The 67901-nt window shown below is 40.8% G+C and overlaps 3 protein-coding genes and 1 long non-coding RNA gene across 5 annotated transcripts in view; 2 read left to right on the top strand and 2 right to left on the bottom strand.

The window, feature by feature from the left end:
* Nucleotides 1-18513: 18513 nt before the first annotated feature.
* On the bottom strand, nucleotides 18514-42220 carry LOC113616552 (elongator complex protein 1-like). The gene is given in 14 exon segments (XM_027099948.1): nucleotides 18514-19309; nucleotides 20122-20292; nucleotides 21398-21628; nucleotides 24799-24892; nucleotides 25870-25993; nucleotides 27062-27152; nucleotides 27461-27480; nucleotides 27482-27555; nucleotides 30120-30205; nucleotides 33490-33570; nucleotides 34485-34566; nucleotides 36251-36402; nucleotides 37202-37365; nucleotides 41963-42220. Coding segments are annotated over 13 exon segments (1461 nt in total). The 5' UTR covers nucleotides 37353-37365; nucleotides 41963-42220; the 3' UTR covers nucleotides 18514-19205.
* A 160-nt stretch (nucleotides 42221-42380) lies between these two features.
* Nucleotides 42381-47316, top strand: LOC113616551 (protein Simiate-like). 2 transcript variants are annotated; one of them, XM_027099947.1, is made up of 7 exons: nucleotides 42381-42597; nucleotides 43728-43779; nucleotides 43913-44020; nucleotides 44384-44513; nucleotides 46668-46735; nucleotides 46815-46884; nucleotides 46980-47316. In XM_027099947.1, the coding sequence occupies exons 1-7, from the start codon at nucleotides 42501-42503 to the stop codon at nucleotides 47115-47117; spliced, it is 663 nt and encodes a 220-aa protein (XP_026955748.1). In that variant the 5' UTR covers nucleotides 42381-42500; the 3' UTR covers nucleotides 47118-47316. The 2 variants fall into 2 exon arrangements, with proteins under 2 accessions (XP_026955748.1, XP_026955747.1); XM_027099946.1 differs by having other exon boundaries at nucleotides 46659-46735.
* An 11082-nt stretch (nucleotides 47317-58398) lies between these two features.
* On the top strand, nucleotides 58399-62341 carry LOC113616553 (uncharacterized). The gene is made up of 2 exons (XR_003431337.1): nucleotides 58399-58497; nucleotides 61859-62341. It is a non-coding gene; the product is annotated as an uncharacterized LOC113616553 (long non-coding RNA).
* Nucleotides 62342-67013: 4672 nt separating this feature from the next.
* LOC113616555 (actin-like protein 7A) overlaps nucleotides 67014-67901 on the bottom strand; it is a 2989-nt gene continuing 2101 nt past the window's right edge. Inside the window, exon 2 of the mRNA XM_027099950.1 lies at nucleotides 67014-67901. This exon is cut by the window's right edge and continues 463 nt beyond it. Coding sequence (XP_026955751.1) covers nucleotides 67014-67901 — 888 coding nt within the window.

Here is a 67901-nt window from a genome sequence, read left to right as displayed (position 1 = left end):
AAAAACCGGATGGATAGAACCCTCGGACAAATGGTGGAAGCAAAGCTATGCAGACAAAATCTCACACAGAAGCATACACATACACACTCACAAAAAAGAGGAAAAGGGGAAAAAATCATAAATCTTGCTCTCAACGTCCACCTCCTCAATTTGGGATGATTCATTTTCTATTCATGTATTCCACAGATGCAGGGTACATCAAGTTGATTGTGGAGCTTTAATCCGCTACTTGTGAGGCTGCTGGGAGAGATTTCCCTTTCTCTTCTTTGTTCTCACAGCTCACAGAGGCTCAGCTTTGGATTTGGCCCCGCCTCTGCTTGTCGGTCACCGGAGGGCATCTGTTCTTCACTCAGACAGGATGGGGTTAAAGGAGCTGCTGATTCGGGGGCTCTGGCTCACTCAGGCCTGGGGGAGGGAGGGGTACAGATGCAGGGTGAGCCTGCGGCGGCAGAGGCTGACGTGACATTGCACCAGCCTGAGGCACTCTGTGAGTTTCCCGGGGGAGTTGTCCCTGGATCCCGGGACCCTGGCAGTGGCCGGCTGCACAGGCTCCCCGGAAGAGGGGTGTGGATAGTGACCTGTGCTCGCACACAGGCTTCTTAGTTGCGGCAGCAGCAGCCTTAGCGTCTCATGCCTGTCTCTGGTGTCCACGCTTTTGGCTTCAGCTCGCGCCCGTCTCTGGAGCTCCTTTAAGCAGCGTTCTTAATCCCCTCTCCTCGCGCACCAGGAAACAAAGAGGGAAGAAACAGTCTCTTGCCTCTTTGGCAGGTCCAGACTTTTCCCCGGACGCCCTCCCAAACAGCCGTGGTGCACTAACCCCCTGCAGGCTGTGTTCACGCCACCAACCCCAGTCCTCTCCCTGCGCTCCGACCGAAGCCCGAGCCTCAGCTCCCAGCCCCGCCCACCCCGGCGGGGGAGCTGACAAGCCTCTCAGGCTGGTGAGTGCCTGTGGGCACCGATCCTCTGTGCGGGAATTTCTCCGCTTTGCCCCCCCCACCCCTCTTGCTGTGCTCTCCTCCATGGCTCTGAAGCTTCCCCCCTCCGCCACCCACAGTCTCTGCCCGCGAAGGGGCTTCCTAGTGTGTGGAAACCTTTCCTCCTTCACAGCTCCCTACCGCTGGTGCAGGTCCCATCCCTATCCTTTTGTCTCTGTTTATTCTTTTGCCCTACCCAGGTACGTGGGGGGTTTCTTGCCTTTTGGGAGGTCTGAGGTCTTCTGCCAGCATTCAGTAGGTGTTCTGTAGGAGTTGTTCCATGTGTAGATGTCTAGTTTCTTTTTTAACAAAATATTAGTAAACATCTTTCCAGTATAAAGTTTCCCCCAAGTTCAGAGATTCAAACAATGGATCATTTCCTTCACAACAGTGGCTCAGGCATTTTTGAGTCACAGGCCTTTTTATAAGTCTGCTGAAAGCCTTGTGTCTTCTGCCCGGACAAATACACAGAGACACAGGATGGTGTAAAATTTCCCTGGGTTCACAGGCCATCTAAAGCCCATATGGTTCCCCTTAGGCTAGGAAGCCCTGTTTCATACAATGAGCCTCATGATTCCTTCTGCTAGGAATGTCTATTACACCATACGATATAAGAAGCAAAGTGTGACAAAAAGTGAACCTCTGAGAATCTGATTGAAGACATATGTAATAAAAGATTTAAAGACTTTTAAGTTTTAAAAATCTTAATGGAATACTTGCTGTCTTCACACATAAGTCATAACAATAAGCTAACTAATCATATACATGGTACTTACTTGCCCAACCACTTCTGAATTTGAGCTAAAATCAGAGCTCGATGATGAATAACTTCTAAGTTTCCCCTTGGCATCTTAAAATAAATAAATCAAATCAATAACATTTTTAATTAAATAGAAAAAAATTAAATACCCAGGATATACAACTTTACCTAACTCTTCTTAGAGAACTAATACAACACTGTCAAATGAGCATACTTTTGGCAAAATTTAGTTGTGTTCAAATTTTATTTTGACTTTTAAGAGAAGTTTCCCTCTTAGCCTTACTGGGCAGAGCCTGTATTAACATTCCTTTGTATAAAGCTAACAGAGAACTTAGCAAGGAAAGGCTTATAATAAATTAATACAAATGGTAAGAGAGCCTAAAATATAATCCACAAGAATTCTGTTTGGTATTTACTGCCAAATGACTATCAGAAATATAGCCTGAAAAATCAGCTTACCTGTAATATAAGCTTTGTGTCCTGGGGCACAACAGTGACAATGCATGAACCCCTCTCCACCTTCCACAGAGATTCCCCATTAGACACAGGACAAGCCACTCTCCATTAACTGCAGCTGAAACTGCACATTATCCAAAGTAGAAGGAAGCAATTAACAACTAAGCCACACTGCTCTCTCACTCAGCCTCAAGACCATTAGCCCCTCTGATAAACAACCTTATCCCAGAATCTTGTGCTCTCTCACAGAGCCCTCATGCACATGCCCATACACAACTTCTCAACTGATATGGAAAACACAGGGAGGATTGGGTAGCTTCTCTCTGTCTTCTTGTACGGATAAAGCTGTGATCGTATCAGTGAAAGATTCCCTGTTTCCAAGTTATCAATAGAAGCAAAGCAAATAAGTGGGCTATTTTTATTTTCATAAGAAAATTGTGTGCATGCACACACATACACACTGGGTGGGGTGGGCATGGAACACAGAAAAAAGTGCGGCCGATTTCCTACAAAACATGATATGGAGTCCTTCAGATATACAATAGAGGGTTGCCACAGTGAGAAAAGAAAGATTACAAAGAAGATTGAGCATATTGCCAGTTTGGTGCCTACATGGTAATTCAAAGTAAAATATTAGTTATATTAAAAAATTTCCTGAAAATTTTTGTTTACCTTAGGATGTGCTGCTTAAGGAAGGACCTCCTTCTCTGTGCTAACTGGTGTGGAGTGATTCAACTGAGATATTATGTTGAGATTAGGGGCTAAGTAAATGAACTTGAAAAGTTTTCTCCAGTCTAGGACTCTATGATAAACAGCAACAAATTGTATGCAACAATCTTAAGTCATCAAGACTTCAAAGGACAAATGATATTACAGCAGGGACTATTTTCTATTTCATACACTGAAAACTTACTTTTCAATGAAGCATCTCTCAGGCAAAAACAGTGTTAAGTATGGGAATGAGTCGTTAACAATAAAAACTCACCATATACTGCAAATGATGTGATATTTGAAGCAACCTACAAAAGGTCGGGGAGGCAAAGGGGAGAGTTAGCTATATTACCTGGAGCCAAGACTGAGAAAGATCCAGTGTCAGAACAAGCCTTGATACCTCAGTGTCACTGATGAAAAAGCGACATCTGTCAGTCAGGCCAAGGACACATTCCTTCAAAGAAATAAAATATGAAATTACAAACAATTCTAACCAAACTAGTTAAACCAAACTCTTCTATTACATGGCTCCATTGCCCTATGATTTCACATCTAGGTCCTTGCAATGGGGACTTAAGATGCCTAAGATGTGGTTGGTCTAGTGCAAAGTGGACTATGGCGCATCCAGTGCATCAGCAAGCCCTGCCATTTCTATCTCCTACGCATGTCTCAAACATATCACCTTTCGGCCCTCACTGCCTCCACTCACAGCCACTTCAACTCTCGTCCCTTTCAACCTACTCTCTACTGGGCAGCCAGAATAACCTTTCAAACCATGAAGCACATCACACTACTCCCTGATTAAAATCATCAGTTTCCCAATCTATGTTAAATGAGCAAAGCCACACTCCTTCCCATGGCCTATCACTAAGGTCTAGCCATGGCTTCCATTAGGTTCCTGGAATAAGCTGAGCTCTTTCTAAGCTCACAGTAGGTACAGTTCCTCCTCCCTGGAACACTCTCCCTTTCTCAGAGATAGAGCTTTCTTTTTCTTCACACTCAGCACATACACCACCACCTCCTAGAGGCTTTCCCAGACCACCAAAAGTTGGTCTCTCCATCCTCACAGCTACCATCCTCTAACTAGCCTCAAACACTTCTCTATTCTCTACCATTACACCCTGCTCATTTACTTCATTCTCCTATCAGAAGGGACAGCCATACCCGTATTGATAGATTAAAAATTCCAGAAGGGCAGGAATTAGTCAGCTGTTTGGTTTTGTAACCACTGTGTCCTACCACCTGCCACAATTATAGGCATTCTAATATTTGATGAATGATAACCTACTGAATACTAGTTTCAAGATTACATTTCTGTTGTCCCCAAAAGTTACTTATAAAACTAACTTTGAATGTTGTGTACAACTGGAGATAAATGTCTGCCAGTTGCATTTTTCTATTTTTGAATTTATACTTCCAAGGAAAGGAATCAACTAACTACTACATGCCAGGCAATCTCTTAATCCCATTTCAGAGATTGAGAGGCTGAGACTCAGGAAACTTCTCATTGTTGACAGTGAGTAACTTCTCATTGTTGCCTTGAGATTTAGTGGACACTCAGGTCCACCTCCAAAGCACACACTCTTTCTACTTAATGCTATCACTTTCTGGGTCACTGCTCTAAGTGGTAAGTTTTTCTGCCTTGTGTTTACTTACCTCTCCTCCAATCATGGCCAATTCGGTCTGTGCGCACAGATAAGGAAATCGAACAAGAAATTCACCAGGGTTCTTCCATGGTTCAACAGCCAGAGAGGGTGATTCTGCAGGATTGGCAGATGAGGTTTACCAAGAGCTGATCTTCTCTTTGTAAAAAACAAAAACAAAAAAACAAAAAACTGTTACACTAATACTTGCTAAAATGCTTAACATGCAATTTAAATCATTTTCCAAATGTGTTTCAGAAACTCATTAAAGTACTCCAGTTCATTACAAGAGAAAATACAGGGAGAACACACCTGCTAATTCCACTCTATAGATTAGGGATAGTTTTTCAGGGTAGTTAAAAGACCTAATAACCACCGCAGCACTGATAAGATACAAGTATATGTGCTCAAGAATTAAATATCTACGTAAGCCATAAACATGCTTTCCTAACATTTTGATACTCATCCCAAAGGTACTTAATTATCTGACCACCAGCCACCTGCAGTGCTACTGACTTGGTCTTGGAGTTGCAGCACAGACGGATTATGACCCCATCCACTGTCACAGATGAACTGACAAGAGTAAAAAAAAAAAAAAAAAAAAAAGGGAAATGAGGAAGGCTTGAACAGACCATTTTTCTCAAAAGTACTGACATTTCATTGATTTTGCAAAACAGAAAAAGATATAATTTTCCTTTGGTGCTGCACTGCCTATTTCAATATAACATAAATATAATAAATGCACACCCATATGTATATACACACTAATAGATAAACTATTGCAAGTGCAAGCCCAAGTAAAGCAATTACCTGTCACATGACATTATTTTCCACAATGTCAATAAACTAGGTGTCTACATTGTGAGGTCATCACTCCTATTCTGGCAGAAACTTTATATAACTTATTGCAACTTATTTCAATTTACTGCATTAAATAAAGCAGTGAATCTGTAGGAAAGTGAGCACACTTAATACCTCTATTGCTATTATATTCATTCATAGAAATCTGTGGGTCTCCCTTAATGGGAAGAGGGGAATCTGTTATTGCCATTTTAGTTTTTCCTGAGTCAACGAACCAAGAGTAGACATGTCTTAAAGGAAGTGGAAGAGGTACGATAAAAGCAAATGGTGCCAATGCTAACATTTATTCAAAGAGTTCTTAACAAATCTACAAAAAACCCCAAAATGCCACAAATTTGGGGAGGATAAATTATCTGACAAGTTAAGGGAATAGACTCTGGAGGTGCAATGGCTAGAGTTGGATTCTGGCTCCACCTGCGTTATCTCAGGCAAGTTACTTAAACTGCTCTGTGCCTCAGCTGCCTCAGCTGTACAATGAGGGCGCCAAACAGTACATACTTCAGAGAGGTATTGTGAGAAATAAGTGAGTTAATATAGGAAATGCACTTAAAAGAGTACCTTTTACAAAGCACAAGCTATAGTAAATGTAAGCTATAAGCTGATTGGGGGACTACATATTCATCAAAGACATTAACATTTTGCATGAACAAAACAGTCTTCTTTGAGAAACAAAAGTCAATGCAGCAGAAATATATTTTAAATGACTTCTCACTTCCTTTACAGCAAATGAGATGACGGCATCTACCTTTTACAAGATAATGATAAAAAAACTTCAAATTTGGAGTAGTAGAAACATGCATAATTTAGGCATTTCTAATGTAAATTGCTCTGTTTTCCAAAGGAAGCCCTGTTAAGTCTGCATGCAGCTAGCACATATTCTGCATCCAGACATATTCACAAAACCTTCTTAAAAATATGAAGCATTATTGGGATTTCCCTCGTGGTCCAGTGGTTAAAACTCCACACTCCCAATGCAGGGAGCCCGGGTTCAATCCCTGGTTGGGGAACTAGATACCGCATGCCACAACTAGAAAAGATCCTGTGTGCCGCAACTAAGACCTGGCGCAGCCAAAATAAATCAAAAATAAATAAATACTTTTTAAAAACATGAAGCATTATCATTCAAAGATTAGAAGTTAATGACTGCATTTGGAATATGCTTTATGTATACAATAAAGACAGGTTCCTAATTTTGCAACAACGGTTTTCAAAACTTCAAGCTAACCAGTAGACCTTTAATTACATGTGAATCTGGGGATTACTATCAATGTATGTCTAAGGTGCCGAGTTTTGACACTAGAAACCTGAGGATTTCTCGGAGCTGTCCAGACAATGCTATCTGCTGCACAACAGGGCTTGCAATACAGAAAACAGCATCCATTAATGAAACCTGTTACGTGACAAAGATGCAGTCAGGAATCAAAATGAAACTCAGGGCCAGGGAGCTATGAAATTTTAGCAAAGAAAAATAGAAGAGGCTTTCTAGTAATAAATGCAATCAAGTGCCAAACAAAATGTATAGGAGGCCGGAAGAAATATTTTGAAGTCACTAAATCAAAATGAAGTGCATATATATATATCTCATAATTGATTTTAATAACTAACAAGGGTAATTAGAGTGGCTAATTCTCATAGGCTAATAATTACTCTGCTGGAATGTAAGTATAAGCTGAATTAAAATTCTTAACACACCTTAAAAATGTTTTGCCTCATCTATTGGTATTTGTGCTATTTTTCACCAATTCTTGATGCATTTTAATCTATATTTTGACATGACTAAAAACTAGACTTAACCCTCTTGCTAAGTATGTCTAAAAAGGAAGCCACTGCCCCTCAACTCTGCTCAGTGGAAGTAAAAAAAAAAAAATAAAGTCCTAGGCTCATAAAAGACAGAAGCCTAACTCTATCCATATATTAACACATGGAATACAGGGAATTGTTGGAATGCCTAATATTGAGCTGTCCCTGCTTGTTATCCATCTCAGAAGGGGCCACAGTCAGATGGTGAATGACAGAGCTTGGGGTGGACTGACTGTGGCTCACAGCCAGGAAAACGTCTTCCTGAACCCAGGTGAGAAGGCTGAGCTTCAGTTCGTTTACTTCTTCATCTTCACTCTTCTCAAACTGAAATCTGTTTTAAATATTGAAGAATTTTCAAAACATGACTAAGACTTCAACATCACCGAGATTTTCCTGAATGAAGAATGAACCACTTTATATACAGTCAACTCCTTATTTGGAGGGACAAAACCTGAGGTAATGCCCAATACTAGAAAATCCAAAAATAATGTTTGCCTTGCTTAAGAATATGTTTTTCTAGTATTTAAAATTAAGTACCTTATACTCTGAGATCTTTAGATTTGAAGAGAACATTTCAAGAAACTGACTACAGAAGAAAAACTAACTGCCCCAGGTCCTACACTAATAAACCCCAGGAGTGTTTCATTGTTACCACTTACCAGCATTCAAACCAGGCTCCAGCAGATATTTAGGCCTCAGTTGAATGGATCCTTTCCTAAGCATCTCATATCAAAATGAGTAATTAGTTTGGGAGATGATTTCTTTGCTGCTAATGCCTTCCTCCTGTAGCATTCAGACACTGGAGGAGGGCTACTTCACGCGGCAACTCACAATGGCTACTTCCTGCCTTTCAGCTCAAGCAGCAGATCCTCAGCGGGCACTGAAGAAGCTGAGGCACTAGTCTGATCTTCCTATTCAACCAGCTCTCCCTGGACTCAGTCTCTCCACTGCATTCAGCCCCACACAGGAGCACTCCTGCCTCGGGTTCTCACTGACACTCTTCTGCCCACCACACCCAACATTCTCAATCCTTCTCTGGCAATCCTAAACCTCTCTCTTTTTCAAAGTTCAAGGTAATTTATTTATGCCCTTCATGAAATCTTCTCTAAATGACTTAGAGCTATCCTTCTCACAATCTTTTAAAACATGAAACTACATTCTCAGTTGCCTCACGCTTTCTAGTTTGCCTTAAATCTGTCCTCTAAACTTTCAAGTCTGTGAAGTGAAATAACCCATGTACATGCTCTTTGAAAAATTACTAAGCATTATACAGACAGCTCCCAAATCATACACAGGTAGGAAATATATTCATTTATTAAATATATTGCATATAATGACATTTAAGAAACATATTATTTGTTATATTCAGTTATTGGCTCATTATTCCCATTAATTTAGAAATAAATGTTCCCAGGAGACAAAGTAGTGCAGTAATTAAGAACATGGGCTTGGAGGGGGGAAGCTTCAGAGCCACGGAGGACAGCGCAGCAACAGGGGTGCGGAGGGCAAAGTGGAGAGATTCCCTCACGGAGGATGGGTGCCGGCCAGCACTCACCAGCCTGCGAGGCTTGTCTGCTCACCCACCAGGGTAGGTGGGGGCTGGGAGCTGAGGCTCCAGCTTCGGAGGTCGGATCTCAGGGAGAGGACTGGGGTTGGCTGCATGAACACAGCCTGAAGGGGGCTAGTGCACCACAGCTAGGCGGGAGTGTGTCCGGGGACAAGGTCTGGAGCTGCCGAAGAGGCAAGAGACTTTTTCTTGCCTCTTTATTTCACGGTGCACGAGGAGAGGGGATTATGAGCGCCACCTAAAGGAGCTCCAGAGATGGGCACAAGCCACAGCTATCAGCGAGGAACCCAGAGATGCGCATGAAATGCTAAGGCTGCTCCTGCAGCCACCAAGAAGCCTGTGTGCAAGCACAGGTCACTATCCACACCTCCCCTCCCAGGAGCCTGTGTAGCCCACCACTCTCAGGGTCCCGTGATCCAGGGACAACTTCCCGGGAGAACACACAGCATGTCTCAGGCTGGTGCAATGTCATGACGGCCTCTGCCGCCACAGGCTCGGACTGCATTCCGCACCCCGCCCTCCCTCCCTGCCCACCAGCCCCCACTCCCCAGCTTGAGTGAGCCATAGCCCCCTAATAAGCTACTCCTTTAACCCCATCTGGTCTGAGCGGGAACAGATGACCTCAGGCGACCTACATGCAGAGGTGGGGCCAAATCCAAAGCTGAACCCCAGGGGCTGTGCGAATAAAGAAGAGAAAGGGAAACCTCTCCCAGCAGCCTCAGGAGTAGCAGATTAAATCTCCACACTCAAATCGATGTACCCTGCATCTGTGGAATACCTGAATAGACAATGAATCATCCCAAATTGCGGTGGTGGACTTTCGGAGCAAGGATATATATATATTTTTTGCCTTATTCTCATTTTGTGAGTGTGCATGTGTATGCTTCTGTGTGTGATTTTGTCTGTATAGCTTTGCTTTTACCATCTGTCCTAGGGTTCTGTCTGTCCATTTTTTTTAGTATAGTTTTTAGCACTTGTTACCATTGGTGGATTTGTTTTATGCTTTGGTTGCGCTCTTCTTTCTTTCTTTCCTTTTTTTAAATTAATTTTTAATAATTATTTTTTGTTTTTATCTTAACAACTTTATTATATTTTTTCTTTCTTTCTTTCTTTTCTTTCTTTCTTTGTTTCTGTCTTTGCTTCTCTCTCTCTCTCTCTCCCTCCCTCCCCCCCTCTCTCTTTCTTTCTTTCTTTTCTTCTCCCTTTTCTTCTTAGCCGTGTGGATGACAGGGTCTAGGTGCTCCGGCCAGGTGGCAGGCCTGTGGCTCTGATGTGGGAAATCTGAGTTCAGGACATTGGTCCACCAGAGACCTCCCAGATCGACGTAATATCAAACGGTGAAAATCTCCCAGAGATCTCCATCTCAAGGCCAAGACCCAGCTCCACTGAATGACCAGCAACCTACAGTGCTGGACACCCCATGACAAACAACTAGCAAGACAGGAACAAAATACCACCCAAAAGCAGAGAGGCTGCCTAAAGTCATAATCAGATCACAGACCCCCCAAAAAACACCACCAGAGGTGGAACTGCCCACCAGAAAGACAAGATCCAGCCTCATCCACCAGAACACAGGTACTAGTCCCCTCCACCAGGATGCCTACACAACCCACTGAACCAATCTTAACCACTGGGGGCAGACACCACGGACAATGGGAACTACGAACTGGTAGCCTGTGAAAAGGAGACCCCAAACACAGTAATTTAAACAAAATGAGAAGACAAAGAACCACACAGCAGATGAAGGAGCAAGATAAAAACTCATCAGACCAAACAAATGAAGAGGAAATAGGAAGTCTACCTGAAAAAGAATTCAGAGTAATGATAGTAAAGATGATCAAAAATCTTGGAAATAGAAAGGAGAAAACAGAAGAAACGTTTGACAAGGAACTAGAAGAACTAAAGAGCAAACAAGCAATGATGAAAACACAATAAATGAAATTAAAAATTCTCTATAAGGGATCAATAGCAGAATAAATGAGGCAGAAGAACAGATAAGTGACATGGAAGACAAAATGGTGGAAATAAGACTGCAGAACAGAATAAAGAAAAAAGAATGAAAAGAATTGAGGACAGTCTCAGAGACCTCTGGGACAACATTAAACACACCAACATTCGAATTATAGGGGTCCCAGAAGAAGAAGAGAGAAAGAAAGGGACTGAGAAAATACTTGAAGAGATTATAGTTGAAAATTTCCCTAATATGGGAAAGGAAATAGTAAATCAAGTCCAGGAAGCACAGAGATTCCCATAAAGGATAAATCCAAGGAGAAACACGCCACAACACATATTAATCAAACAATCAACAATTAAATAGAAAGAAAAAATATTGAAGGCAGCAAGGGAAAAACAACAAATAGCACACAAAGGAATCCCTATAAGGTTAACAGCTGATCTTTCAGCAGAAACTCGGCAAGCCAGAAGGGAGTGGCAGGACATATTTAAAGTGAGGAAAGGGAAAATCCTACAACCAAGATTACTCTACCCAGCAAGGATTTCATTCATATTTGATGGAGAAATTAAAACCTTTACAGATAAGCAAAAGCTGAGAGAGTTCAGCACCACCAAACCAGCTTTACAACAAATGCTAAAGGAACTTCTCTGGGCAGGAAACACAAGAGAAGGAAAAGACCTACAATGACAAACCCAAAACAATCAAGAAAATGGGAATAGGAACATACATATCGATAATTACCTTAAATGTAAATGGACTAAACGCTCTCACCAAAAGACATAGACTGGCTGAATGGATACAAAAACAAGACCAGTATATATGCTGTCTACAAGAGACCACTTCAGACCTAGGGACACATACAGACTGAAAGCGAGGGGATGGAAAAAGATATTCCATGCAAATGGAAACCAAAAGAAAGCTGGAGTAGCAATTCTCATATCAGACAAAATAGACTTTGAAACAAAGACTATTACAAGGGACAAAGAAGGACACTACATAATGATCAAGGGATCGATCCAAGAAGAAGGTATAACAATTGTAAATATTCATGCACCCAACATAGGAGAACCTCAATACATAAGGCAAATACTAACAGCCATAAAAGGGGAAATCGACACGATCATAGTAGGGGACGTTAACAACCCACTTTCACCAATGGAAAGAACATCCAAAATGAAAATAAATAAGGAAACACAAGCTTTAAATGACGCATTAAACAAGATGGACTTAACTGATATTTATTGGACATTCCATCTAAAAACAACAGATTACACTTCCTTGTCAACTCCTCATGGAACATTCTCCCAGACAGATCATATGTTGTGTCACAAAACAAGCCTTGGTAAATTTAAGAAAACTGAAATTGTATCAAGTATCTTATCCGACCACAATGCTATGAGACTGGATATCAATTACAGGAGAAAATCTGTAAGAAATGCAAACACAGGGAGGCGAAACAACACACTACTTAATAACCAAGAGATCACTGAAGAAATCAAAGTGGAAATCAAAACTACCTAGAAACAAATGACAACGAAAGCAAAACGACCCAAAACCTATGGGATGCAGCAAAAGCAGTTCTAAGAGGGAAGATTATAGCACTACAATCCTACCTTAAGAAACAAGAAACATCTCAAACAAACAACCTAACCTTACACCTAAAGCAATTAGAGAAAGAAGAATAAAAAACCCCAAAGTTAGCAGAAGGAAAGAAATCATAAAGAACAGATCAGAAATAAATGGAAAAAAATGAAGAAAACGATAGCAAAGATCAATGAAACTAAAAGCTGATTCTTTGAGAAGATAAACAAAATTGATAAAACGTTAGCCAGACTCATCACGAAAAAAAGGGAGAAGACTCAAATCAATAGAATTAGAAATGAAAAAGGAGAGGTAACAACTGACACTGCAGAAACACAAAAGATCATGAGAGATTACTACAAGCAACTCTATGCCAATAAAATGGACAACCTGGAAGAAATGGACAAATTCTTAGAAATGCACAACCTGCCAAGACTGAATCAGGAAGAATTAGAAAATATGAACAGACCAATCACAAGCACTGAAATTGAAACTGTGATTTAAAATCTTCCAACAAACAAAAGCCCAGGACCAGATGGCTTCGCAGGCAAATTCTATCAAACATTTAGAGAAGAGGTAACACCTATCCTTCTCAAACTCTTCCAAAATATAGCAGAGGGAGGAACACTCCCAAATTCCTTCTACGAGGCCACCATCACCTTGATACCAAAACCAGACAAGGATGTCACAAAGAAAGAAAACTACATGCCAATATCACTGATGAACATAGATGCAAAAATCCTCAACAAAATGCTAGCAAACAGAATCCAACAACACATTAAAAGGCTCATACACCATGATCAAGTGGGGTTTATTCCAGGAATGCAAGGATTCTTCAATATATGCAAATCTATCAATGTGATAAACCATAGTAACAAATTGAAGGAGAAAAACCATATGATCATCTCAATAGATGCAGAGAAAGCTTTTGACAAAATTCAACACCCATTTATGATAAAAAACCCTGCAGCAAGCAGGCATAGAGGGAATTTTCCTCAACATAATAAAGGCCATATATGACAAGCCCACAGCAAACATCATCCTCAATGGTGAAAAACTGAAAGCATTTCCACTAAAATCAGGAACAAGACAAGGTTGCCCACTCTCACCACTCTTATTCAACGTAGTTTTGGAAGTTTTAGCCACAGCAATCAGAGAAGAAAAGGAAATAAAAGGAATCCAAATCGGAAAAGAAGAAGTAAAGCTGTCACTGTTTGCAGTTGACATGATCCTATACATAGAGAATCCTAAAGATGCTACCAGAAAACTAGTAGAGCTAATCAATGAATTTGGTAAAGTGGCAGGATACAAAATTAATGCACAGAAATCTCTGGCATTCCTATATACTAATGATGAAAAATCTGAAAGTAAAATCAAGAAAACACTCCCATTTACCATTGCAACAAAAAGAAAAAATATCTAGGAATAAACCTACCTAAGGAGACAAAAGACCTGTATGCAGAAAATTATAAGACGCTGATGAAAGAAATTAAAGATGATACAAATAGATGGAGAGATATACCATGTTCTTGGATTGGAAGAATCAACATTGTGAAAATGACTCTACTACCCAAAGCAATCTATAGATTCAATGCAATCCCTATCAAACTACCACTGGCATTTTTCACAGAACCAGAACAAAAAATTTCGCAATTTGTATGGAAACACAAAAGACCCCGAATAGCCAAAGCAATCTTGAGAACGAAAAAAGGAGCTGGAGGAATCAGGCTCCCTGACTTCAGACTATACTACAAAGCTACAGTAATCAAGACAGTATGGTACTGGCACAAAAACAGAAAGATAGATCAATGGAACAGGATAGAAAGCCCAGAGATAAACCCATGCACATATGGACACCTTATCTTTGATAAAGGTGGCAGGAATGTACCGTGGAGAAAGGACAGCCTCTTCAATAAGTGGTGCTGGGAAAACTGGACAGCTACATGTAAAAGTATGAGATTAGATCACTCCCTAACACCATACACAAAAGTAAGCTCAAAATGGATTAAAGACCTATATGTAAGGCCAGAAACTATCAAACTCTTAGAGGAAAACATAGGCAGAACACTCTATGACATAAATCACAGCAAGATCCTTTCTGACCCACCTCCTAGAGGAATGGAAATAAAAACAAAAATAAACAAATGGGACCTAATGAAACTTCAAAGCTTTTGTACAGCAAAGGAAACCATAAACAAGACCAAAAGACAAGCCTCAGAATGGGAGAAAATATTTGCAAATGAAGCAACTGACCAAGGATTAATCTCCAAAATTTACAAGAAGCTCATGCAGCTCAATAACAAAAAAACAAACAACCCAATTCAAAAATGGGCAGAAGACCTAAATAGACATTTCTCCAAAGAAGATATACAGACTGCCAACAAACACATGAAAGAATGCTCAACATCATTAATCATTAGAGAAATGCAAATCAAAACTACAATGAGATATCATCTCACACCAGTCAGAATGGCCATCATCAAAAAATCTAGAAACAATAAATGCTGGAGAGGGTGTGGAGAAAAGGGAACACTCTTGCACTGCTGGTGGGAATGTGAATTGGTTCAGCCACTATGGAGAACAGTATGGAGGTTCCTTAAAAACTACAAATAGAACTACCATATGACCCAGCAATCCCACTACTGGGCATATACCCTGAGAAAACCAAAATTCAAAAAGAGTCATGTACCAAAATGTTCATTGCAGCTCTATTTACAATAGCCCGGAGATGGAAACAACCTAAAGTGCCCATCATCGGATGGATGCATAAAGAAGATGTGGCACATATATACAATGGAATATTACTCAGCCATAATAAGAAACGAAATTGAGCTATTTGTAATGAGGTGGATAGACCTAGAGTCTGTGATACAGAGTGAAGTAAGTCAGAAAGAGAAAGACAAATACCGTATGCTAACACATATATATGGAATTTAAGAAAGAAAAATGTCATGAAGAACCTAGGGGTAAGACAGGAATAAAGATGTAGACCTACCAGAGAACGGACTTGAGGATATGGGGAGGGCGAAGGGTGAGCTGCAACAGGGCGAGAGAGAGTCATGGACATATACACACTAACAAACGTATTAAGGTAGATAGTTAGTGGGAAGCAGCCGCATGGCACAGGGATATTGGCTCGGTGCTTTGTGACAGCCTGGAGGGGTGGGATAGGGAGGGTGGGAGGGAGGGAGATGCAAGAGGGAAGACCTATGGGAACATATGTATATGTATAACTGATTCACCTTGTTAATAAGCAGAAACTAACACACCATTGTAAAGCAATTATACCCCAATAAAGATGTTAAAAAAAAAAAAGAAATGGAAAAGGAGAAGTAACAACTGACACTGCAGGTATACAAAGGATCATGAGAGATTACTACAAGCAACTCTATGCCAATAAAATGGACAACCTGGAAGAAATGGACAAATTCGTAGAAATGCACAACCTTCCAAAACTGAACCAGGAAGAAATAGATTATATGAACAGTCCCATCATAAGCACTCAAAACTGTGATTAAAAATCTTCCAAGAAACAAAAGCCCAGGACCAGATGGCTTCACAGGCGAATCCTATCAACCGTTTAGAGAAGAGCTAACACCTATCCTTCTCAAACTCTTCCAAAATATAGCAGAGGGAGGAACACTCTGAAACTCTTTCTACGAGGCCACCATCACCCTTATATCAAAACCAGACAAATATGTCACAAAGAAAGAAAACTACAGGCCAATAACCCTGATGAACATAGATTCAAAAATCCTCAACAAAATACTAACAAACAGAATCCAACAGCACATTAAAATGATCATGCAATATGATCAAGTGGGGTTTACTCCAGGAATGCAAGGATTCGTCAATATACGCAAATCAATCAGTGGGATACCCCATATTAACAAACTGAAGGAGAAACACCATATGATCATCTCATAGATGCAGAGAAAGCTTTTGACAAAATTCAACACCCACTTATGATACAAAACCTCCAGAAATCAGGCACAGAGGGAACTCACCTCAAGATAATAAAGGCCATATATGACAAGCCCACAGCCAACATCGTCCTCAATGGTGAAAAACTGAAACCTTTTCCGCTAAGATCAACAACAAGATAATGTTGCCCACACTCACCAGGATTATTCAAAATAGTTTTGGAAGTTTTAGCCACAGCAATTGGAGAAGAAAAAGAAATAAAAGGAATCCAAGTTGGGAAAGAAGAAGTAAAGCTGTCTCTGTTTGCAGATGACATGATACTATACAGAGAGAATCCTAAAGATGCTACCAGAAAACTACTAGAGCTAATCAATGAATTTGGTAAATGAGAAAGATACAAAATTAATGCACAGATATCTCTTGCATTCCTATACACTGAGGATGAATAATCTGAAAGTGAAATTAAGAAAACACTCCCATTTACCATTGCAACAAAAACAATAAAATATCCAGGAATAAACCTACCTAAGGAGACAAAAGACCTGTATGTAGAAAATTATAAGACACTGATGAAAAAAATTAAAGATGGTACAAATAGATGGAGAGATATACCATGTTCTTGGATTGGAAGAACCAACATTGTGAAATGACTATACTACTCAAAGCAATCTACAGATTCAATGTAATCCCCATCAAACTACCAATGGCATTTTTCACAGCACTAGAACAAAAAATTTCACAATTTGTATGGAAACACAAAAAACCCCGAACAGCCAAAGCAATCTTGAGAACGATAAACGGAGCTGGAGGAATCAGGCTCCCAGTTTTCAGACTATACTACAAAGCTACAGTAATCAAGAGAGTATGGTACTGGCACAAAAACAGAAATATAGACAATGGAACAGGATAGAAAGTCCAGAGATAAACCCACGCACATATGGTCACCTTATCTTTGATACAGGAGGCAACAATATATAGTGGAGAAAAGAGAGCCTCTTCAATAAGTGCTGCTGGGAAAACTGGACAGCTACATGTAAAAGAATGAAATTAGAACATTCCCTAACACCATACGTACAAAAAAACTCAAAATGGATTAAAGACCTAAATGGAAGGCCAGACACTATCAAACTCTTAGAGGAAAACATAGGCAGAACACACTATGACCTAAATCACAGCAAGATCCTTTTTGACCCACCTCGTAGAGGAGTGGAAATAAAAACAAAAATAAATAAATGGGACCTAATGGAACTTAAAAACTTTTGCACAGCAAAGGAAACCATAAACAAGAGCAAAAGACAACCCTCAGAATATGAGAAAGTATTTGCAAATGAAGCAACTGACATAGGATTAATCTCCAAAATTTACAAGCAGCTCATGCAGCTCAATAACAAGAAAAAAACAACCCAATCCAAAAATGCGTAGAAGACCTACATAGACATTTCTCCAAAGAAGATACACAGATTGCCAACAAATACATGAAAGAATGCTCAACATCATTAATCATTAGAGAAATGCAAATCAAAACCACAATGAGGTATCGCCTCACACCAGTCAGAATGGCCATCATCAAAAAATCTACGAACAATAAATGCTGGAGAGGGTGTGGAGAAAATGGAACCCTCTTGCACTGTTGGTGGGAATATAAATTGATACAGCCACTATGGACAACAGTATGGAGGTCCTTTCAAAAACTAAAAATAGAACTGCCATACGACCCAGCAATGCCACTACTGGGCATATACCCTGAGAAAACCATAATTCAAGAAGAGTCATGTACCATAATGTTCATTGCAGCTGTATTTACAATAGCCAGGACAGAAATGGAAGCAATCTAAGTGTCCATCGACAGATGAATGGATAGAGAAGATGTGGCACATATATACAATGGAATATTACTCAGCCATAAAAAGGAACGAAATTGTGTTATACGTAGTGAGGTGGATGGACCTAGAGTCTGTCATACAGAGTGAAGTAAGTCATAAAGAGAAAAGCAAGTACCGAATGCTAACACATATATATGGAATCTAAAAAAAATGATCATGAAGAACCTAGGGGCAGGACGGGAATAAAGATGCAGACCTACTAGCAAATGGACTTGAGGACACAGGGAGGCGGAATGGTAAGCTGGGACAAAGTGAGAGAGTTGCATGTACATATATATAGTACCAAATGTAAAATCAGTAGCTAGTGGGAAGCAGTCGCACAGAACAGGGAGATCAGCTCGGTGCTTTGTGACCACCTAGATGGGTGGGATAGGGAGGGTGGGAGGGACGGAGACGCAAGAGGGAAGAGATATGGGGATATATGTATATGTATAGCTGGTTCACTTTGTTATAAAGTGGAAAGTAAAAAAAAAAAAAAAGAACATGGGCTCATTAAACAGAACAGAATCAAATTCTGGATTCTCACAGAAATGGACTTATAATTAATAATTTGGCTTCTGGGTCATTTTACAATGCCTATAATGTACCTGAGGTATTCAATTATATCCAACTGTTCATACTATCGTTTCCATAGGAAAATGAATTCTGATTTCCAACCTGAGAGCCTCGAAACACAGCAGCCAAAAGTTCTGCACTGTAGGATGAGACAAACTAGAGACTGCATTAGGTCAGCCGCACATTAACAATGTACGTATCCTCATCTGTGTAGGCAAATGCACTGTGCTCTATCATCTGCATCTCCATCTTTCCCACGGGATATTCCCTGTTGAAAACCCCCGAGGGATGGTGGGGGAATGGGTTCTAAGTCAGCTTAAGACTTATGCTCCATTGCCGCCCATCAGCATATATGACATTCAGATATATAGGTAACTGACTTCCCCAACCAGGCTGAAAAACCAGGGCCCAGGTGTTGTATCTACTTCTTGTTCCACTGAGCAACAGGCACAGGATAAGATAATAACAGTTGGCTGAATTTAGGACTAAATGCTGGCTGCTTCTGTGCCCAGAGTTCCAAGGCAACTAAGAACAACCTACGTGTATCTCTTGTCCTGATGAAGTGTTCTAAGAGAAATGTTAAATCCATTTCCACCCACAGCTCCCAGTTTCACCGTAGAGTCTACACTTGGACTATCACCTAGGGGGAAAAGATGCAAATACTATCATGGTAAGCTACAAACATTTTTCCTGATACCACGGATATGGGGTCCTGCATTTAATGGGTTCTAGAAGGTAATCCACTTTACAAATAAAGCAATCTAGAAAATAACCACATCTCAACCTCTTTCTTAAATTTCTGCCTACCTTTCAGGCTGAGAATTCAAAACTTATTTGAAAACAAGGCTACCACTGCCATGTGCCAGTATAACTTACGATACAACCATAGAATTCACAAATTACAGGTTCTCCAAGTACATCAGGAAAGCAACTAGAAACTGCGAGCAACAGGACTGTGGAAGGACAACTAGATTAGACGCTAAAACACCTAAGTAGAGGTCCTTGTCCTTTCTTGCTCAAGCAGACTGCAAACCCTCTGGCATTCTGTTTCCTCATCTATAAAACAGAAAAACTCCACCTCTGACATAGCTCCTAGGAAAGCTGTGAGATCAACTGAAAATATGTGCAATGGCAATGAAAACTGTAAAACATGTTAAGGATGTAATGAGATACTACGTTCTTTCTAGGATTGAGAATTATTCTTAAATAACTAACCCTTCAAGTTCAACAAAGCAAAAAGAATTGTTCTTATTAGCCAGAGTAGGATTGAAGCCCCCCACACAAACACACAAAAAACCCTACAAGTCAATTAAACATCACAGTAATAATGATATTAATTATAAACTTCAAAATTTTTCGAAGCCCTAGAGCCAACGCAACACCAAACTATAGTTTGCTTTTGTGTAGGAGAGATTTGATTCAGAACATCTTGATAACAGTTTTTGAACATACCACATTTATAAACAAAAATCTGGTTACTGGCATTTAGGACAGCGAGGTCGTTACTCTTTTTAGGGTGTGTGGAGAACATGATTTGAGCTACAGGGTGTGGGAGCAGCAGTCGGTAGGTGCACATGGGAGGTGGAACCACACTCTGCCAGAAGACTGTCACCAATATCCTGTCTGCATGCGAGAGAGAAAGAGGATTAGACACATGGATGTTCAATTTGTAAAACAAGGCAACTGAACAGCACAGTACCACTAACTAATAATGGTGGGAGAAAATATACAGCGATTCTTAAAAGTAATTGTTGGTGTTTTTATCATGAATAAGCTTAAATACAGTGTAGAGGAGGAAAGTTAGTGTCAGAGATCTGTCTATATCTGGCTACTGTCACCTCCAGGCCTATAGCAGTCCATCACGGGGCTTGGAGTTTCAGGTGCCAGGGACTACGGCAAGCAGGCCAAAAGGTCAGAGTTCTAGCTTTAAACCTGGGCCTGCAACCAAGCCAGAATAAACCAAAATCCTTAAAGCACTTCCCTGTACATGGATCTGGTAATAAGGCATATGTGCTTAAGTCCTCTATACAGAACATATGATTGTAAAATCAGTATTATGATCACTACATAGAACATAAATTAGTACACCAACTCACATTACAATCTTAGAAGCAAGTTTTCCTTTATGTCATCAGCAATAAATAAACTGTCTATTCAGGAAAGACTGACTTTCCCTAGTTTCTTTCCCCTCACTAAACAAAAGCCCTCAACCTAATTAAAAAACACCAATCCAATCCGAGTACTAGGCAGATGTCTGTGACTTGAACTGAAGATACTGGACATGTACATAATTAGCAAGCATTATATCAAAAAACAAAGCAACACAATGGAGTGGTGTGAGAGTCAACAGAACGCTTTGTCAGGGCACAAAGACAAGGCTGACACACCAATGCCACAAGCCTACTGTTGTCTTCCTCTCCACCCAGGGTCAGAAATGTCAATGTCTTCAAAGCCCAGACAAGTAAATATGTAAAGGCCATGGTTGTAGTAGAAAAGGGAGTTGAGGGATGTGGGGGGGGGGAGAGGAGAGACTATGGTCCTCAGGGGAGTACACGCCTCACCTAAGGGTGTTCCCATCCAATCGAAACCAAAGCAAGTAAAAACAAACCAAACAACCAGAATAATCAATCAAATAAAAATCCTGCACTGTTTAAGTCAAACTACCACATCTGCAGGCTCCTGGCTCAGGCCCCTTGCAGGCCCATGGACACACTTTTCAGCTCCTTACTTCCATCAACAACAGCCACATTTGCCATGTCACTTAAATTATCTCCTGAGCTCCGGTCAGTCGTCCAGTGCCAGTCATAGCAGAGGTAATGCCAGCCTTGACAGAGAACATACAGCTGGTATGGGGTCACTGGGCCCCACATCAGGGACACAATCTCGCTCTTCCCACAGGTGCCGAAGGGCAGGCTTTGCTTGAGATACCAGTGATAGTTTCCAACAGTCCAGAGCTGAACTGCAGGGGAAAATGAAAAGGAGGCCATCAGAGGCAGGGGCCAGAGGACCAGACTTCGTACCACTTGCTAGAGAGGGATGAGGACACCTTTTTCTTTTTCAAATGACCCTTTCTGCTCAGCCTCTTCATTAAGATAATAATATTAACAATAATTGTTAAAGTATAGCTTTTCATGAGGACAAAATATTAAGCATCAACAAGGTCAGAAGCACACGTGTTCATTTCTGCCTCTACCTTCAAACCTTCATGATCATGATGATGGAAGGCTCCTACCATAGGACAGTGCTTTAGTGAGTTGTTTTTTTTCCCATAAAGACTTAGAAAGAAGAAAACTTGGCAATTAGATTAAAAGTATTAAAACACCCAATCCAAGAGCACTAGACTAGCATCACTATATTGTATTACGCTTAAGATGCTTATTATTTTCTTCCAGGTGTTTTGCATGCAGTTATGTCCAAGGGAGATCAGCATGCAATTACCCTTAAAAGAACAAGACCAAGACCTGTAGAGTGTAGGAAACAGAAAGAAGTTGGTCAAAGAGTACAAACCTTCAGTTACAAGTTCCAGAGATCTAATGTATAGCGTGGTGACTACAGTTAACAATACTGTATTGTATACTTGAAAGTTGCTACGAGAGTAGATTTAAAATGTTCTCACCGGGCTTCCCTGGTGGTGCAATGGTTAAGAATCCGCCTGCCAATGCAGGGGACATGGGTTCGAGCCCTGGTCCGGGAAGATCCCACATGCCACGGAGCAACTAAGCCCGTGTGCCACAACTACTGAGCCTGTGCTCTAGAGCCCAAAAGCCACAACTACTGAGCCCGTGTGCCACAACTACCAAAGCCCGCGTGCCTAGAGCCCATGCTCCACAACAAGAGAAGCCACTGCAATGAGAAGCCCGCGCACAGCAAGGAAGAATAGCCCCCGCTCGCCGCAACTAGAGAAAGCCCACACGCAACAACGAAGACCCAACGCAGCCAAAATAAAGTTCTCACCATAACAACAAAAATGGTAATTATGTGAAGTGAAGGATGAGTTAATCAACCTTACTGTGGCAAACATTTCACAGTATATGCATGTATCAAATCATCACATTGTACCTCCTGAATGTACACGTTGCATGTCAATTATATCTCAATAAACCTGGGAAAAAAAGACCTAATCATGTCAAAGCCAACCTTTGTTAAACAGGTGACACACATAAATGAAGATTTTAATTATATTAAGGAATTTCTTTTCTTTAAACATCTCCCTGATCACTAATTCTTAACTCAGCAGTCACAGCAAATCCAACCTAGTTCTAGAACAAGGCTACTACAATACTTTGACCTAGCTTTGGGTTAAGTTAGACTACATGCTCATCCTCTGTGAAGACAGATGTTGTGGCTGTTCTTGCAGCAACACTTTTATCCTGAGCACATCACAGGGCCAGCCATTAACACCTGGTTAGTCAGTGGTTCTCAACTCTGGCTACACATTTAAAAAATCACCTGGGGACTTTCCTGGTGGCGCAGTGGTTAAGAATCTGCCTGCCAATTCAGGGGACATGGGTTCGAGCCCTGGTCTGGGAAGATCCCACACATCGTGGAGCAACTAAGCCTGTACGCCACAACTACTGAGCCTGTGCTCTAGAGCCTGCGAGCCACAACTACTGAAGCCTGTGCACCTAAAGCCCGTGCTCCACAAGAGAAGCCAACCCAATGAGAAGCCCGCGCACCGCAACGAAGAGTAGCCCTCGCTCGCCGCAACTAGAGACAGTCCGCACACAGCAACGAAGACCCAATGCAGCCATAAATAAATAAATAAATAAAATTATAAATAAATAAATAAATGTCAGTGTTTACAAAAAAAAAAATCACCTGGAAGCTTTTTTTTTTAATTAATACTGATGTATAGTCCCCATTATAACGCACTGAGAGCAACTCTGAGATAAGACATGGATAGCATTTTTTTTTTCTAAAGTTGCAGCCAGGGTTGAGAACTATTGTGTTGAATGAATAAATGAATGAATGAGCTTCTTAATAACATTTCAGTTAGTTCTATTGATTAAAACGTTTGAAAGCCACTCAGAAAATAATCAAGTAAATGAAAGATTTATGAAAAAAATGTTCAGTGCACTATTGATGACAGTGAAAAATTACAAAACTTTAAACGTCTAACAACATAAGATTTAATAAACTGTAGCATAAATGAATATACAGCAAGTTAAAATGATACAGATAGATATCTGAAATGGAAATAGTTTGTGACACACTGTAAAAGCAAGTTACAAAACTGCAGGTATCATACCTACATATTTAACAAAAATGAGATCACAGCTATACTGAGATGTATACATAAAATCAGGAAGACAAGAAAATTTAAATAGTGATTATTACTGAGTGACAGAATTACGGAAGAACTTTTTTTCTTCCCATCTTTATTTTCTAATGCTTTCACATATTACATATACACTGAAAAATACTTATTTACAATTTGATTTACCATTTAAAAGCTACAGAAGATTCTTACTTATATCTAATCTCATTTCTCTTTCACTTCCACAGTATTCCTTTGGCTAGCATTTTGATTTGCTACACTGGTACCATCCATGAAGAGAAAGCACTGATGACTTGTGATGGTTAATTTACATGTCAACTTGGCTAGGCTATGGTGTCTAGTTGTTTGGTCAAACACCAGTCTAGATGTTGCTGGGAAGGAATTCTGCAGATGTGATTAACCTTTATAATCAGGTGACTTTAAGTACAGCAGACTATCCTCCATAATGTGGATAGATCTCATCCAAAGAGTTTATAGAGTCTTAAGAGCAAAAACTAAGGCTTCCCAGAGAAAAAGGAATTTTGTCTCAAGACTGTAACACAGAATCTTGTCCAAGTTTCCAGACTGTGGGCCTGTCCCACAGATTTTGGACTCAAGATTACAACATCAACTCTTCACTGAATTTCCAACCAGCCAGCTTACCCTGATTCTATTTCTCTAGATACCCTGCCTGATACATAACTGAAATCCCTCCCATCAAAAGCTAACCACTCCCTCATCTCTACCTACCCCCCTCAGTTATCTTTGATTCCATTATAGGACTAAGTGAAAGGGATAAAGGAAACTCCACGGCCTACTACTTTCAATTACATTTTATGGGGCAGAAGGCTGAGATACTAGAGCTGTCTTACCATAGGTTTTTAGAGTGGAATTTTCTTCCCTCTGAAGGTCTTCCAGCCATACTGCAAGCACGGTGGAATCTGCATTCCAGAGAAGGTCATTAACCTAGTAGGGAAAAAAGACCTGTCACTGGCCTTTACGTATTTACCTCAAAATCTTTATGATAGCTAAATTCCCTGCTCTCACAAGTCAAATAATCCCACACTTGAGTTGATTCCTAGCTGTAAATTACTAACCTATGGAGTTATTAAACAAATCTCTGTCATCATATGTAGAGGACTTCAAAAAAAATGCATTATGTTTAAATACTTAACCAAATGAAGGTGACATTTTTAGACAATCAGGGAAATTTGAATATGGATGAGGTATTAGGTAATATTAAGGAATTATTACTAATTTTATAAGGTGTGATAATGGAATTGTGCTTATATAAAGAAAAATGTTCTCAACTGTTAGAGAAATGAATATTGAAAATATGATTTTTAAAATTGAAACCCTAGGAAATTTTTACAAAGAGTGTGTGTGTGTGTGTGGGTGTGTGTGTGTGTGTGTGTGTGTGCGTGTGTGGGTGCGCCAGAGAGTGAAGAATAGATGAAAATAATTTTGCAAAATGCTGGTATATATCTGTTGAAAGTAAGTAATAGGTACATGGGAGTTCATTAAGCTCTTCTCTCAACTTTTAATATATTTAAATTTTCACACAATTAAAAATTACCATGATTTGTTTCTGCTCCAGCAAAGATCCAAATGGTACACAACCTCCTTAAGGTTTAAATGTTAAAAATGACAAGTATCTTTATCACTGGAAGAATTATGCTTTTCTCAAAATGAACAATAAAAACTGACATTTTTATTTCCTTTCTGTGTTTTATCTAGGGTGAGGAAGGAATGCTATTTCTTCCCTGCAAAATCTCCTTAATAAAAACAATTTGGTGTGTAAAAAAAATTCAGTCATAGGAAGCCACTATTTTTATTACTGTCTACTCTGGGGCTTCTATTTACATAGCCATATCAAATACAAATCTTCTCTATAGCTGTGGAAAGTCCTCTAAATGTGATGGTAAAACAACTCAGGCACCTACCTTAACCTCATCTTTGAGGAAAGGAAGTGTAAAATGTCCATGGAGAAGTCCATTTTTCTCAAAAAACACAACATCCTGCTGATTGGGTTTATCTTGCATAGATGCAATCAAACTGCCTGAGGGCCTTAAAGCAAACCCAGAGTGTCAGAGCATCCAAAAGCTCATCCAGCTGGCTAAGCACAAGATGAAATTCAGAGAAACAATTCTTTCAGCAAAAACAAAAAGCCTCCATCCAAGGAAGTTTTAAATCCCATGTTTCCTGGCAAGCAGTCACCCTAGTGTGGGACTGTATCTGCCCAGAGGACGTAGTGCCTTTTCCTGATTTGCACAAGGGCTCTATCTGCCCACAAAGACTCACAGATTTAGACTGCACTTGGGTGACTTTTTAAAAGAACCAATAAATTATTTAAACCATTCCCAGTATAATGTCCTATAAAACCATGAACTATTTCTTCAATTATATGACTTCAGCAACTCAGGTAGGTATTTTTAAAGACTTCTCAATCTACTGAAAACACCTTGATCGCCCCATATTGTTTACATTTGTCTCTAGTTTTAATTCAAATACATTTCTCTCTTTGCTCTGTCATCCAATTGCCACTCAAATATTGGTGGGAAACAGATGTCTAAAACCTAGAGACCTAGGTTTTGCCTGTAACAGATGCTACTGAGGCAGGAAATATTTCTTCTATCTATAATCAGGACAGCCATATATCACAAGCAGGTTGTGACCTGCACAATGGTACTAGGCCAACAGGTGAATCGGGCCCAAATCCAGCCTGCGTGTTCCTCAGCAAACAGGTCCCCTTAGTGTGGGAGTTTGTGCAGAGAAAGGAAGCCCTTTCCTAATTTTCACCAAAGCTCTGCTGCCCCACAGAAATTCACAGACTGCAACTTTCCTTCTAAGCACCACTTTCTGTTTTACACGGTGGCTTCATGTAGGCCCTGCCGATAACCTACAAAACGTGTGGGCCTTGGAATGATGAGGTCTGTGAAGCTCAGAATCTACTATTCAAACCACATTCAGACTTCATGGAACTAAAAAAGAAAGATACAGGCTTACAGCCAAATGAGAAAAAGTAATTATCTCTTTGTGTTTTATAAACACCTACATTCAATAGGTACCACCACTCCCACCCTAGTACCAAGAAATTCTCTGGGAAGAAGTTACAAGGTTTCTTCTCCCACTCACTTCCGAGCCAGAGCAGGTCCCACTCCTGCCACAGGCTCACTGGCTGACTGTAAAGCAAACTCCCGGCCTCACACTCTGAACTTTCGAGCCCCTGTGTAGTAGATAGAGGGAGAAAAACAACAATGGCAAAACTTAAAGCATTGTGATAAATGTTGTCAAGTCCGAACTTCCAAACACCTTCCTTATTAATAAAAACTGTCATGGTTTCACAAAGCCAATTAGATGAATCTTGTTAAAAATTCGTATCCAACAGGTAGGAGGCTGGGCCAAATAGCCTCAAAGAACTCTTCTGATTCTTAGCTCTATATTCATTTAACACCTAAACCAGCACATCGTTACCTCATGGGTGTAATGAAAGAAAACTCTCAAAGCAAAAGGAAGAAAAATTTATTTCCATACCTGTCTCTGGGCAAACGACTCATAGCAAAAAACTCTCCATCACCACGCCAGGTAACTTGTGGTCTATGGTCATCCCAGGGCAAAGCAGACTCGTGCTAAAGAGAGGAAAAAACACAAATGTTACTGAGGGCCTTAAATGGCCCAGAACCAAACAAGCCTCAGGCTATCAAAGTTAAACCTTTTATATAAGGTTTAAGCTATCTAGAAATCGAGTTTCACAGAATCCTCAGGTACCCTTCCAGAAGGGCCCTTAGACCCAGAAGTCGAGAGAAAAGAACTTAACAAAGCAAAACAAAATCTTTCTCTGGGCATTAAAAAGTGGCCTCCAAGCATAGCAACGGGGAAAAAGAGCTACAGATCTAGATATTAAAAATAACGAGCTGAGGGCTTCCCTGGTGGCGCAGCGGTTGCAAGTCCGCCTGCCGATGCAGGGGACACGGGTTCGTGCCCCGGTCAGGGAAGATCCCACGTGCTGCGGAGCAGCTAGGCCCGTAAGCCATGGCCGCTGAGCCTGCGCGTCCGGAGCCTGTGCTCCGCAAACGGGAGAAGCCACAACAGTGAAAGGTCCACGTACCGCAAAAAATAAATAAATAAAATGACGAGCTGAGGAATCTATCAGGTAACTATACAAGGAAATTTATGTTTGTCTAAATTTAAGCAGGTAGAGTTTCATTCACTGAGTAAACTTCGCAACGCTGCACAGAGGAGTTAAGAAGATGAGAGGAAGGTGGGCAGGGAAGAGCCAGAGGAGATAAAGCCAGCAGCAGTGATGAAAACACGGACAAGCTCCGCATTCTGCAGCACAGAAAGAAGAAAGGTTTCCAGTGCCACTTGCACCTCCGTCCCGAAAGCCTTGAAGACAGAAGCCAATTCTGTGGGGTTGGGGACAAATGACCACCTGAACATCCATCATCACATTACAGTGATAGGCTAAGTCGGAATGGTGCTAGTGCCACAAGCTGCACAGTAGGGAATACACAGCAGCCTAACAAGATTTATTCTCAATGAAATCGCCCTGTGGTATACACAAACTTCCTCCAGTGAAGGGTTAGGAGACAATATGAGTTACACGGAATGTAGCCAGAAATAAAGTAAGGATGGAAAATGTAACGGCAGGCAGTATATGATTTCATCTATCCTAGAAGGTCAGCTCAGGGAAATTTCCACATATAATATAGACAAAATGCTTCCATTTGCTCTGGCCTGCATCTGGGGATTATCCTCAATTCCTCTCTCTCTCTCTTACCCTACATCTGATCTATTATCAATAAATCCTGTAGCTCTATCTTCAAAATGTATCCAGAAAGAAGGAAAACATAGTTTCATCCAGGAAGGGAAATCAGAAAAAGAAAGACTAATATATACATATGTAGGAAAAGTATAAAAACATGCATGTGAATGATCAACAGTGAATGCAGGGCAGCAGCTCCTTCTGGGGAGGAAGGGGAAGGGTATCAGGAAGGGATACAGAGTGTTTCATTTCTGTCTGTGATGACTTATTTTTTAAAATGAATATTGGTGATAATTATTCTCTATGTGAAAAAAAAGAATAACAAAACAACTTGGCAATAGAAAGGAAAAAAGGATCTTTCTAGGATGACTCATTCCCTAAGGTCTCTAAACAACTTCAGTTTTACTAGAGCAGAAGAGATCTGTCCATTAACACGCTTTACCTGTGAAACAGAGCAGGACCCTATGGTCCCTCTCCACCCCATGTCCTCAGCCTGCCTTTTTTTTTTTTTTTTTTTTTTTTTGCTGTACGAGGGCCTCTCACCGTTGTGGCCTCTCCCGTTGCGGAGCACAGGCTCCAGACGTGCAGGACCAGCGGCCATGGCCCACGGACCTAGCAGCTCCACGGCATGTGGGATCCTCCCGGACTGGGGCACGAACCCGTGTCCCCTGCATCGGCAGGCGGACTCCCAACCACTGCGCCACCAGGGAAGCCCTCAGCCTGCCTTTTGTCTGCAGAAAACCTTTAGCCAAACAATAAGTTTAATCAGAGAAGTGAGAAAATGCAGAAACAAAGGAAAACAGTCCAACGTGACTACATAATAATAGTTTAGTCATTAAGCACAGTCAAGGACTTTTTTAGTTCCTCCTCAAGGGGTATAGATAATATTCTGAGCCATATCCTTTGAACTGTCTTATAGATACTGAAACCCCCACTGGGTGGAAGAAGTTAACTACATGATGACCAGACTGTGGCCATGACATAAGCTGCCACAAATCCAAGAATTGGCCTCAAAGAAATGGGAGCAAGCCGACCCTGCAAGTAAAGACTAACTGTACTTAATAATCAAGATGATGCTGGTCAGACCCCCACATCACCAATTTCAAGATGACTCTCAGAGCTGCCTGTACTGTTTCTGCATATAGCCCCCTCCCTCGGCCTATAAAAGCTCTTGCCCACTGGTTGTCAGGGAGGGGAGTCGGCCTTTGCACAAAAATCCACCCCCAACACTCCCAGCCCCCGGTTGCTGGCATCCAGCGGAATAAAGCAAACTTTCCTTTCCACCAACCTTGCCTCTTTATTGGCTTTAGAGTGGCGAGCAGCTGGACCCCACTTTTGGTAACACCTGGACACCTAAGAGCTCCTGGTGTGTAAGCAGAACTTCCATTTGTTCCAAAGAAAGTTCTTTATCCATCATACCAAGCTTACCATCTGCAGCTGAAAGGCGGCTTGCCTGCCTTCTGATCCATGGAACTGCGTCTCCTTCCTGCCCCAGCCAACAGTGATGAACTTGCCTAGAGAACAATTGAGTGAGAATATGCAAGATAACCAATAAGCTAAATAAAATAAAAGCAGTTTCATAGCTATTCTTCATGAAGTTGGGTCCTCTGAGACCTCTCAATAAATTGACCAGCAGTCAATATTTTAAAAACCTATGTTCCATATTATATGCTGAAGTGATTTTGAAGACGTTGAAATGCCCTTAGTTTGGAAAGAGCTCTACTGCCATCGTATATAAATTCCCTTGATGACAGTCAGCAATCCATCCCCACTTTACAAGGAGAATGAAACATGAAGAATCTATGCAATATGTCCACAGATAACAAAACATAAAACTCAAGAAGACAAGAGCTGGGAACAAAATTCCGATTGTAAGTGTTCAATCCACTAAATGTATCCAACCTCCCTGCTAGTGTTGGAAGAGACCATGATTATGGAATTCAACCACTCACAGAGACAGAGACCGAGACCCCCTAGTGACAGAGGCCAAAATTAGAACACAGGGCTTCTGCCTTCCAGGCTGGGCTTCTTTCTAAATTATAATGCTGATCTTACCTGAAATATAAAGTCAGAGTTGCTTGAAATAATGCAGCCTTCTGTTGCTGAAGGTAGGACTTAACATCCACCTATAAGACGTACTACAGAGATGCCCCTGAAAGCATTGGCCAGATCCAGGACCCAATATTTCCCTCCTATAACTGATGCTGATTCTGACGATGCAGGGCTGTTTATAATTCCTATAAATTATGGGTCAGCATGACCATTTCCTGTCTGCTCTGCTTGGGCACATCCAAGTATTGTAGTACCCCAAAGCATACCTTGCTGCTGTATACAAACAGTAGTGCCTATCCTGGTGCAGACCCCTGGGCTTCTATCCGAAAGTTTCCACAGAGAGATAAAGGGTCAAGGAGCAAAGCAAGACAACTTTTCCAGTGGGATCAGATAATAAGTGGTGGAGTTACAGCAGGAATCAGTAAACTACAGCCTGCATCTGCTTTTACAAATAAACTTGTATTGGAACACACTTCTTTAGGTACTGTCTTTTGAGTGTTTTCATACTACATCAGCAAAGTTGAGTAGCTGCGGCTTCCCTGGTGGCGCAGTGGTTGAGAGTCCGCCTGCTGACGCAGGGGACACGGGTTTGTGCCCCGGTCCGGGAAGATCCCACATGCCGCGGAGCGGCTAGGCCCATGAGCCATGGCCGCTGAGCCTGCGCATCCGGAGCCTATGCTCCGCAACGGGAGAGGCCACAAGAGTGAGAGGCCCGCGTGCGGCAAAAAAAAAAAAAAAAAAAAAAAGTTGAGTAGCTGCAACACAGACCATATGGCCTGAAAGCGGAAAACAGTTACTATCCAGTTCTTTACAGAACAAGTTTGTCGACACCCTGGTTAGAAGAAAAATATCTATTCACCACTCCACAGAGTGACTTTTTGTACTGACAAATACATTTCTGAGACCTAAGACCCTGACTTGGACTCCCTCTCCTTTGATTTACTCTATTAGACTTCTTATGGAAAAGTCGGTGGAATGAGCCAGGTCCAGAGCACTTTCCCATGCAAAGATGTGTTGGTTACTACCTCTATGACTACCCTCAAAGCTGGATGCCCCAGAGTCCCACCCTGGGCCCTAGATCCAGCACCATACCTGCTCCCTGAGCAGGCACATCTAATCCCAAGACTATAAAGATTCCCCACATGCCAGTGACACCCAGTCCACAGCTCTGGCCTCTTCTGAGCTTCAGCCCCTTCTACTCACCTGCTTTACTTGGTGATCCCATACGGCCCTTAAACAAATCCAAAAAGGAACTCATCACCCACCCTTTACAGACCAGCACTTCCCCCACCTTCCCTCTCAGATATTTACATCTTTATTTCCACCACCTGAGCTTCTGGCTAGAGTCCTACTAAACTTTCTTCTTCACCTTACATACCCAAAGCCTATTTATTTCACTTTCTAAACTGGTACTTCTCAAACTAGCTAGGGCAGGAGGGGAACCATGCACATATATTCAAAAAAAGTTTCCCATAATTCCAAAAAATGTACTCCTATCCTCATTGAGAATCAAAATTTTCCTGCATTTTTCCCTTTTCTAGACCCACACCTACCTTCTTTATCTCTCACCTGGATTCCTGTAGCAACCTCCTACCAGATAACCCTGTCTCGTCTCTTCCCTCTCCACCAATCAATCAATCTTGCATCATCAGAACCTTTAATGACTGATCTCCTATAACTTAATGTCCAAATTCCCTATCAAACTTAATCAAAATCCCTCCCCTTTATTTCATTCCACATCCATGTCCTGTCACTAGGTAATGCTGAAGTACTCATAGTTGCCTGAATAGGCCATGCTGTGTCAAAGGCTTCTATGAAACATCCCTGCCTTGGAATGAACTAATTCACTTGCTTGGACCACTCCCCCACCCTCAACCCTCATTTACCCAACACCAAATCAGCCAAAACTCAGCTCAAGTCGGCCTCTTCTGGGAAGTCTTCCGTCCCCATTACTCCCTTTCTCTCCTTATGCTACCCTAATTCCTGCACATCCTGTTATTATTGACTCCTTAAGGGAAAAGATGAATTAGCCACAGCACCAAACACACTGCTGGGTTCATACTACCTACTCAAACATTATTTCTGAACAAACAAATTATTTTTGAATGAATAAATGAGTAGCACCTTTCTAAATGATTTCTTACTTAGTAGAACGAGAAGTCATGAGGTTAGACCTCAGCAAAAGTTAAAATACCATCTCCCCTATCCTTCTCCTCAATCAGGCCAGCTTCCTGGTGCCCTCAAGTTGGCCAGAGCTTCTTATACTCAATAAGCATCTCCCCTTCAATAGTTCCACAGCCTAATGCCCATATCACCTCAGCTAGATCTTAGCAAGAAAACAATATGATGGTTCCCATGAAAATTCAGGTCTAATCAGCAGGAACAAAAATCAGCTCTCTATCCTGCCTCTCTTGTCTTCTCCCCAAAACTGCACCTCAGAAATGCTCTCCTTATTCTAGCTAGTACAGTCCTTTCCATTAAACACCCCGGCTAAGCCTGTCCTGGGGTTTGGGCAACAACTACCCAGATGATTCTAAGCACAGATCCCTATTCCCCAAGTTATTGACCAAGCCAACTCTGAGACTTGGAGAGGCACCAGAGGTATGCCTTTTAAAATCTGGAATGAACTAAAGGAATTGGGCTATCAGACAGTGAATTAAGTAAGGGTTTAAGTTCTTTGGGCTTATGACGTGCCTATTAGTGTGCAAGACAAGTCACAAAATGTTTCAAACAAAGCTACACTTACTTTCACCAAAATCATCCTGGTGGATTTGCTGTTCCATGATTGGTTCAAACTCTTTTGTCACCACAATTAGGGTCTGTTGACCTTGGAGGAGCACAAACAAGAATGATTCTGTTCTCATTTAGCAAATCTGCCATTCCGTAAGTATCTATAGCACTGGAAGCTACTGAGCTGGAGTGGAGGAGCTTATAGTCAAAACAGGGAAGACAGAATTTATTCAAAATGTTCTGACTCTCATTTTTTTTTTTTTTTTTTTTTTTTTTTTTTTTTTTTTTTTTTTTTTTGCGGTATGCAGGCCTCTCACTGTTGTGGCCTCTCCCGCCGCGGAGCACAGGCTCCGGACGCGCAGGCTCAGCGGCCATGGCTCACGGGCCCAGCCGCTCCGCGGCATGTGGGATCTTCCCAAACTGGGGCACGAACCCGCATCCCCTGCATTGGCAGGCGGACTCTCAACCACTGCGCCACCAGGGAAGCCCGTGACTCTCATTTTTATAAAGAAGTTTTGACTGGGTACGTCACCTAGTGCTTATTCTCAGCTATTTATGTATGTCAAGCTAACATTAAAGTCCACATAGCCCTCCTCCACTAACTTCAACGATTTAGTCAGCAAGATATCTCTTCAAATGTATACCTCATCAGGGTGCTAGTTTGCAGAAACTCATCTGGAATGAAAAGACTTAAGGGAAAAAAATAGGACTGGGAGAGCAGTTCTTAGAATCAGTTTATTTTATGTAGCAACTCTTCCTCTTAGAGTAGATTAAATATTGCTGACTTTTAAACCATAACTATGGACCTTAGCAGCAACTTTTAAAAACAATATATTAAGAAGTAAAACTAAACTCAAAACCACCACATTCCCTATAGATTATCATGCTGGTATCCTTGTTCCAAGAAATGTTTTTTTTTTTGAAACCTAAGCACCCTAAAACTTAAGCCTATGAGATATTAGGAGTCATGTTTTATAAAAGTCAAGAATTAGGGACCAGTGACATGCTTACCTGTGGCAAGAAGCACCAGTTCTTGGTCAGGACTCCAACTCATGACAGAGATACCACTGGCTACACTCCCGACACATTCCAGCTGAGAGAGACATTTCAAAATGTTAAGGGAGATATGAAAATATAAGCATCTCAGTAAATATTTACTATGACCTTAATCAAAACAATTAACAAAACACACAAAGGTGAAATTATTCAGTGAACACTTATTCAGTAACAGGTATTAAAAGACCAGGCATGATACAGACCATAGGGACTGGAGGTGACTACGGCCACTCCATTCCTCCCGTTAAGGAGATAAAAGAGAGATAAAAGATGCCTCTACAGCAGGGTTAGGGATGTAACCGAGGTCTCTGGGAATTAAGTGGGGGCCCAGAGCAGAGACTGACAAACGGCCCCGGAGAGTCCAGGAAAGCTTCTCTGAGGAGGTGCTTTGAAGGGTAGGAATAGGGCTAGGAGGAAGAGACTGGCGGGGGGGGGAATGTGCAGTTAAAAAGAGCTGTTAAAAATCAGCTGCAACTAGAGCATAAGGTATATATACACACAGGAATGATGGGGGTGGGAGGTGAGGCTAAAAAGGAATTTGGGGAACAGATAGTGAAAGGTCTTATAAGGCACAATAAGGAACATGGATTCTGTCTTGCAGACACTGTGATGCCACAAGCATGGAGGATCAGCACCATCTGGTGGAGACCAATGGATTGGAGGAGCTCAGTAATTAGGAAAAAGTTCTACAAAATGTTTTGAAAGTAAAAGCATACCTTTTAAATGTGAGAAATACTAATTAAGTTATACTTGATGGCTTTGATATTTATCACCATGAACTGAGAACAAGATTTATTGTTTGACTAAATGGAACCGTTAAAAGCAAAGGTGCCAGAGTTAGACTGCCAGGGTTTAAATCCCACCTGATAACTGTTTGACCTTGGCCTAGTCATTTAAGCCCTCTGTGCCTCAATTTCCTCTTCTGAAGAATGGAAAAACAACAATCTACCTCATAAGGTTGTAGTGAAGATTAAATACAATTTTGCGTGAAAAACACTTGAAAAAGTGCCTGGCACATTGTAAACATTTAATAAATGTCAGCTGCTATTATTGTCCTATGATTAGTAATATGACTTGTGATACATCCATGTTAAAGAGATCACAACTAAGGGAGTAATCAACAAAGTTTAAAAAGCTGTCAAGAAGGTGAGGATAGAAATCCAGAAACTCAGCCTTATGCTAAGTAGAGAAGGAGGCAAATGGTTGAAATCTATCTTCTCTGGTAGTTACAAGATGTGCACATAATGATAGCATTATCACCTTAGCACCTGTAGTTCAGGGACTCTTAAAAGTTAGCCATCAAGGAGAGGCTTACTCGGCATTCATAAAAGAAAACATAAGCCATATAAACACTTCAAAGACTTCATAAATCGAGAAATAAAGGTTACAACTCAGGATCAGATTCTAGTAAGAGGTGAGCTATACCATACAAGAATGGCCAGGTTTGAGTTTTTGTTAAGTTCTTATTTGGAATGTTCTGATTGTTCTAATTAATAAATGCACTAGACAAAACTGACTTTTAGAAGAATCCTGAAATATAGCTAAAGCCATGCCAACAATTTTCTGTAAAGACTTATATAATGCAAAGACTTTAACTTGCAAAATGCTTAAATATTATGGCTCCTGACATTTTAAACTTCTACGAAAAACTAGTGACATGAAACAAAAAAAGGCATTTGAGGATGCCTAAGATTTCCTCCTCACTGGTCTCTTCCACTTACCTGGTGTGTGTTGAGCTTGCAAAGTAGGACATCTCCAGAGGCTGTGGCCACACACACAGACTCGTGATCCAGCAACTCCTGAATACCAACAGTGCAGCCACTTCCATCCTCTGGGAGAAAGACTTCTGCCACCAAAGGAGTGTCATTTTTCATTTTTCACCTTTCACCAAAACAAACAAATATGCAAATTAAGTCAATCTACTTTCAAAAACAATTCACAACACTTCCAGAAATACTTTTTAATGTTTCTTTTATAATATAAAAGCTTTCTAAAATGTTTTTTCCTAGATTAAAACCCAAACTTTCATTTGAGAAATATCACAACACTACCACCTTTAACACAAAACACAGTTAATATGACCTTTGTGGCACGCAAACATAAAAGCCTGGTATCTTTGAAAATATCCAATAAAACATGAAGCTGATAACTATGATTTCCTAAAATGGACACGGTATGGGGAAAGGGGACTAATAATGTAATCACCTAAAATACATTAGTAGCAAACTATAATTAAGGGAAGATATCAGAATCAACCTAAAGAGCTTTTAAATATACATAAGCTCAAGCTCCAGAAGTGAAGATTCTGATTTAGTTGGCATGAGATGGTGACTGAAACAGTTTAAAAAGCCCTACAGGAAATTTTCATCTGCATTCCCACTTAAGAACTGTTAATAGATAGTATTTACATGGTAGAAAGGGTAAAAAGTAGGGCACCCCCACAAAATACAATGTCAGAGTTTTGCCAACGTAGATTAAAACAGAAGCAGACTAAAAGATAGGGTACTAGTTAAGTTATGCCTAATATGACATCAGTATAAAGTGAAGGGAGTGTTCATTTGGCGGGACATAAATTCAGAAAGATTTAAAGGACATAGTATTTGGGGAAGCAAGTTTGGAAAAAGACAAGTCAAGAGTCATGCCAAGTGCTAGCATCCTCCATCAGTAACTTACCTCTCTTGTGACAGTGTCTACTTCTATCAGTCCATGTTCTGAGCCAAGGAGCACTGTGTCTTGTTCAGTTCGGAGAGAGAAGCACTGAGGTTTCCTTGGAGCCTGAATATCCCTGAACTCCAAGCTCCGAAATAACTTTAGATTTCTCATGATGAAGCGACTCCTGAAAGAAAAGTACAAATATCTCTCTTTTTAAACATCTTTATTGGAGTATAATTGCTTTACAATGGTGTGTCATTTTCTGCTTTATAACAAAGTAAATCAGTTATAAATATACATATGTTCCCATATCTCTTCCCTCTTGCATCTCCCTCCCTCCCACCCTCCCTATCCCACCCCTCTAGGTGGTCACAAAACACGGAGTTGATCTTCCTGTGCTATGTGGCTGCTTCCCACTAGCTATTTTACGTTTGGTAGTGTATATATGTCCATGCCACTCTCTCACTTTTTCACAGCTTACCCTTCTCCCTCCCCATATCCTCAAGTCCATTCTCTAGTAGGTCTGTGTCTTTATTCCCATCTTACCCCTAGGTTCTTCATGACCTTTTTTTTCCCTTAGATTCCATATATATGTGTTAACATATGGTATTTGTTTTTCTCTTTCTGACTTACTTCACTCTGTATGACAGACTCTACGTCCATCCACCTCACTACAGATATCTCAATTTTGTTTCTTTTTATGGCTGAGTAATATTCCATTGTATATATGTGGCAAATATATACAAATATCTCTGGATGAAGCTTTTATTTCTCTGAGAAATAGAAACAGCTTAGTAGCAATAAATGACACTCCAATATAAGCAAAATGATTCAGGGAGCAGAGAAATTAGAATAACCAAGAAAAAAAAGGAAAAATAAATGATCTAATCTGAACCCACACAGAGATGAGTGGTAGCAACATAGTCAATTGTGTAAATCTATGGTCTACAAATTGAGGCTGTGAAATCTATTTTACGGTCTCACTCTTTGAAAGAGGCAAGATTCTCAACTTCAGAGTTTTCTCTTCAAAAAAGATTTAAGATCAGTTATTCTGCAGGAAAGTTGAGAAGAATGCAATGAATGAGAAAACACTTTATTTTTGCACATGAGGATGTTTTCATAACTTGACAGATTTACAAAATAATATAAAAATCCACATATATATCCTGGCAGTTGAAGAAAATAAAATTACTTTAATACCACCAACTACATTTATTTATAATCTGGCTCTATATCTTCATTAAAAAATTAAAATTGAAATCAAACATAGAAATAAAGAAAAACATTTATGGGACCTCCCCGGTGGTGTAGTGGTTAAGACTCTGCACTCCCAATGCAGGGAGCCCGGGTTCGATCCCTGGTCAGGGAACTAGATCCCACATGCATGCCACAAGTAAGAGTTTGCATGCTGCAACTAAGGAGCCCACCTGCTGCAACTAAGTAGCCTGAGTGCCACAACTAAGACCCAGCACAACCAAATAAATAAATAAATATTTGTTTTTAAAAAAAAGAAAAGGAAAGCTTTTATTGCTCTCAGGGAGAAAAGAAGACACTATGAAATTACAACAGTATACTTCAAAATGATGACCAACAAGTCGAGGAGCTTGATAACCAGATATAACTACTTCACATTACTCCACTTTCCCGGCCTGATTTTCACCAGGGCAGTAGAAAAGCTGAGAAAAGAACGATCAATAGGAAATCTACTTTGGTCTGGCAAAATCAGACTTGTTTTAACATATAAATTATCTAAGAGGGAAAGAGAAAAGTTAACGTGCTGTATATTTATATCCAGACCCCTTTAAGGTTTATACTATAATTGGAAGTCCCTAACTTATGGTAGGAGTGACAATTACACCATCCACACTGGCCTTCTTGTCACCTTAATCCAAGGTGAATTCTCTCATCTTGCATTTCATACTTATGACAATGAAAGTATAAACATGAGTTAACCCTTATACTACATAGCAGATAAAATGTTAAGTGTAGTATGAGTGAGACAACATAAAATGTGGGTTAAGAGGAAGGCAAGCCCACACATGGTGGAAGCGAGGAAGAGAATCAAGGCAAACAATGGTCTTGTAAGCTTTCATGACATTTATATTCAAGAACTTCTAGAAATTATTCGAACCTGTATTACACCATGAAGACTTTTTATTTAGATCTAATTCTATATAGAAAGCTTGGGTTTTTGAAAGCATATAAAAATTACATTATCTTTCATCTTGAAATAGCATAAAGATGACCACTGACATAGATCTGAGAGGATGGGTAGATTTGAGATGAGAGGATGTCTGACTAGAGGGGAGTAAACACGGGACAGAGTAGCAAGAGATGAAAACAGGCGAGAGAAGACCAGGTGTATTTCATCCTGGTTTAACTAATAATAATTATGCTGTTATTGTTGCCATGATCAGAGCATCAAAATGTCTCCCTGTGAACTTGGATTCTATTCACCAACAATCTGTGGAGCTCTGGGGTCCGTGGACCCCAGCATAAGAATTTGGAAGGCAAAGGCAGAAGGAGCTGAGGAGGACTCCCTTTTTCCTGTTACCTTGCTGTTTCAGTCAATATCGCCCCAGCAATGGGCCTTCATCCTTCCAGGGGCCCTTGGTCCCAGCCTCTAGCACTCCCATGACCAGCATGATAACAAGCACCCCAGAGGTACCAGCACTAACCAGGCAGGTGCTCCCCTCCAGGTGCCTGAAATCTAGTAACATGGAGCTACTCCTCTGAATTCCAGAGTTATCAACATCAGCTTTATAATGCCTCTCCTCCAAGGTTAGGTCATGATAGCCCCAATGGCTTCCCTTGTTTTGATCCTCAGACCTAGCTAAGTGTTGTAACTTCTTCCATCAGTTTACTTTTTTAGTTACTTCACTGCTCCCTTTTGCTCTTTGTTCCTCCAGCAGCTATTTAACCAATTCTTCGTTTTAAATTCTGTTGAAATATTGTGTGGTTTCTGCTTTCCTGACTGGACCCTGACTGACAAACATATCAAACAACCTGAGTTTTCAAATCACTGAGCTTTCAAAATCCCCGGCCAAGTGTAATAGGGAAGAACCTTTTGTATTCCATTACAAGTTAATCACTAAAGGGATGCAGCCGATAAGCTTAAATTATACATAATCACCCAACTCTCAGAACCCTGACTCCCAGGTAATGAGCATTAAGCTAAAATACTTTTGTTTAGCTCACAAGAAACATCCTGACCAGGCCCACCTGTGAATGACTGCAGGGAGGAAGAAATTAACACATAACCCTCTGGAGGCTGATGGGAACCAGGAAATGTTTGACTTTACTCACTCCACTTTTAGTATAAAAGAAGCCTGAATCCTAACTCAGGCAAGATGGTTCTTTGGGGGCATGAGCCCACCGTCTTGGTTTGCTGGTTTTCCGAATAAAGTCGTTATTCCTTGCCCCAGCAACTCGTCTCTCGATTATTGGCCTCTCGTGTGGTGAGCAGTACAAGCTTAGACTTGGTGACACAAGGGCAGCTCATCATTCATCTCCTTCCTCCCCAACCCTTCCAGCCTCAAAATGAACTTCTCTAAAATTTCACACCTATCATCCTTATTCCCTTACCTTCTCAGAAGTGTCCTACTCTTTTTCAAGACCAGCAAAGGAGAACCCTCCAAACTCCCCCAGGACCTTGGCTTATCAGTACCCTTTCTTTTACATCTGCAATCTCCAAACTCCCCTGCCCTCAAATGAATCATCCTTTCTCAGCCCTTAAATGCGCTAAAGATCTCTCCACTCCATAGATCAATTCTGGATCCTCTCTGAAATTTCTGACAACGCCTCTATTTTCTTCCCTTGCTCCTTCATCCATCCACCTCTTGGCTAATTATCATGCCCATGACCACAAGTACCAAACAGATCACTAATATGCTTAGTAGATCTAAATGTCTAGCCCTGACCCTCCCTAAACTGAACACTAAGCTCACATTCTCAACCTCCTGCTGTTACCACAGGGATTTCTCAAAAGCACATCAAATGCAACCTGTTAAATGAAGTACCTGCTATTCTCCACCAAACTAATTTCCCCTCTGGGGACATGGCATTCCTACTTTCTCTGTCCTCCAAGCTGAAACTGTGTGTCTGCTTCCCTTTTGCCCACACTTTCACAGTAAACTATTCACTGGTTACTGCCCTGCCTGTCAGTGTACAGTTTGAATCCTTTACATAGTACGTAATCCTACGATCCGGTTTGTGGCCTACATCAAATACCGACTGAGCACTTGCTAAGTGCTAGTCTGGACAAGAGATGACTGACAGTCACTGCCTCCTCAGAGGTCACAGCTTAACGGGGGAGAGGGCCACATAAGATACCACGTTACATGGAAATGCACGGGGACAACATCTCCAAGGAAAAGTTGCAGATGCGAGAAGGGACTCGCAGCACAGTACCTAAACTTCTCTCTACTACCGTCACCTTCTATCATGCATTGTTGCGCTTTAATTGGTGCATATCTTGGTTCGGCGGTATGGTCTGCAACTGCAAGGAATCCGGAGACTGGGTAAGTGTGCAGCTGGGGGAGCAGCATGTCATTCCCCCTCCTGCCGCGCCGCGCAGAGCGCAATGATGGCCGCGGGTGCAGCAGGCGCCAAGTCTGCAGAAAGAGGACTCAAGGAGGGCAGAGGTGGTCAAGCCGCACTTCACTCCCAGACCAGCAGCAGGCAGCGGTTGGGCGCTAAAGGGTCCCCTTCATCAGGACACCCTCTGGCGGACAGGGCCCGTTTCCGTGCCCCCACCCCAGCTAGGTCGCTCGAACGCTCACCTACGCCGCGCTCTGAGGACCCCCAAACAGCGGTGCGTCCGCCCAGGGCTGCGCACGGGCCTCCCTGTCCGCTGCTTCTGAGCTCTCGCGACGCGCACTGGGTCTCCGAGCCGCCGGGCCGCTCGACCCCCTCAGGTAGTGGCTGAAGCCGGGCGAAGGGGCGACCGGCGAAACACTTACTCGCAAGCGAAGATACCCCGACACGCGCCGAGCGGCGCGGGAGTGACGCCGCGAGGCAGGGGGGCTGTAGCCTGCCTTCTTCGTCGCCCCGCAAAGATTTGTGAGGAGCGGCGCTGGCCGCTGCCCCCTATCCCTACATCCTACTGACTAGCCTATTGTGTTTGAACCCCGCTTTGACGTCAGACCCCAAAGCTCAGTAAGTGGCACCGGTAGGTGGAGCCTGCAGAGCCAGGGGAGCAGCAGGCGTGCGCACAGCGCGTGTCCCGGGCTACACGCCGGAAAGACACCTTCCTCCGTGGCAAGCGGGAGGAAGAGTAAAGGCCCCCAGGGGGCGGGGTTTGCAGCACCTGAGGTCGCCATGGCTACCGAGCCCGAGACCCCTGAGGCCGCCTTGGCTGCGGAGCCCGCGGTGCCATCGCTTGTGGATCGTTACTTCACTCGCTGGTACAAAGCGGGTAAGTGGAGAATAATAGTCTCCTCTGGGCCCAATTTGTCTGACAGTATAGGGACTATGATGACAGATCATAAGCCACACGCGCCCTCCCCAGCGCTTCCTCCCTACGTCAGAAGGAACTGGATCTCTCTGTTCCCCTGTAGGCCAAGGGAATGGCATTTGCAAAGACGTGGAAAACAGCAGGGTGCATGCTGGGTAGGGCGAGCGCAGTGCGAGTTCATGAGGTTGGGTTGCTTGCGGGAAGATGGTAGACTAAGGTGAGATCCCCGAGGGAGGCAGGAGCTGGGTTGCAATCTCCATGAGTGCCTAAAGGGATTTGAGGGGCTCAGTCCTCCAAGAAGAGGCGATACATAAACTGATTTAAATGGTAGCGGTCTAAACTAAGGTAGAGGCATAGGGATGGAGAGAAGAGGGTGGGTTAGAGTAGAGTCATTTAGAAAGCAGAATCTAACAGTTTTACTTAAAGGAAGTCGCTGGTATTACACATTTGCCACTTAGAAGTAGGTATCCTGTTGTATAGCTTTGTGTACCCAGCAAATATCAGTGATGAGAGCATCGTTGGGGACCCTCCTGTAACCCAACTTCCTCCCATTCATTTAGGAATAATATGAGGTGTACTCATCTTTTACAATATTGAAATATTTTACAATAGCATACGTTTTATTAGCCAGACTTAGTGTAACCGACCGTCTGGTTTACCCTGGATTGAGGTGTTTTCCGGAATCCATTACTTTCAGCGCTAAGATCAGGACAGTCCTGGGCGAACCAGGATAAGTTCGTCTCTCTAAAATCGACCAACAAAACATGCTACTAACTTAAATAAAGAATACATTACTAATCACTTTTTTTCTAATAGAAATAATGATTGTACTCATTTTAAAGTGAGGATAAAAAAAGGTGGAGCAAAGAGTTAATCATCATTTTAACATCGAATGAAGGATTCCATCTGGACCAGATATCTTTAAATACTTTATGGTAAGCCTTTAGGTATATCGTTTTGAGTAATGAAGGGATACCAGTGTTGTATGTGTCAAACCTTCATAATTAACTACCTCTATGAACCAAAGAAAGTACTAGGCAGTGGTAGTAAATATTGATTCAACAGCCATCAGACTCATTCATTTCTTCTAGATGTCAAAGGAAAACCCTGTGAGGACCACTGTATACTACAACACTCTAACCGGTAAGAAAATTGGGAATTTTAAATTATCAAAAAAAATTTTTTCTGGCATTGTAGCCTGGTACGGTCTTGTATTGAATAAATATTCATTAAATGATTATCTTCCACTGTACTGAGATGGTATTATTTATACTAGGAGTTTGGTTGACAAGAATGAGTCTTGCAGTGCCTACGCTAAACAAATAAACTTGGTTACCCAAACATCCAAATGGAGGACCACATCCTCAGTCAGCTACTACCTCAAGTAAGCAGCCTGTGCCTAACCACTGAATTGCCTAAGCCCATGGAGAGGGCTAGGGTAGAAGCACAGATGGTATCCTGTACATACCAGCATGCCTTACTTTTCTCTCTTCCTCCTCAGTGCTGTCTAAACACCTCTGGTACTCTTCCCTTTGGGGGAAGGAAATTCAGTCCCATTTTCTCCATTTTTATTACTGCATTCTTTTCTTCAGTTAAGCTACAATAGTAGCCAGAGGAAAATGGGGGGAAATGATAGGCTGACTAAACAAATGTCAGCTCAGCTATTCTTGTGCCAGTAGGAATACGGTGTTATAGGAGGAAGAATCATACCAAGCAATAATACAGGATCAATTTTTGCTCCTCTTAGAATATGTGTCATCACACTGGCAGGATCCCATCTAGTTCTTCAAAGTGGAAAAGCAATTAAAAGCATTTTCTATCAAATCAGTACCAACTGTAGCAGACTTCAGAACAAAGTCTCTGGGAAATTTAAGCGGGTATGTTCCTGTATTTCTCTATTTAAATCCTCTATTATCATAATAATGATAGAGCCAGCCAGTCTTAGAACCCAGTAATGTATGCTCAGCCTACTTCCCTGTCAGTTAGAGATGACTTTAAGACTATGTAAACTCTAAAGAAATTCTCAGGCCCCCAAAATGAAGTATTTCAGAAGGTATATTATCTGTCATATTAGCTTCTGGGCCACCATCCCTATCATCTCCAGGATGAAGGATGGAGAAGCTGGGCCTTTGAAAGAACAACTCTAATACCAATATAACAAGATATTTTGTCCTTTCTAGCTTTGTTAAGCCAGTATTTCGAATTCTATAAAATTTAGGTGATCAATACTTCTTTATCGTATATTTTCACATGTGAACTTAAAAGTAAAAAAAGTCCTGAGGTAGTGAAAAAAAAATCAATCTGAGAAAATATACAGTATTTGCTTCGTATCATTTCCCATTCCTAAATCACTGCCAATTTAATACACATCTAGCTACACCCTCCTCCTCCACGTAGTATTTAGTTATAGAAAATGTTACCTCTGCCCTCTACACCTTTAGGCAGGATGGACATTTTATTGTTAAAGGAGGGTATCACACCAAGGACAACTCATTACCATACTAAACTATCCTGACAAACCCCCCTGGATAGGAAAGTTTCAGTTGGTGATTTAGGTCCCTCATTTACTGAGTACATACTAAGAGTTTCTGCTAATTACCCTCAGTGTTCTGGAAGACCCTTGTTTATACTCCCCTTTGTAGTCCTGAAGGCCCCTAATAACCTGCCTTATAATTATTGATTTTTCCTCACTCAAGAAGCAAGTGGACTTTAAAAAGCATAGACCATTCTTAAAAGTCTACAAATTGCAAGTAAAACAGTTAGTGCTTGTGATGTTCCTGTGATAAATCTTTGTCCAAAATAGTAACACTGTTGTTACTTCTGAGGAACAGAGAGAGACCTGCATATGGAACCCACTGTAGATAAGCTTTGATCACATCTCAGCACTGCCCATCATTTATTCTCCCATGGGAGGTGACAAAAAGGGGTTAAAACACTTCTTTCTGACACAGAGCCAGTGGTAGACAAAACATCTGGGACAAGTCCCCAGCCCCTCCTCCTAAAAGTGGGGAGTCACACTGACTAGTATTTTGAAACGAAGTACCCACAGGCAGAGGAGTGAAGTGCATGCAGTAACACCTGAATGCTGTCTAATAATGTTGTGAGTGGGAAAGAGGCCATAAAGAACAGCATCTTGACCTTAGATGTTCACTGCAGTAAAAATTCCTGGGAAAAAAAGGGCAACACATCAGACATGCTTGCATCCATTTCCCATGAGCCTCCTTGTATTGGGTTGGCCAAAAAGTTCGCTCGGGTTTTTCACATTAGGGAAAAACCTGAATGAACTTTTTGGCCGACTCAATAGATATTTGTCAGAACCTCCCCAGATGTATCCATACAGTGGAGTACATGAAAGTATAACCGTGCCACAACATTTAAACAGACATATGTCAAAATGTAGTATTTGCTAGCGGGTTATAGGATAATGGGTAAGTTACTCTTATCTGCTACTTAAAACTTTTCTGTTTTCCAAATATTCCTCAAATTGCATTTTTTTAAATTAGAAAAATATCCCTTCTTCAGAAAGTCTTAGTGATTGACCTAATAAAGAAGTTCCTTTCTCTGTTAAGTTCTAATATAAAAATAAGGTAGGAATCTTAATGAAACTAACTTTGTACAATATTGCTGTCATTCTCTATAATGTTGAATTTTATATTACTGCTTATTGGTAAGATTTTCCTACCCTTTTGAAATCTTTACACTGGGCTATGTGCAGCTTTCTCATGTACAGTTAAATATAAAGTATAATAAGTTAAGATAAAATATATTCTTAATATGTACTAAACTACCTATTATCACATTTGTCTTAGCCTGCTTTTTTCTCTAGAGCCTAGGGTGGTGCCTAGCCCATAGAGGCATTTAGTATATAAGTATTTGAATAAATCAATGGTTTTTCTGTACTTAAGTCATTTTTATTTAAAATGCTAATTCCAGGAATATATCCTATTGTGACTCTGAGGGCTGCCTCACAAAGAAAAGTGAAAATGTACATCAATTAACTTTTTCTTCCCTTTTATTATCAGGGGGCACAGTTTCTAACAGAACTTGCACCTCTGTGTAAGATTTACTGCTCTGATGGAGAAGAATACACCATGTCTAGGTGAGTTACTTTTTAACTACAATTTTGGGGAAACAAAGAAGGTAATATTTTTCTTCAAAGCAATTTTTTCTTTAAATAGCTGTGTTAGAGGATGGTTGATGGAAGTGAATGAAAGCATTCTCCATAAGCCATCTATTCTTCAAGAGAAGGTAAAAGGGTCTGGGGAAGTAAGATCCCATCCACATACTTTTTATCTGGTTTTTTTTACCGTTTGACCGTATTAAGTATTCTATTTCCCTTCTAGCCATCCACCGAAGGCTACACTGCAGTTGTGTTGCCCAAGTTTGAGGAAAGTAAAAGCATAACAGAAGGGTTACTGACACAAAAACAGTATGAAGAAGTCGTGGTGAAAAGCATCAATGCCACAACAGCTACCTCATGAGGATTAAGATTGAGTAAAAACAACAGGGCATTCTTATCCTTACCTGGCCTACGAGTTAGTGCACTAAGGAAGAACCAGAGGCGCTGAAGCATCCTTCACACCGGGCTATCTGCAGGGAGGCCTGATCTTAAAACCTGACCTAGTTTTCCTTCTTTATCTTGCATAACAAGCCTTGATTCCATTTTGTCTCCAACCTCCCAGAACCCATTAGTAACTACTAGGTTTTGATATAATTCTGTTTGAATATTATGTCATGGTTATTGTTTTTGCCTCAATTTTCCATCACTTTGAAGTTGAAAAACAACAACTGGCCTTTCTTACCCAGTCTGCTTCAGTGTGACACGACCGAAACGTCTGGTCCCACCCCTTTTGCCCCAACTGCCTCCCTCAGGTTGCCGGGAAGAGGCAGGGTGTAGAGTGTACCTTCTCTAAGTCTATGGGTTGGCCTTCAGCTCTGAACAATGTAGCACTGTAACACTGGCTTCTTAATGAAGGACACATGAAAAGGCTTTGAAAGGGGCTTTGCTAACGTGGAAGTATCAATATTATAATGTGGTATGAAGTAACACGTGCATTTGTGGTCACTCAGTCTCACACTCCAGTTACAGGGTCACCAGCGAAGAAGTTCCCGAGAAGTTCCTGGAATTCAAAGACACAGGTGCTTTTGAACAGAACAAAAGCTTTCACATCATTTAAACAATAAACAAAAAACTCTGAATTCATGGTTTAAGATTGTATACTTGTTTACATTGAATTTCAAATAAAAGGACTTCTTTTAAAATTGTTATTTTTCCTTAAGGGCTGCAACATATACATACATATAAACATTTCTGTTTTTAAATAAAACCATTATCCTTGAATTTAAATTCTTTTAGTTCTCCATCGTCTTTTGCTGTTCAAGTCAAAAGTTATCCCTTCCCCACCCCTACTTGCATTTAAATTAGAGAATATTCTCATTTGAGGTATGTAAAATATTTTGTAAATAAAAATTTTAAATTATTTTTGACTCACAAGGAAACTTCTTTTAACCCTAACTCTCCCCTAAGTAAACCCACTAGACATGATACAGGTAGTAACTATAGAAACATCTACTCTGATAGTGTTGTGAGCTGAAAGTGTAAGCACAAACCAGCAAATCCCCATTTCAGGTAGCACAAAGGGTTCCCAAAGGTTTCATAAAACAAAAATACTAAAGATAGTAAAAGAATTATATATCTATTTTACATATAACATTACCTCACATCATTCTCCCATTATTTCCATTGTAATTTAAAAGAATATTTTGGTTTCAGGGAATAAAAATCATGTTTGATGATTTTTATAAAGAAATATTTTATAAAGGTCATAACCAAGCTGAGTGCACCCCATTTTCTCTCCGAGGCCTACAGTAAATTCAAGTTTCCTTCAATAAAATATTGACTAGCTAATTCGTAGCACTGTGGTTCTTCAGGATCTTGTGAATATTGACTGTGATGGCTGACTCAGATAATGATCATCAGACGAGCTTATAGAACTACTGCCGTTTGGCAACTGACATGTCCCGTTAGATTTCAAAATACATTTCAAAGCATTGGGATACAAGCCCCAAAAACCAAAGTTAACTATACTACATCATAAGGACAGAACTTATAACCAGATCCTTCAATCAAAACCCACCCGACAAAAACAAAAGCTTTAAACCCTAAAATTAAAAAGACTAAAGTCATTTATTTAATGAATATTCCAAAGGCACATATGTATACTTACTCAGAAATTATTTTGAACAGCTTAGTTCAAGTGTTCTCTGTCTTCTATCTTCTGCTCCATCAATTACTACTGAGAGGTACAAAAACTGCTTTTCAAGCCAGTAAGATAGGCTTAGGATTCCAGCTAATATCAAGGGCAGACAGGCCAGCTATGCTAGAACAAGAACAAAAACCATCTCCTAGTGAGTTCCTCCAGGATTCCATGGAGTGAGCTCCATGACCCTGTTTTTGGGTGGGGGAGGGACATGCATCACAATAGATTTCCTGTGCTCTGTGAAACACTTACTAGAGAACAAACGTGTGCTCCTGGCATGCATGATCTATGACAGAGGAGACAGCAGAGGCCCAGTCATACTCAGTGGACAGAGGGATTGAAGAAGAGTCCACAGGTTTAAGGAAAACCCTGCATCACCCAGGCTACTGTGTCTCTTCTGCTGCAAATTAGTGTCCCAGATGATAAGCTTAAATTAAAAAAAATAGGAAGTTAGGGTCAAATGTGCCAAAGGTGAGCATATTTTCAAAATAGCTTCTTTGGATTAAATTGTCATTAAGGCAGTAAGGATATTCGGTTTGCCTTTTAAAGAACACTATTCATGGCAATGTCCCATTTAAAATCACACTTCAATTAGAAATATAGCAACCACCATGGCATTTATAGTTGTCAGAAAGCTTCACAATCAGTTTCATGATCAGAAAATAAAGCAAGATTTCAGTTTGTTTTCTTTACAAAATTGTTGTATTTCTGAAATATACAGGATCGTTTGCTTTCTAAAAATGTCAGCTTTGCCACATGGTGTTCCAGAGATCTGACCGCAGGAGCTTCTCAAGTTTTACCGTCCACAGAATCTTTATTTGTAACTGAGATCCATCGGTTGTTTTCCATTTGAAGCTGGAAAGAATTAAGACAATTGGTTTCTGCTTTACTCTTAGAATAAAAATTGCAAAATTAAATAGTATCTATTTTCTTCTGCATTTTCCTTTAGACTAATTTGGCCTCTCCCGTTGCGGAGCACAGGCTCCGGACGCGCAGGCTCAGCAGCCATGGCTCATGGGCCCAGCCTCTCCGCGGCATGTGGGATCTTCCCGGACCGGGGCACGAACCCGTGTTCCCTGCATCGGCAGACGGACTCTCAACCACTGCGCCAACAGGGAAGCCCTAGACTAAGTTTTTAAATGTGAGTTTAAGATAGAGAAATTATCTTACCTTCTTCAACAGTTTATAGCAAAATGAGAGAAGTTGGATCAAAATAGCCATTATGCCTCTTGTCTTTGTAATACTCTTATCAACCATAGTGACAGAAAGCAAGCAAATCAAATTCTTATAAGGAGGCCCTCAAAAGACTTTATCATTTATTTAGTTTGAAAATGGTAAACATTTCTTCTAAGGGATCTCAAAGGGTATGTAGATTAAGGCATCTGAGCTGACTTGATGACCTAAGGTCCCAGAACTCAGAAGCAGGGACTGTTGCCCAAGTCTCATGCCAATTTCATGGAACCCCAGGAAAAATGGATGGAAAATCAACCTGTTCTATTTCAGACGGTTTAGGGGCCTCTCAAAGGGCACCAAATAGTGGCAGTGAACCCCCTTCTTTGCAATTCCTTGCACTCTTTTTTGCACTGAGACTCCCTAAAACAAACAATAGAAGCCCTTCACTCTGAGGGGTCTGTGCCCTAGTTAGTCAGGTGATGATGTTGGGATTTAAGGGTAGCTGCTCTGTGCTATGGTATTAATCACGTCCAAAAAGCTAATTTATTTGGTGAACCTACTGCTTCCTGGGGTCAGTTGTAACTGCAGATGATAAATGGTTCTTGCAGTCAAGGCAGGAAAAATGGAAATAAATTGTTCTTCTGTGGGTATTAACACTTTATTTGAAGAAAAAGGGACTGGAAGCTAACCTAATAAAAAAAGAAGTGTGAAAGTTTCTCAAGTGCTTTCCTGAATGTCCCACCCTCCCTTTTACCTTTAGAAACACTTGATTCTGCAAGGGTGTCAGTTACTGTCTGGAGCTGGTGGCATAGAAGAACAAGCTTGTTTATTTCCAGGAGAAGCATAAGCTTATCATCATCTTTCAGCTGAAATGTAAATAAGGAAGTTATAACAACTCCAATGAAGTTCCATCTTTTAAACCTTAAGTACCTTTATACCTCAATAATATACCCTCAAAGTGGGTATTTACGACATCACCACCAGCACCAGGCAGGGATACGTGCATTACCTGTTTTGAGAAAACTTGCACACTTGAAGCAAGCTTCAAACCCTCTTCAGCAAAAACTGGGTAGAAAGGAAAAACATCACTACGTTAGGTGTATGTCGTCTAGATAGTTGGTAAGAAATACACTCATGGATAATTTTCATACAGAATGTAAAAAATAAAACATAAACATAAAAGGTCTGTCATGGAACTTCTGTGGTTTTTTGTTGTATCCCTGAAAACACAAGAGTTTAACTGTATTCAGAAGCAGTTTTCCCAGACCTGGTGCAGAATCAGTCCCTGCAGTGGCTCCCCTACACCGGGACACCTCCAATTACCATGCAGGATCGCAAGACATTTGATGCTTAGCCATAAAAATTATGCCTGGGCTTTTGGATGGATCCGAAGCTCATCTCATAATATCCCCAATTATAAGAGGGTGCTGAATCTTGGAACATGGGGTCAAAAGGGTTAGATGAGGTCAAAAGTGTTAGAACATTGCTGCTTCCAGCTCAGCAAGATAGAATTTGTCACCTATACACATTCTTCAACCAGCCGTTTGAGGGGATTATTTTTTCACTATTCACCGTACATTATACAATTTAGCAAGGAGAAGAGGATGATGGGAAAGAATACTGAAAAATACTTTAGAATATTCGGGATGATTACTTTTAAATGGTACACAGAATGTTTTAGGGTGAGAGATACCAGGGAAGTGAAGACTGAGCTTTAGGTGGCAGCAGGAAGAATGAAAAGAACAGGGCAAATCTGAGAGTGATTTGTGAAGAAAAATAATAGATCTTGGTAATAAATTAGATAAAACATATGAAGAAGAAGGAGGCAATAATGTCAAGGTTAACTTTAATTCCCTTTCCAACAGCCTTGCTATAATTGGATAACCTGATCTCAAGGTCAAATAGTCCTTCGCATCCTTCCCTATCCTTTAAAAGGGAAAACAATGCGGGCCCCTCAATGCGGTGGCTTCTCTTGTTGCGGAGCATGGGCTCTAGGCACGCGGGCTTCAGTAGTTGTGGTGCGCGGGCTTCAGTAGTTGTGGCACACGGGCTCAGTAGTTGTGGCTCGTGGGCTCTAGAGTTGCGGTGCACGGGCTTAGTTGCTCCACGGCATGTGGGACCTTCCTGGACCAGGGCTTGAACCCATGTCCCCTGCATTGGCAGGCAGATTCTTAACCACTGCACCACCAGGGAAGTCCCTATTCCAACTTTTTAAAAAGGGAAAAACTCACTTATAGTCAAATTTACAGAAATTCCACATGAAGTATTTTCTATAATTCTTCTGACTCTGTTGACAATCATCCTCTAAAGCTGAAATCCCTTTCCTGAAGAGGCTCAGGTGAAAGCACATGGGAATGCCAAAGGAAAATACATAAAGTTGATAAAGCGATAGAAATTTCAAATTTCAAATGCCAGAATGCCCTTGGTTCTAGAGAGGCAAACAGACTAACAAGAGAGTCAGGGGAAGTAAGAAAGGACTCTTGTAATCCACTTATCAATCTAAACCTCCAGGTAAGTGAGGAGAATTAGAGCAAGGCCTATGTGGAGTTTCATGAGACACGTAGGGCAGAAGGGTGAGTGTCAGTACATGGTCTCTCCCTGAATGCCCTAAATCATCAGGAATATGGAAGAAGAAAAGGAAACTAACATGTACTGAGAACTGTAATGGTCTCAACCCTATGACAGATGCTTTCTTATGTGTTATCTCATTTCATCAACGTCATTCATCCAATTCAATAATGAAGAAGCCAAAAACCTTTCCTCGCATTCAGGGCAGTATAAGAGATACTCATTTGCTGATAGGATATTTTCACCTACTTGGGAAAAACTTAAACTTAATATTGCATCTAGTAACTATCAAAGCCCATTCTACTTTATCCCTATAATATTTAAGTTTTTTTTCCAATAAGATACCCAAAAGGCTCCAAAAAATGCTACTGCAAGTCCTCTAGTTTTCTACCACCATCTATAGTATACATGTGTTGTGTGCACAGGTAAACATAAAATTACATTAAATCATTTAGAAAACTAGCTATTACCAACTTTTAGCCCAACTTTTATTCTACAGTATTAGCATGAAATGGAAATTAAATCTACATCTAGTTGATGAATTAAATCCTGCGAAGTTTTTAGTGGCCTCTCTCCCCTGAAATAAAATGAATTATTAACGAGGTAAGAAAGAATTATTGCCTGGGAATTGATTTTATATTAAAGTTTTAGAGCATTTCATGCATTAACATATCCCAAGTTTTGAAGAATAATATTGAATAGACTAAAAATATTTTGAGTATTCTTTTTTTTTAACATCATTATTGGAGTATAATTGCCTTACAATGGTGTGTTAGTTTCTGCTTTATAACAAAGTGAATCAGTTATACATATACATATGTTCCCATATCTCTTCCCTCTTGCATCTCCCTCCCTCCCACCCTCCCTATCCCACCCCTCTAGGTGGTCACAAAGCACTGAGCTGATCTCCCTGTGCTATGCGGCTGCTTCCCACTAGCTATCTATTTTACGTTTGGTAGTGTATATATGTCCATGCCACTCTCTCACTTTTTCACAGCTTACCCTTCTCCCTCCCCATATCCTCAAGTCCATTCTCTAGTAGATCTGTGTCTTTATTCCCATCTTACCCCTAGGTTCTTCATGACCTTTTTTTTCATTTTCTTAGATTCCATATATATGTGTTAGCATACGGTATTTGTGTTTCTCTTTTTGCCATACTTCATTCTGTATGACAGACTCTAGGTCCATCCACCTCACTACAAATAACTCAATTTTGTTTCTTTTTATGGCTGAGTAATATTCCATTGTATATATGTGCCACATCTTCTTTATCCATTCATCTGATGATGGACACTTAGGTTGCTTCCATCTGCTGGCTATTGTAAATAGAGCTGCAATGAACATTTTGGTACATGACGCTTTTTTAATTTTGGTTTTCTCAGGGTATATGCTCAGTAGTGGGATTGCTGGGTCGTATGGTAGTTCTATTTGTAGTTTTTTAAGGAACCTCCATACTGTTCTCCATAGTGGCTGTATCAATTTACATTCCCACCAGCAGTGCAAGAGTGTTCCCTTTTCTCCACACCCTCTCCAGCATTTATTGTTTCTAGATTTTTTGATGATGAAACAACTTTAATATTTAACTATTACTTCTTAAGGCACTTCAAAAAATTTCAGGTAAACATTATATATGTTCATTTTATAATGTAAGAAACTTAAAAGTGACAAGTTATAGTTGTTTTATTTTTCCTTTTTAAACTTTTTTATTTTGCTTCATAAATTAAAGATATAAGGTCTGATAATATGTCTTAACTGAAAGAGCTTTGTTCCACAATGGAAAAAAGATCTGACCAAAAATCAGTAAATTCTCACTTTTTATTCTAATTTCAACTCTGGCAGGAATTCAGTTGTTTTTGAGGAGGCATGTCAGTTAAGTTTCAATTCTGAGTCTATAAAATAATCGTAATAATATTTGTGCTACCACTCTCATCAGAAGATTAGGGAATATCACATTGACAACTACTAAGAAGAATTAAGTTCTGCCCCTTAATAGCTATGAGACGTGAACAAAATATTCTTATTCTCAGATAAACTTCAAATGAAATATGAAGCAGAAACCACTTTAAAAACTCTAAGGCACTGGTAAGTGTGAAATATTTTAAAGCTATAATGCACTAAAAAATCTAAAATATATAAATTATAAAGAAATATGAGTAACTGCATATAAATGATAAAGAAATTATATAAATTGTTAAGACAACCTTAAACACTAGCCTGAAGAAAAGCTATAGAATTGCCCAGGAAAACTACAAAACTGGATCCAGTGAAAACTAACAAATGAGTCTCAGAAAGAAGCAATTAGATGAGGCTGGGAAACCATCGTCTTAAGAGAAAACAGAAAAATTGTTTGGGAAAAAACAGGTATACTGACAGGGTGGGTAGAAAGCAAAGCCAGCTTGAGATTTTACCCCAATCATATTACCAAGACTTACCAAATTGGCACAAGGTGTTATCTATTACCATTATTCCATTAGCCATTCCCATCAAGAATTCTAATGTACTGTCATCTATTTTTGTGTATATCTGCTCAGTCTCTTACACCTTAGGAGTATTTTTCAGAGTTTTGATTTTGATTCAGAAAGCCTGATTTATCAGTCAAAGTCCATTAAGGAAAACAAAAACCACAGCTATTATTTTATCAGAGAGAGTTTAACATATGGAACTGGTTAACCAAGTACTAGAGGCCTGAGAAGGCAGAAAGGGAATACAGAGAAGGAACGTTGAGATTGAAACTGTGGGAAGCCGCTTATACCCCTAAGGCTGAAGGAACAAAAGGAAGAGTTTGGGATTCTTAGAATTTAGACGCTTGGCGGTGAGGCCCCTGCAGAACTGGTTCTTGAACCTCTGAGAAGGTGGTGGCAGCCTGCTGGAGCTGGTATTTCCGAGAGGGCAGGATGAGACTGGTTCTAACTGTATAGAAATAAACAGAAACTTGAACGAACAGCTGCTGCGGGGTACAGAGCTACTGTTGAGTGAAAGCAAGCAAACAAGGGAACAAATTCCTTCCCCTTCCTCTATCCAGCCTTGCCCTGTCCCTCTGGTGTCTGCTACTGTTGGAGCATAACAGCTGTCAAAGGAGGGGTGTTTTCTCAGGCCCCCAGTCCCAGAATCATGAGCAGTGTATAGGAAGGGTGGGTTTGGAGCTGAGAGAGAAGCTGGAAATCAGCTCATCAGCTTACTGGGTCTTGATTTCCTCAGTTATAAATGGGGATAATACTCCCCTGTATACTTCACTGGAATGTTTTGAAGGTTAGATGAGAGGGTAGGTATAAAAGAATTTTACAAGCCATAGAAATAAAAACAACTGAGAATTAGCCTCCCATAAATACTTGAATTTACTGTAATAGGTACTTCTTAGAAGAAATGTGATCACTTTCAGAACTAGTGGTTTTGAAGCTAAAAATTTATAGTGCTTCCCCATGCCCTCCCTTATCCTCATCTATTCAGATCATGTTAACATCTAAGATAACAACTTATGAGTCTTCTAGGAGAAATGACCAGGAAAATTGTGTTTTTGCTTTGGTTGGTAAAGCATGGTAATGTCATCTGTGCAGGATACCATGAGTCACATGGCAGTGTTTTGAGCACGTGACATCACTGCTGAGAGTGCGCCAGGAGGGAACACGCAGACCTGAGTGAAGGCGAGGCGGAGGGCCTACAGTGTGCCTGCTGAGGCTCGTGCAGGTGTGGAATTCCTGCAAAGTCTCTTATTTATTTATTTATTTATTCATTCGTTTATTTTTATTTTTGGCTGCATTGGGTCTTCGTTGGTGCATGTGGGCTTTTCTTTAGTTGCGGCGAGTGGGGCCCACTCCTCATTGTAGTGCGTGGGCTTCTCATTGCTGTGTCTTCTCCCGTTGCAGAGCATGGGCTCCAGGTACATGGGCCTCAGCAGTTGTGGCACACAGGCTCAGTAGTTGTGGCCTGCGGGCTCTAGAGCACAGGCTCAGTAGTTGTGGCGCATGGGCTTAGTTGCTCCACGGCATGTGGGATCTTCCCGGACCAGGGCCCGAACCTGTGTCCCCTGCATTGGCAGACGGATTCTTAACCACTGAGCCACGAGGGAAGCCCCTTGCAAAGTCTCTTGTTTTACCTTAAACACGTGTGCAGAGTTTGCTTTCTCCTCCATGATATGCACAGAATTGTTTTAATGTAAAAATTCTCACAAATCTTTGAGTACGATCTGGTGCTCTGTGTATTCTATAACCTCTTATTATATCCCCTCCTTCCAGGGTATGGCTCGCTCATTTGGAAAGGACCAGGCATATATCACTGAGATTTTCTTTTTCTGTTTTTCCCCCATCATTACCTTGTTCTTCTGGTGGACAGGAGATGTAGTGGTCTGAATTGAGACTGGAGAAACTGGCAAATTAAAATCACATAAGTGTTTGACACCACAATGAAAATGAAAGGCTATTTATTGCTGGCAGAGATTTGGGTATTTGCAGTCATCAGAAGTATAAAATAATCTTTGCTGATTCAGTCTACTTTCTACTGGGTTAGTCAAAAGGTTCGTTCGTTTTTTTTTTTTTTTTTCGTAAGATGGCTCTAGTAGCACCTAGTTGTCTTTAACTTCACTCAAAACAACTTTGTTAAATAGTATGTGACAGCTGTCGTATAAGCGTGCATTTAAAAAAGACATTAAATTGGTGAATTTTTGTGTAGCCATTTTAACATTGAAGATGGAATTTTAAAAAAAGCAACATTTTTGGCATATTATGCTTTATTATTTCAAGAAAGGTAAAAACGCGACTGAAATGCAAAAAAAAAAAAAAGATTTGTGCAGTGTATGGAGAAGGTGCTGTGATGGATCAAGCATGTCAAAAGTGGTTTGCCTTCGCAAATCTCGTGCTAGAGATTTCTCGCTGGACGATGCTCCACAGTCAGGTAGACCAGTTGAAGTTGATAGCAACCAAATCGAGACATTAATTGAGAACAATCAACATTATACCACGCAGGAGATAGCTGACACACTCAAAATATCCAAATCAAGCGTTGAAAATCATTTGCACCAGCTTGGTTATGTTAATCGCTTTGATGTTTGGGTTCCACATAAGTTAAGCAAAAAAAAAACCTTCTTGACCGTATTTCTGCATGTGATTCTCTACTTAAACATAGTGAAAATGTTCCGTTTTTAAAACAAATTGTGATGGGCGATGAAAAGTGGATACTGTACAATAATGTGGAACGGAAGAGATCATGGAGCAAGCGAAATGAACCACCACCAACCACACCAAAGGCCAGTCTTCATCCAAAGAAGGTGATGTGTATATGGTGGGATTGGAAGGGAGTCCTCTATTATGAGCTCCTTCCAGAAAACCAAACGATTAATTCCAGCAAGTACTGCTCCCAGTTAGACCAACTGAAAGCAGCACTCGACGAAAAGCGTCCAGAATTAGTCAGTGCATAATCTTCCATCAGGATAACGCAAAACTGCATGTTTCTTTGATAACCAGGCAAAAAAGCTTGACTGGGAAGTTCTGATTCATCCGCTGTATTCACCAGATATTGCACCTTCAGATTTCCATTTATTTAGGCCTTTACAAAATTCTCTTAATAGAAAAAAATTCAATTCCCTGGAAGACTGCAGAAGGCACCTGGAACAGTTCTTTTCTCAAAAAGATAAAACCTTTTGGGAAGATGGAATTATGAAGTTGCCTGAAAAATGACAGAAGGTAGTAGAACAAAAGAGTGAATATGTTGCTCAATAAAGTTCTTGGTGAAAATGAGTCTTTTATTTTTACTTAAAAACCGAAGGCACTTTTTGGCCAACCCAATTCTTGGGTTCTAGGTCCCAGTTCTACTGCAAATGGTATCATGGTCTCTTATCATCAAGAGAAGACTTCAGTTCCTGTTCTTGGTTAGTATTTTTTTTCACTCTAAATTATTACATTAGTAAGTAGAAGGAATATCTTTTTGTAAGTATTGAGAAGGTTAGTAGTATTAGGAGAGAATGCGGAGTCGCTACAATTTTCCCTCAGTTCTAAGACTATATCTTTATTAAAATCAGTTTAATGCCTTTAGTGTTGGGATCCTGGGTGGAGGGCTGGGAAATCCAACATGACATTAAAGGTATAATTTTTAAAAATTGTTCTGACATACACACTTGTCAGTGCAGTGGCATACACTCATCCACACAGGCACATTACAGTTGAAGTTTGAGTCTAAACAGTCTAATTTGCATGTACATTTTAAGGATTCATCTGAATCATTTTTGGCTATTGGCAGTTTTGCATTGTGTCTTGGGGACATTTTCATATTCCTTGCTTAAGAGCTGGAACTCTTTAGTCATCCTTAGGATTGACAGTATAATTTGAAAACAAATTCAAAGAAGATTAGCATTTCACCTGCATTTCCTATTGAATTATACCGAAAATGTTTTGTTTATTTGGATGTTTTGTTTATTTGTTGGGGGGAGAGGATTCTCTTCAATTAGGTTACACATTCCTCAACAAAGTTAAAAGCCCTAAAGGCTTTCTTTTGAAAGTCGGTTAAAAACTCCTTTTTTTTTTTTTTTTTTTTTGGCCGCAGGGGATCTTAGTTCCCTGACCAAGAACCTGGGCCCTGGCAGTGAAAGTGCTGAGTCCTAACCACTGAACTGCCAGGGAATTCCCTAAAAAACTTTTGACAGATCAGTTTGGTGCCACAGTATTCACCCTTCATGTGGCTCAATCAAGCATAGCAACTTCTTTTTAGCTTTGAAAAGGTGGCAATTTTTACGGCTGCTATTTGCATTCCTGGCATGTGAGAGGCAACGTTCTGAAATTTTTTCATTTAAATGCTATACTCTGGTAGCATTTTTTTTTTTTTTTTTTTTTTTCGGTTCGGGGGGCCTCTCCCTGTTGTGGCCTCCCGCTATTGTGGCCTCTCGCGTTGCGGAGCACAGGCTCCGGACGCGCAGGCTCAGCGGCCGTGGCCCACGGGCCCACCGGCCCAGTCGCTCCGCGGCATGTGGGATCTTCCCAGACCGGGACACGAACCCGTGTCCCCTGCATCGGCAGGCGGACTCTCAATCACTGCGCCACCAGGGAAGCCCACTCTGGTAGCATTTTGACGGCATTTGAAGTAGACTTTGTGGGAGCCATGTCAAGTTTAACTTTCATGGCTTATGTTGCTACCAGGAATAAATGAACCACCTTCCGTTCCAGCTAAGCTCAAATAGCCAGACAGTTAACTGCTGTATCCCTAGATCCCCTTCTTCCTGGAGGCTGGCAAGCTGCCTTTGGTATCAGCCCCAAAACGTACACTTATTTCTGAGATGCTAACAATTCATCTCAGACCAGAGGCAGTTTGGTAATTGTTTAGTTTGTAATGTGTCTAATCCAGTTGTGATTTCTGTCCCCTGTTTTCCTTACTGCTGGCTTGATGTTGACCTTCAGGTCAAGTTCAGTCACAGCTTTCTCTAGGGTGGTCTAGTTGGCTTTATCAAAGAGCACTTCCATTTCCCAGCTGAGCCTTAAAGACTTTAAAATTTTGAGCCTTCTCATTATCAGAGTATGTATTATCAGTGTCCCTGTGTAGGAACTCTAGTGTAGATTGTGTAGGAAAGGAGAAGTTCTCATAATCCTAAAAGAGGCAGATGAGCTACTCACAAAATTAGTTCCTCTCAAATATTCCTCACCTGCCCCTTCCCAGATAACAGTAGTAGGGGGATCAGTGACTTGATGGGGCATTTTCTGATTGCTTCACGTTAAGATGCAACGTAGTACCATGCAGGTTGATTGCAAGTCTTGCAAAAATGTAATCCATTTCATAAAATGGATTAACGTTTTACCAGAGTAGCGCTTAAATCATGGCCGAATTAGACTTGTTATAACTGATAACAAAATTACTTCAAATGAGTATGATTTGACTATCAAAGGATTAAGAGAAGTCTTTGGAAAAACTGATAAAACCCTCAAAATATTTTTGTGAAACGACTCCCTCTGTGCTGTGAAATTCAAATATGGAAATGTGAAAGATGTCATGTCCTGCTGTCATACAGTTTGTCAGAATAATTTCTTTCCTGCCAATAAGTCAGTACTTGGTATTTATACATAGTTAAGTCTAAGAATCAAATATAATTGTACTTATGCCTAATTTTTAAAAATAAGATACACTATTTTCAAAACTTGTTTCTTTTTTAAAAAGCAGATAAGGTGTCATTGAAAGTTTAGTTACTATTTAACATGAAGTTATGGGGCTTGTTAACCATGAATTTAAGTAGCCTTTTCCAATATTGTTAAATAAGCAAAACCTCTTGTAGTCTTTTTGTCTATATACAATAGATTTTTGTTTGGGAGTGTAGGGAGTAGTAATTGTATGTGAAATTATAATACTGTTATGATTAGTAGAGAAAATCTGGATTGTACAGAAAAGTATGTCAAAGAAAATTAAGACTTGATAATTTGTAGTCATACGTGTGTACATGCATGTGTATATGTATAATGAAAATCATGTTTTTAAAACATTTTATCTGGAGCATTTTTCTCACATTTTAAAATATTCTCGTAAAAGAATTTTTCATGTCTGTATGGATCATATGTATAGGTGTACCATGAATAATACTGAGAAAGAATGTCTCTCTATATACATATTTTCTCATGTCTCTACTTCCTGTGTATGATTTCTACTTAAGTAAGAGACTCCATAAATCTAACTGAAAGAGGGCCTGGGAGTGTTATCTAACAGTGACAAATTTCCCCCAACCATCGCCCTCCTCTTCCAGTTATTTATTTATTTTTTAAGTAAGGACATTTTTATTGATCAGTGTGTTTGTAGAAATTTTTATTATAAGTGTTTTCTGTCCATTAACTTTACTTACTGAATACACGCCACTCTTATAATTGAGGTAAATTTTACATACAGTGAAATGTACAGCTCTTTGGTGTATAGTTTGGTGAAATTTAATACATGTATACGGCCTCGTAAGCACCACAACCACCACCCCCTCCCATTTGAAATACAGAACATTCTTCCACTTTGAATCACTCAGTGGGCATTTTTTTCTTCAACCCTCCCACATGCCTAAAGTTGAAGTGGGATTCCTCTTCTCGGGGCAGGGCCTCCAGGCTGTGTTTGCTCTGACCAGGAGGTTGTTAGGGTGACAGAAACATTAACTCTGGTTCTGATGGTCGTCTTGTAGGTGCAAAGCCCAGTCGCCTAGCTTTAGCTTAGAGTTACTGCCTCAGCTCCCACCAACATGAAGGAGTGTGTCTGTCACATTTTCTCTTTCCTTTCAGATGCTGAGCTTTTTATACCACCAAAGATCAACAAAAGAACCCAGTGGAAACTGAGCCTTCTAGAGTGACTCTGACCCCAGTTAGGAGGGCTCTGGCAGAGAAGGCTGTTTTCCTTCCACTCCTCACTCCTCGAGGCCTGGCTGTTGGGAAGTGGGAAGAGTAAGACCATCTACCTTAGCATTACGGAGAGCTGCTCTGTACAGCAGACCTCAGCAGACACCAATTCTATTTTATTTTGCATATAATTTTAATCATTAAGCAAGACTTTAAGCTTTAACCCATATAGCACCATTTTGTAAAAATTACTGTTCTTTTACTTAGTGCTTATTGAGAGCATATTTCTGGTATTTATGGTAATCAGGACATTGGGTTTCATTCCCAGCTACAGGTTGGAATCATACTGGAACTGTAGACAAATCACAGAATTGATTTGTGCCTCAGTTAATTGGGAATGTTTCGTGGCTGCTACCTCAAAAGTGTGAAGAAAAGTAAAGTAATGTTTTTAAACTGTTTTATGTTCCTTGAGGAAAGCATTATATATAAACAACATGGCTATTAGTGCTCCTAACATTTGGTCAAATTTCATCATTTAAATGATTTCACCTTGAACTAAAGCAGAATGAAAAGCGAAATCTATCCTTTGATATTCTAAGCCTTCCTATGCTGACAGCGGTTATTTTGTAGTATCTTGCCAGGTCATGTGCTTCCAGTTATAACTGGTTTGAGCCTCCTATCACTACAGGGTCCATACGGACTATTTTCATTGCCTGTGAATGTTCTGCTAGAGTTAGCAGTGTTAGAGCTGGAACAGATTAGAATTTCTGAAACAGTATTGCGTACATTTGGGATGGTGAGCAGTGTGCATCATAGGCATGAACAGTAGTAAGTTACTCCTTTTTCTCCAAATGTTGCTTCTTTTAACATAGTGTTTTTGTCAGTATCTAGGCCATTTCATTTATTTTTCTTTATGGTGCTTAACTGACCTATGTCTTTTAGTTATTTTCTTTGAAGCAAATGAGAATTTATCTCTTTTTGGTGAGTCCAGAAAAAGCTCAGTTTGTTTTGACAACAGTTTTGTGGCTGACTCTTGGGTAAGGTTAACAATCTCTTTCATGCTTTTAATACCAGAACCAGACCTTTATTACTCTATGTAGACTAACAGGAAGTCAGAGTATAGGTATACCCAGAATTGTGTAACTAAAGAAGCCTTTCCCTAATATAGCAAAATGTAAACTATAGAATCTAGGTGTGTTCACTGTATAATTCAACTTTTCTGTGTGTCTGAAAATTTTCACAAAATAATAGAAAAAGAAGATCTATAATTAAGTGCCCAACATTGAAAGGTTGCAAGTGCTTTTTGACTACTCTGTAGTGTGGATTAATGAACATGGTAACTTATATGACATTTTAATATATTATAGTACTCTTGCTATGGATAATAGTAAAGGGACCCATGCTGATGGGTTGGAAATAGAAGTAAATGTGCCTGTTTATAATGGTGTGACTTTGCGTGGATGTTCACTTTCCTTGAAATACTGTATGGAAACAGCAAGAAAGAATTTGTGTGAATACAAATGACTATCAATTACTCTCTCCTCTGAGCGAGATGGAATTTTATTCATTTGGAGAAGGAGCAGGTGGGAGCAGACCATCCAAATTGAAGGCAGAAGGCAAAGTCAAGGGTGAATTTATGGGGGGAAATGCTGTGTATAGGCAAAGGAGAAACTCCTGGGAGTGATGAATGCTTAATTTTGGGGAAAGAGTCTATCAAGTTCTAAAGAGGAGTATATAATTCTTCCCCCAAATTTTGGCTCTTCCCAAATTCATGTTGCAGGAAGCTAAAAGCCTCAGTTATTTAGTTTGTTCCATGGAATCAGCTTTGTTCAGATGCTCCAGACATCAAGAGGAAACTTGCAGAGGATTGTCTCCTGTAATCAAAGTGTATTTTATATTTAGACTTTTTGAAAAACTGAGGCAGAAGCTAATGTTTTTATTATGACTTTATGAGTACAGCTTGGTGTTATTTCTTAGCACTGCTGCATATTTTAAAATAAATTTATTTTTCACATATATCTACATATATACACACATATTTATGTGTGTATATACATACATGTGCACACATCTGAGGGATTTTTCATAGCCATAATTGAGAGGATGTTTTTAAAAATAAACAAAACTGACGACTCTTAGTAATTTAAGGTGACTACAAGTTTGGGAAGCAAAATTAGCTTTTTTTCCTCCTCCTGTGCTGGCCCATAACCTTCTTTGCTTCACTAGAAGCACCACCTGGACAAGTCCTTGGGAGTCTTTGGCTGTCCTTCCTTTTCTGTCATATTTAGTAGTAACTGAGTTGAGGATGAACATCTTAGAAGCTCGGTAACCATAAATATCCGAGATCTGTAGACAAGCCAAAGTTTATATTGGTGATGTTTGGCAACCCTGAAGGCCTGCTCTTGATTCCTATTTTCTCTGTGCTCCCTAAGCCCTTGCCTATGCTTCATGCCTACAGTGGGCTGTTCCACCATTATTCTTACTAGCTTTGAAGTCCCAGGAACTTCAAGACCAACAGATGTCCTCTTGGTATACGGAAAGAACAAAGTCATGGGTCCACTCATCTTAGTGTCCTTGAACAAAGTCATTTAATCTCACTGAATCTTGCTTTTCTACAACCTTGTGTGCCCACTGGGATAACCTGGGTTTCTCAGCCTTGGCACTGTTGATAGTTTTGGTTACGTCATTCTTTGCTGTCCTGTGCCTATAGGATGTTTAGCAATATCCCTGGCCTCTACACATTTGATGCCAGTACTACGTACCCTCTACTCCTGTTATGATAACCACCAATATCTTTAGACATTGTCAAATGTCCCTTGGGGTTCAAAATTGTCCTCAGTTGAGAACCATTGGGCTAAGATGACTTCCAAATACTTACTAAAAACTATTCATCTTTTTTAATGTGTGAGGAGGATTCTTTTTTTCTGCAAGGGTGATTTATATGGATCAAGTGAGAGAATTCATAAATGTGCTTTGAAAGAGATTACACAGTTGTTTACCCTTATATTGGTATTTTTCATTTTAAAATGCCGTATAGCATTTGGTCCTAGGATGGCCTGGGAGTTCCCATTCTCCAGAACCACCTCTCATGCCTCCCCTTCATCAAGACCCTCACCTTTTTCGGGGTAATAGACTGGGGGTTCATAGACCCTTAAGGGATCTAAAATAGAATATTTCTGTAATCCTATGTATTTTATTTGATACAGTTAAAAATAGTATTCTATTATTCTGAGGGGTCCATAGGCTTTACCACCCTGCCAAAGAGGTCCAAAGGTTAAGAATTAACTAAACTTCAACCTACCCATCAGTGAATGCTCATAGAGTGTTGACAGTAGTGGTTTGGGCAGAAACTGAGGTGAACAAGGCATACCTCTCTCAAGTCAATGTACCCAACTCTTAGCTGATTCCCTGATCCTCCAGGGTAAGGCTTAGTCCTTGCTGACTAAGCTCTTCTGTGGCTATTTTTGCTTCCCTACTCTAGCTTGCTGGTGCCAGCCAGCTGTGCTTACTTACCAGGCCTCCAGGGTGGAGCATTTAGGTCTTTCAAGGCTGTCTAGGCAAACCTGGAGGCTATGAGGGTGGTTCTGTAGGGCTTCTCCCTGGGAATGGTAGAGATGCCATCGCTCTCCTATGAGTGATTGAATGTGTGTGTCTTTGGGTGTACGTGTGGCTCAGGATCATAGTAAGGCATTTGGACTCCTTATAAGAGGTAGAATTCTACAAGATAATACTAGCTAACAACCCTTGGGATCACCTCCTGGAGGCCACACACTGGTATTCAGGTGTTTACCTCTGATATTTACATCAGCTGTGTGAGGTAGGCATTTGAATTCAATTTTACAGGTGAGCAGACTCAGGTCACACAGCTAGTTGGTAGCAAAACAGTTTCAAATCACAGAGTCTAAAGCCCATGTTCTTTCCACTATTTTATGCTGCCTGCCAGTGTTGGAGACAGGGCAGAGAATGTACTGGGGACTCCTCTAAAAAACGGAAGGTCCAATTATAAACTGCCCCGCAGGAAATGCCACAGAACATGCTGGGCTCTGGAAAGGCTTCCCGGACCATGAAGATCTTTATGTTCCTTCAGTTCCTTAGTTGGGTTAGAATGACCAGCATGGACCAGCCTCCCATAAACCCACATTGCAGAACTGGCAGCCTTTCTCCCGCACCCATTCCAGACTCCAGTTGTATACCCTGCAGGTTGATGGAGAATCCAGTCTGGTTGGAGAGGAGCATCTGCTGCTTGAAGTGTCTGGAGAATGGCTGTGGGTTGCATCCTCATGACCTTAGTGCTGATAACCCAAGACAAATCTGCCCCCAATTTTTTAAAGGGGGAAATCTATACAGCATCTATTCCCTGAAGAGTTTTTCCCTTAAGATACACATATCTTGCTCATAATACACCAGGCTTCAGCAGCCAGTCACCATGATGGCTTGGTAAGAACTGGTATCGAGACATAAATGACTACTGGAACTAAAAGAAAGTACAGTTAAAGCAGGCATCAGACATCTTCATCAGCTCTTTCCAAGTCTTCAGAGTCACTGATCAAGTGTGAAATGCACTCTGCTGCTTTGTGGGCGACTGAACCATTACAGCATACTTCCTGTTGGTGTTTATTGAAAGGGATCGTCTTATAGGCCACAACAGCATTTGCTCTATCTACCTAATCTATCTTTATCACACTCCCCCTTCCAAGCAGAGTTTAACAATACTGTAGTACCTAAAGTGGGGAATATACAAAATAAGGGACAGAATAATTTTAGAGGTAGTTTCTCCCCCCAATACTTAAGCAATTAAACTATAAGCTACGTCTTTTTGGTCCATAATCACTCCCCCCTTCTCCCCCCCCACCCCCCGCACTGCCCGTCTCCTTCACCCAGCCCCCGCTGTTGTTTTGGCAAATGGACATTTTAAGGCAGATGCTGCATGTATGAAGTCCTCATTGCATGAGGAAATAGAGAAATACATTGTGGAGGGAAACGCAAGGATTGTTTAATACTGCAGGAGTGAACTGGCTGGCTCAGCTCCCTATGTATGGGATGGGTGCTCACCCAGCAAAGCTGACGCATGGCCACCACAGCAACCATGCTTCATCGGAGTTCAGAAGCACCTTCTGTAGAGGAAGAAAGGCCCATGTTCCTCATACTCAAAGCGGTGGACCCACAGTGGTTGGAAGCCCTGAAGCGATGGTAGGAGGGAGCCACCCGTCCACACTGCAGTGTCTCTTTCGGGCAACACGTTTACCTGGGGGGTGTCATTAGGACACATGCTTCTCAGCTCCTTCTGCAGATGGTTAGGGAAACCGCTGAGCATGGTGCTCCCCCCACAGAGTAGGATATACCCCATGAGGTCTCGTTTGAGGGTGATGTCACACTTGTTAAGGCAGGACACTGTCTGGGTGTGGAGGCCCAGCTGCATGGACTTGATCAGAGAAGGCTTGAAGAACATCTCTGAGCAGAGGAACCTTTCCTGGCACAGGTATATCTCCTGCCCATCCAGCAGGGTGTACTGGATTGTATGCTCAGTAGCTGGGACTTTCTTCTCTTCAGTGGGGATCAGGGCCACAAAGCAGCATTTCTTCTTGATGTCCTCCACAATGCCCAGCTGGTCCTCAGTGAAGTGTTTCCCCAAATTGTTCATCAGGCCCATTAAGTAGGTTGTCAGGTCAGAACTCGCGTAGTCCAGCCGTCCAGTGATGCTGGGCAAAGGATAGCCCTCGTAGATGGGAACTACATAGGACACACCGTGGCTGACCTCCACAACCAGGCCAGAGGTCCTTCCATAGGAGTACATGGACAGGAGGGACTGGTAGGCGATATGCATTGCGGGAGTTTTGAAGGTCTCAAACAGCATTTCAGCATACTTCTCTCTATTTGTGTGTGGTCTCAGGGGTGGGTCTGAAACCAAGGCGGCGTGCTCCTCTGGGGCAATCTTCATCTCTTGATGGAAAAGATATTCCCAGATATCCTGCACTGTATCCCAGTCCAT

The sequence above is a fragment of the Aethalodelphis obliquidens genome, unplaced genomic scaffold (genome assembly GCF_003676395.1).
Source record: "Aethalodelphis obliquidens isolate GAN/ISIS:26980383/991018 unplaced genomic scaffold, ASM367639v1 scaffold154, whole genome shotgun sequence".
In the NCBI taxonomy this organism is placed as follows: Eukaryota; Metazoa; Chordata; class Mammalia; order Artiodactyla; family Delphinidae; genus Aethalodelphis; species Aethalodelphis obliquidens.
The sequence above is the reverse complement of the archived record's forward strand: the minus strand, read 5'-3'. Positions and strand labels throughout refer to the sequence as shown.

What these genes read in the sequence shown, in the direction of transcription:
- LOC113616551 (XM_027099946.1), top strand. Translation starts at nt 42,501, where the DNA reads ATGGCTACCGAGCCCGAGACCCCTGAGGCCGCCTTGGCTGCGGAGCCC. An exon ending in GAAGAATACACCATGTCTAG is followed by an intron (nt 46,736 to 46,814) that starts GTGAGTTACTTT and finishes TTCTTTAAATAG; the next exon opens with CTGTGTTAGAGGATGGTTGA. An exon ending in CATCTATTCTTCAAGAGAAG is followed by an intron (nt 46,885 to 46,979) that starts GTAAAAGGGTCT and finishes TTTCCCTTCTAG; the next exon opens with CCATCCACCGAAGGCTACAC.